The sequence below is a fragment of the Chelonoidis abingdonii genome, chromosome 7 (genome assembly GCF_003597395.2).
Source record: "Chelonoidis abingdonii isolate Lonesome George chromosome 7, CheloAbing_2.0, whole genome shotgun sequence".
NCBI classification, from domain to species: Eukaryota; Metazoa; Chordata; order Testudines; family Testudinidae; genus Chelonoidis; species Chelonoidis abingdonii.
Window position 1 is genome coordinate 93,274,245 of NC_133775.1, and position 72,089 is coordinate 93,346,333.

General features: G+C 42.3%; 1 protein-coding gene and 1 long non-coding RNA gene across 2 annotated transcripts; both read right to left on the reverse strand.

Moving 5' to 3' along the window:
* Positions 1-27,105: 27,105 nt before the first annotated feature.
* On the reverse strand, positions 27,106-38,612 carry LOC116837233 (uncharacterized). The gene is made up of 3 exons (XR_004376649.2): positions 38,556-38,612; positions 32,162-32,273; positions 27,106-27,180 (listed from the first exon to the last, which is right to left on the reverse strand). It is a non-coding gene; the product is annotated as an uncharacterized LOC116837233 (long non-coding RNA).
* Positions 38,613-41,010: 2,398 nt separating this feature from the next.
* On the reverse strand, positions 41,011-42,333 carry POU4F3 (POU class 4 homeobox 3). Its single transcript, XM_032801475.1, has 2 exons — positions 42,214-42,333; positions 41,011-41,904 (listed from the first exon to the last, which is right to left on the reverse strand). Exons 1-2 carry the CDS (start codon positions 42,331-42,333, stop codon positions 41,011-41,013), a joined length of 1,014 nt encoding a protein of 337 aa, XP_032657366.1.
* Between the last annotated feature and the right edge of the window lie 29,756 nt (positions 42,334-72,089).

Here is a 72,089-nt window from a genome sequence, read left to right on the forward strand (position 1 = left end):
AGATATGCTAACATACTTAGAAAAAAAACTGTTATCACAGAGCCTGATTTTCATTGCCCTGCAACCTTTTCTATCATTTTACATCCATTTTGCATTCATGTCAATTACTACACAAGAGTGCAGGCAATGCAGAATCAGGCCGGTGATGTTTCTTGAACCTAAAGAAACAGGAAGTCTTGGTCATGAGAGAAAGGAAGAAAGAATATGAATATGACATTTTAAGACCCAGTCTGGCAGACTCCAGAGAGTAAGATTATTTAAATAAAGCTTTAGAATGTATATTCCAGTTTTTGGGTGCTTATCTCAATAAAATATGTACCCCCAATATTGTGAAGTTCTCCCACCACTAAATTAAGACAGAGAAAAAATAATGTAGCTACATCCTTAGGAATTAGTGGAATTTAGGACTGGCCAAGATCAAGTGTAGAATCAGTTAAAGTTTTCCTGCAAAGATTAAAAAAACAAGTATGTTTTGTGCCCCCTTTTTGCTTCTCTATGGAAGCTTTTTTTCCTTCAAGATCAAAACAGCTGTTTTCTACTTTTTTTTAAAAAATTAGAAATTCAAGCCTTCAGCACCCTGGTTTCCTTAGAAAACTCTATAGATGGCTGGGGAACTGGTCGGATTATTATATCAGAGATACCATGCAAGTGAAATGTGATTATCTGTTGAAGTAAGCAATTTTTTCAGACTGTTTAAAACTATGTTTCATTTGTTTATATTAACACACATACAGTTAAAATACCCGAGAAGCAGTGGGGAGAAAAGCTGTCTTTGTTAAATATTCAACACTCTCACCTCTTCAGTTAAAAACTCAGAAAACTCTGACTCTATATCTGAGGCCTCAGATGATCTCTCCTTGCAGCAGGTGGAGTTGCTGATCTAATAACCTTTCCATCTCTAACTGCTTTGATCCTATGATCTTATTTTTACCAGGCTCTCTCTTCTCCTGGAAAACCCCCCCCAGCATTTCTTAAATAATAAAAATAATCAGAATTACTGAGGGATTTTGATGGAACTCTGATAAAAAGACTCTTAGATACTTTAACTTTGATTTTCCTGTTCAGTTTACTGAATTTTTATTAATGATTTTTCTGAAAACCGCTGGTGCTACAAGAGTTTTGACAGTTCAGAGCGTGCCTGCTGGTCTTCTGAGCTGAGTGAGTGATCCACTCTGTCCCCCATGGGTCTCTCCCATTCAAAGGCAGTCCCCAGATCCCAGGCACTGTCCTTTCAAGACAGCCCATGTTTACAAAGGGTGACGGGTGGGTGGTGGTAGGTCTGCAGAGAGGACTGGATTCAGAAGTGTCTCCTTTGTTCCTCCAAGGAGCAGCAGGAAGGAGTTCAAACTACTCCTTTCTGACTGTGCCCTAGCAGCAAGATGAAATGTATCTGTCTCCTGAACTGCAAAGGAAAAGGAGATGAAAAAGGACACAATGAGTCCCGGCCCCTAATTGTCTTCAATCACAACTGCCTTTTCCACCTCTGAAGTGCTCAGCACTATCTGATGGCGGAGATTAAAACAATTTTTGGACACAATAGTTTAGATCCTCCCCAAACAGTGGGAATGTCTGTCTTCCTATAGGATCTTTCATCCCCTTATTCATCTAATTGTTTCAGGATTGTCTCAATAATTTATTAATTACAGGCTGGCAGATAGTGGCATCTGCAAGGCCTGGTTTCTTTTATATTTTATGTTCAGGGAAGAACTGGCCCTTTTCCAGGAGGAGGCCCTTCCACCATTTCCAAACAACTCTTTCACATGGCTTATTTCCCTGCAGGGACTGCTTGCTTAGGGACTTCCCCTTTTTGATACAGGATTAAAGTCTTGCAGCGTAAAACAGCCAAACACACATAATTCATAGTGAATAATTTCTCTGTCAAATTTTGCCTTTTTTCCCCATGTATTTGTCCATGTGCAGTTTACAATTTTCTGCAATATATTTGCTGTGCAATTTTATTTGCTGAGTAATACCAGCCAATAATTCTTGGTCTGTCTATTTGTAATCTTGTAGCATTAGTTATTTGCCACACTGGTTTATTTCCTGCTTAAAGAAGAAAGCCTCTTTAGGTTCCTTTGCCATTGATTGTCTAGCACTGAAGTCCATACATGACCCTAGAGGGGCAAAGGCCTTCTGTGTAGTTGCTAATCACAAACCTTTCCCCAGTACTGCGTGGTTCACATTAGCTGCAGTTAGAAGTTCATTTAAAGAGGTTCGGAGACATTAACATCTTGTCTTTTGGTTGTTTTTTTAATTTTTTCAGATTTAAAGTTGAAGTTTGATGTTTAATTAAAAATTTTGCCCTGGGCTGGCTGCAGGGCCTTTAGGCTATAGCAATGGCAGCATCTGCCATGGGAGACCCACAGGTCTTATTTCGGACTGTGGCAATGTTCAGCTGGCATCTGAACACAAGGGCTGAGGGAGGGAGCTTCTGGCTTAAGAAGGGTAACTGAAGTATTTACTTTTCTAACTCTGCACTCTGGCATTTTGTTGACTTCTGTGTAAATGAGTACCTTCATTTCGGGGGGCGGGGGGCGGGATTTGGAAGGAGGAGGGGGATAAAAGACCACTCCGAGGTATTGTGGTCTGCAGATGAGAGTGGGTTAAGTTAAACCAAATCTTAATGTTAACACTAAATTAACACAAGTTTGTTCACAAATCTGGGGGTGCCAAATCCTGGCTGCTGTGTGCAAATGTAGGTGCTTACATATGCAAACAGCTGCACCTGCAGATGGCTCTGGAGGAGAGGAAGAAATGCGCACATGCATACACACAAAATTTGACCGCAACAGTTTGCAACCAAGACTTTTTATTTACTCTAAACTTCATTAGTTGAAATTTGGGGAAGGCACAAGGAGGGGAATTTGGGCCATTTGGGCACCACGTTCAGTTTTTGTCTTGGATTTACCTCCTAATAAAATGTGTCTTTCCTTTTTGTGCATCAGACTGCATTACCTGCCAATCTTTGCCAGGCTAAGGTGATTAGTGGGTGTTCTCGGATACATTCCCAGGTGGAACATTCACTACACACTTGCTGTAAATGGTAAGACAAGCAGAGAGGGGCCTTGGACTGTAGTTCTGAACTGGATCCATTCTTAAGTGTTTGGGGAATATCTTTTTTTGTATTTTATTTACATAGGACAATGATTAGTTTAATGCTGAACAGTTTGACTCTAGCTAATTGCATTTTATGATGATAGTTATAGTATCAAAATGGAGGAAAAACTCTATGGTGACTGAACAAATCCCTAAGCAATCCTGTACAGGGATTAGTCAGGAGAGAGCAATTGGGGCCAGGAATCACTGAGTAATAATTGTCTCTCTAACACTGTATGATCTTGGGCAACTCACTTAACCATCCTTACCTCCTATTCCCCCATCTATAAAATGGAATAACCACACTTGTCTGCCTCAGAGGCTTGTGAGGACTGATACTAAATAGCCTTTGAAAATAAAGCATCCTACATCTTTTTCTCCTCTACTGCCCCAAGAACCAGCTATATGGGCTCAAGTGCAATAATTGCAAGAAAGTCGTTTGGGGATCATCATATTTTTGACATTTCATTCCCACCAGATTGACATGTTTTTAAACATCTTTAATAAAAGAGTCAAGATTTGCATTTTGTATTTGAAAACTGTTAGTGTAGTATAGAAATTATAAGTGAGTCCCTGTCCTCATTTCCTGATTGGGAGTAGGTCATGGGAGCGGCTTAGTCATGACAGGTGAGGCAGCTGCTGCTGCTGCCAGGTAGGTTGCAGGGAGACAGCCTAATACAGGACAAGGTGAAATTCCCCTCGTGTATTAGCATCTTTAATCTGCTGGGGTTGGTGCTAGGTTGGAGTGTGCTCTCCCCTTAACCTGCTGTTTCCCCACATGTGAGATTCTGAGCCCAGTGGTTTAGTTTGACCCATTATAGAGTGAGGGGCCAGTCACAGAATCTGATCTGGGTTCCAGGTACTGCCCCTATCAAAATTTGAGGGTACTTGCGTCAGGCTCTTACATCGTTTGGTGATCAGCATGAGCGTGAGCGGCATTTTGATGCAGGCCCATCTCGTTCTGATGTGGCATGCACCCTAATGGATATTGAGATGACATTATGGGGAAATCCTTCTGTTAAATCATCATAATAATGGTTAGCAGGGCTATAGTGAGGGTTAATGAATTAGTATTTGTAAAGTACTACACTATTAGACATATCTGAAGAAAATACCATCTGCACACTACTTAGAAGAACCTTTTCATAATTCATTTTTCTGTCTCAAAGACACCTCATCCCATTGAAGAGGTTTCCTGACATTGCAATCACCACATGAAGAGCCTGAGCCATTCTGTTTCAACTCTGGTTGTGAACTCCCCCACAAATTTATGATAGGGTCCTGTGACTGGGCGTGCATACCGTGCACTAGGCAGGAAAGGGTTAACCCCAAGCTATGGGTGGTGAAAGTTCTGCCCCATAGACCAGACGGGGCATGCTCCAAATGCTGCAGTAGTATAAAGGAGAGAAGCTCAGCTCATTTTGGGCTAACCGCTGGAGACGAAGGATGCTTGGTGGAGGCTCCAGCCTGGGAGTCACTTCAGCTCTCGATTGCAGGAACCAGAGAGCCTGAGGCCCAGACTGGAGACTGGTTGCCTAGAGCCAGTTGGCGGGAGTCGGAGTCCCAGCCAGCTACCCATACAAAGGAGCTCGGAAATCCTGACGACAAATGGACCCCGGCTTCAGGACTCACAGTAGGAAATGGCCCGGGAGGGGTGTAGTGAGTGGTATCATGCACCCGAAGGCAGTCAGCATGTTGTGATGGGATCCCCTCTGACAGGGTAGTGACCACACTCACCAATGACAGGACCCTGGGCCGGGATGTGGTGGAGAGAGAGGGGCCAGGTCCCCGTACAAGCCCTGCTGCCACTCACCCCTTGGTGGCAGCCCACTTCTTCATCTCTGGCCATTGGGCCACACAGCCCTGACCCCAAGGGTAGCTGTGTTGAATCTAACCACTGTGCCTTATCGTGGTGAGGTCTGAAACAGTTGGGTAGATGGTGACTGTGGGTGTCAGCACCCCCATTACCTGCTGCAACAGGGGACGGGACGTGCATACACCGCTACAGGTCCATTTCTCTGGTTCTCTGAAAGGAATTCCATTATTTCTGAATGCACTATATGCCACTTCCACTGCACATAGAGATTGTTTGCTCTGCTCACAAATATATACTTTGTATTTCTATACACTGGGGTCCATAATTCTCTCTGTGAATGCACCTAACACCCCTGAATGCTGTCAGGAGATATGCGCACACATCAAGCTGAGACTCTGCCCCAGTATGTGGAATACACGTTGGCTGAGCTCTGGTCTGAAAGACATCTTCACGCCATCCCTCCTCACCAGTGGATATAAATGTCATAACAGAGATCAGCCGTCATGTAGTATATGTACTTTTCTTTTGTCCTTCTATTGTTCTGCAGGACTGAGACCGCTTTAAATGACAGTTGTGGCAAATTGCAAGTGCTGTGAATGTATGTGGGGAACAGATGGTTCTGAATATTGTTAAACTTTTAATAACATGAGTCCTCATGCTATCAACTCAGTTGTCACACAGGAGGGTGTATTGAAGGGCTGGAAGCTCGAAGGTCTCGTCTACCTTATTTTCCTATAATTATATGAAAAAAAATCCAGGCTGTTCCTTGTATGTGTGGATTTTAGATGCCTTGATGCTCTTTTATAAAATCCCAGCAATCCAGCCATATAAATTTCCCTGCAATAACAAAACAGTTTGTTCTTAGTCTATAATCTGAGCTGTCTCCTGTAAGGCCCCCTCTCTCAGGGTTGGCAAGGTCCTATCTAACTGGGTCCTCTTTTTCCAGCATCTCTCTTCCTCTCTGCATCCAGGATACACTTGTTCTCTCTCTCTCTCTCTCACCTTCTCTTCCACTGAGAGCTACTTGTTTCTCCTTTCCCTCAGAGGAGCATATTCCTTTATGTATCTCTTTTTCTCTCTGCTTTTTAGGTCTCAAGCTCCTGCCAGCTCTCTCCCATTTCTCATTCTGTCCTGCTTTTCCTCTTTACGCAGGGCCTTTTCTCTGACTGAAATAAAAGAGGGAGCTCTCCTCACCACACTGACCAAGGATGAGGGGGCACTCTCCCTCTCTGTTAAGCTGAGGAGAAGGCGGTGTGCCCTTTACCTTTGGATATGGATCACTCCCACTGAAATCAATGGGCTTTACTCCTAGCCTGCAGAAGCATAGAATCAGGACACCCTTTTCTTCTTTCCTGTCTCCTCTTTGGCTCCACCTCAGAACTGGACCACAAACCACCTAATGTGCCCTTAAAAATTTCATAGATCATTTATACAAAAAAAAGTACCGGCCTGCTTTTAGAACTTTTCAGTTCCTTGTACAATGCCAGCATGGACCACCTGGTGGGATAGCATTTTCTTGGATCGCCATGCTGCAGTAATGAAACAGTCCCTTGTTTTGAAAGGGATGCCTGCTGAATGAAATCCATAGCTAAATACCTACAAACACTGAAGCCAGAACCTGTACCATAGTGGGCTATTAAATATCTAGCCCTCTTATTTTATTCATCTGAGTGCAAAAAGGCCAATATGGTCATCCAAGGAGCCACTTACTGATTAACTTGGTTGAGATGTTGAGAGAAGAGCAGAGACACCCAGATAAGTGCACAAGTTCCCCTATACATTTCTATGTGACTTGGCAGACATGTGGGCATTGAGCTTTCATGGGGCAGTTCCCCAGGAAAGGAGACGGTGTATCATATGGTGTTGGTGTCCTTTCCATTGGCTCCCATATACTATACCTCCCCACTCAACACTCAAAGCCAAACCCTGCTTGCTTTATGTACATAACTGGTCCCACTCAAGTCAATGGGAATTGCACACACGAATAAGGCAAACAGGATTTGTCCCCAAGTCATGTTTTGCAGGGTCAATCCAAAAATATGAAGGGTGTAAATACCGAAGAGGGCAAGCAAAAAGAGGAGGTATAAGCCAACTATTAGCTACAATTATGAGGTATGAAGGTGTCAACTATGAGTTGGAGATGAAATTAAGCAAAAGAAACTTTAGGTTGAGTATCAGGAAAAGCTTCCTAACAGCATGGTCTATGAGAGTCTCGAATCATCTCCCAGAGGAAGTGGTGGAAGCTCCAGCACTTAAGTCATTAGTGGACAAATAAATGGGTGTGGGATGATCCTGCAATGGCAGAGGGACAGGGCAGATGATCTAATATGCTCTGTAAATACTGTGGGTCAGATTTAGCCCCAGTCCAACTCCAAAGAAGTGGAGTTCTGTCCATGAATATCATGATCTTCTAACTAGGAGAAGAAGCAGCATTAGGGATTTGATCCTGCAGAGAGCAGGTGTGGAGTGTTCATGAGTTAACATAAAAAGTGGTAAGCAAGGACAGGGCAAGCAGGGGACCTGATCCTGTCCCACTGTGAGTGGAGCTGTAAGGCCATTCAGCTTCTTCTTTAGTCTGATAGCAGGACTAAAGCCAAAGAAGTGAGCGTGCAGCTAAGAACCTCATTAAATGCTGGGATCTCACTTGAACACATATCTGCTGAAACTCACCTACCCCTTATCCTGAAACTGTTGGAAGGAAAGGAGCACATGTACAAGGAGCTTGACACTCCTCTTCAGTGTAGAGGACTATGCCTAGGGTTGACCTTACTTGTGGCTGTATGATGCCTCCACTCAACCTTGCAAACCCTGTTGTGCACTGCTCCAGGACTAGCAATTGGATCAAAGCCCTGGTGGGAGCAGGATGCTCACAGATGACAGATATGTGATAGCTGGCTAATCCTTAATAGAGACGGATGGAGTGTGGATTGGATATAGGCAAAGGAAACGTGTGGACAATCAATAAACTAATAATACATTAACATAAGATACCAGAAGCCTTTTCAGTATGATTCTACAATATTATTATTATACAGCAATTCCTTTACAAGAGTTATGGTATGGAGACCATTCCAGGCCTTCCTTTAAAACCTCCTGAAAAATTACAAGCACCTTTAAATAGCATCAAACACCCGGTAACACTGATAATACTCTGGCTTCTGAGACCAAATGCCTTAGCTAAATCGAGCATTATTTAGCTATTGTTGCTGAATTCTGTAGGAGTTTTGGAAAACTTCCACCTACTTGAAAAACGGTCACAATCTGACATTAATAGAACAAGACTATTAAAAAGCTTTATGGCATTCTGTTCTCCTAGTTCTGGTCCCTCTTTCCCTTTGTTGCTGCTGGCATTTTATGAATTATTGATGTGTCTAGGTGCTTCTGTTCTCCCATTTCCTCTGTAGTGCCGTTCCTTATGCCTGCATCACATCCTTCCTCTGAGCAAAGGACCGCACAACATAGTACCCAGATCAGTATAATTAGCACCTTTCACAGAGCTGCCATGTCAGGATTGCTTCCATTCACTGACACAGCTCCTGCAGCCTGCATCACTTTGTTACAAAGTTAGTTTTGTGTGTGTGCATGTCTGTACATATTGCTGCAAAGCCAGCACAACTTACTTCCCCAAGACAGGATTTCAGACTTCTGCAAAATTCAGTTTAATCTTCCCCCTGATGCCTACCTTAGGGATGGGTGAACCTAGTGAGATTTGTGGCTTTGTTTTCCTAGCAAATTTGGAGATGTGCAAAACTGAGTCTGTGAACCTTTCATTGCCATGATCATTTAAAGCCACACTTGTTTTTCATGGATGAATATTTCTTTCCCTACATTTCTCTAGTTAGAGGGAGGCTTCTGCCATGTGTTAGAAGTATAATCAGCCCCCAAAACCTGGGTTGGCACAAGTGGTTACCAAGTATATCTAGTACAGAGGGCTATATTTATTCTTTCATTAGTATGTCTCAGCTCCTGTTTCACACTGTGTGTATTTGATCTTCATTCCCTCATCCGGTTTTAATCCTCAATTGTCACAAGATTATTTCTTTCCCTTTCCCTCTCTGCTGCATTTCTTACAGTTCCTCCTAAGTACAATGCAAAACCCAAGGATGTTTGAATTCAGGTTGAACTTTTGAACCCACCGTGTTTGAGTGGGTTTGAAATTTGGTAAAATAAGATTGTAAATCACTAATTTAAATTATTCTGAGTTAATATTCACATTACATTGGCATCCAGAGGCCCCAGTCAAGACCAGTCCCAGTTGTGCTAGATGCTGTACAAATACAGAAGTCAACATGACTCCTGCCCCCAAAGAACTTACCATCCAAAGCCACAATATTTCCATGAGCACTGGTGGGCAGAACCCTACACCCTTGGAGATTCCCATTGAAGTCAGTGGGGCCATGCAGGATTCCACCTCCATGGATCTCATTGCAAGACTGTGGGATGATATCACTCACTAATATGATGACTGACAAAGGGCGGGGAAGAGGGCAATATCAAAATATGGACACTTGTAGCAGACACAGATTCATTCCATTTACTTTTGTATTGACATAAATAAATAAGTTGATTCAGTGATCAGGACACTTGGATTCTTTCCCCCGTTCTGCCACAGACTTGCTGTGTGACACTGGGCAAATCATTGCACCTCTGGGTGTTTCTGTTTTACACTCCTACCCTTTATCTGTTTAGATTGCAAGCTCTTCAAGGCAGGGACTGCCTCTTACTGTGCATTTGCACAGAGTGTAGTCCAGTGGGGCCCTGCTCTCAGTTGGCGCTGTAGTACTGGGAACTGTGCCTTTAAGGGCTAAGCCTCCCAGACAGAGAGTAAGGGCAGGGCACTGTGAAGCTCTTGTTATGCACAGCAATTGGAATTGGACGCCGAATAAAGCAGATCTCTGACAAGCCCTGTAAGCACTGAGTCATCCCTGAATACCACAGCAACCACAATAAAACTAATAATAACCTTTCCCCAACTATTGGAGGGTTAAGTTGGCTGGCCATAAAGCTCTGCCTGATTTCTTGTAGCCATCCCAGCCATCCCAACAAGGTGATCTTGAGTTAGGTTTAGGGATGTGAAGGAAGAGAGGATGGTAGCCTTAGACATCACTTTAGGGAGGGTGACCAAGGCATCAGAGGGAGGCGCGATGATGTCACAGTTCAGAGCAACTGCACCTGTATCTCCCCTCCGTGGCCCAGCAAGGGCGCCCACTCTCAGGTTTCCAGCTCCCTAGCCTTTGCCTCTCTTGGGTGGAGACTCACGTCTCTCTCTATTCTGATGGGGTGTTTTCAGGCTGAATGGTTCCCTGCCATCACTGTGTTATTTCCCAGCAAAAGATAGGCTGCCTAAGCAGGTCTGCTTTGCCTCTCTCCTTAGTAATTGTGCCAGTTAAAAGGAACATCACAGCTCTTTCTAAGCAAGCACATTTTATACTTAAGGCAAAAGCACTACAGAGAAGCATATTAAAAACAATAAAAAGAACCTGCATGCAGGGTAATAAGCTTCCCAGAGATCACGCCAACTCTGCTATGGGCTCTGGCAGGAACAGACCTTCAAAACCCAACATGGGGTTGCCATGTAGTTTCAAGATCACCACACTCTTTGCTCAGACTAAGAACCACTCATGACTCTGTGAATCACTCATTTATCCAGTCTGGTTCTTTGAAGAGACTGTGTATAAGGAATCAGCCAACACAGTGGGTCTCTTGCTCAAAGTGCAGCTTCAAATGCATGGATTCAAGGTGGACATTTACATTTCTCTCTCTCTCTAAATATTGGCTAGGAAATCCACTTCACACGTATGTGTCCCCAATAGTCCTTTGAAGTCCCTAAAATTGTCTAGAGATTGCATTCATTGTGTCCTTCCTCCAAAAGAAATTCCATACAATCCCACAATAGTAAATAAACATTTGCATTTTCAGTACAATGGACTCACAAAATATGTAAAATTAGTTGAATAAGGTTTAACTTCATCCCACAGGGTTTGTCCAGGACATTGCAGGATTGTCACAGATAGTCCAGTGTAAGGGCACTAGCTTTCTTTACCAGAGAGATCTGCGTTCAGTTCCCCACTTGCTTAGAAAAGGCAGAGAATGAAAGTGCTGGACTTGGTTCTGGTCCAATAATGCTTTTATGTAAACTTGGAAGGATTCGATTTTTAAATCAGTAAATGTTGGTAAATGTCGAATTCACTGTACATGCACAAACTGACGAAAAAATATTTCCATCGATAGCAACTGAAATTTACAGATAGACACAGTATGTAAAATGCTGCTTGAGAATGTATTAGTTTCATTTAAGGATATATATTTCATATGTTTTGACATGTGATGCTGACAATTTGTGTTTATAACCGTTATAAAGCTTTAACTGTTTGGATCTCACCATCTACCGTTGTTAAATAATTATTGTCTGAGTCCCACATACCATAATCTCTGACAACTGTGAACATTTAAATAGACAAAAAGAACAGGAGACAAATATCTAGACAAATATCGAAAACAAATGCTTAAAAATAAACACTGATATTATCCATTTAAATTATAAAAAATAAATAATGAATTCTGCCAAGCCTGCTTTTGTGCCAGTGCAGCTCCACTGACTCCAGTGGTGCCACTCAGGATTTACATCAGTATAGAATCAGCCTGCTGCCCAAAGGGAAAATGCCCCAGCACTAGAATGGTGACTTAAGGACAGAGTCTCAGCACTGGCTTTGAATTCCCCTTCTGATATCAGTGTACGTTGGGACCATATGGGCTTGGGGGTATTTTTATTGTTAATATTTAATTCAGTTTTTTTGTTTTATAAACTAATATTCCATGGAGTCGTTGAAGGGGGAGAATCTTCCATGGAATGTTATAAAACATATATTTGTCGGAGGACTAAAACAGCTGCATGAAGCCTGAGCTCTGAGATGATGGCAGAGTTATTTGCCTCCATTGACCCCCAAAACGTACTAAACTCCCTCCTCAACAAACAAGCAAACAGGTTGCAGAAGATGGATTATCCAAAAAGAGCTGGACATTTAAAAGAATAGCTCTCACAGAGAAGTGTTTCCAGCTCTTAACATGGAGAGATCTCTCAGACTCATAATGGACACGTGGCAGTCAAATCAGGTAGAAATGTCAGGACTGAAGGAAATCAAATGGCTACCAAAGTGGACGTCTGGGAGTTGATCTCTGAGTTTAAGGCCCTGAAAGCTGATCTAAAGACCAAGTTTCTGGCAGTAAAGAAGGAAGTTACTGACTTGGAAGAGCGAGTCTGTGTTAGGGGTAGGGTTAGACTAAGGAGAGAGATGGAGATAAACCTGCAGAGCTCCATGGCACAGAAAGAGGGAAAGACAGAGATGCAACCTAAATTGGATGATACGGGGGGGGGGGGGGGGGGGGGGGGGGGGGGGGGGGGGGGGGAAGCAAGAAGGAACAACATCAGAATTAAGGGACTGCCTGAAAACACTGAAGAAGAAAAAACAATCTGGTATGTAAAAATTTTAATTGCAGAGCTGTTAAATCTGCGCTGTCTGGGAGAGGTGAAAGTAGAGAGAGCACATTTGATGGAGCTCCCCCATCTGTCCCTAATAATAGTAGACCCAGAGATCTAATTGTGAAATTTCATCATTATCAGCAGAATGGTTTAATTATGAAAAAAGCCAGAGAGCATTCAGAGCTCACATCAAAGGCAACAGGCTACAATTTTTCCATGACCTCACTGACCTAGCCTTAAAAAAAGAAAATATATGAGAGAAATTACAGCAGCACTCAGGAGGGGAGATATCCTTTACAGATGGAGATTCCTATTTACACTCTCAGTTCCAAAATAAGTATTATGCATTAAGAGATTTTAAACAAGACAAAATATATACTCCAGTTGCTTGGGACAGAAATCCCAACCTCAGCCATACAGGAGGATATTCCAGAGGTAAAAACCAAGGATAAAATGCTGGAAAAATCCTGGCAAATGGTGGTTTCCAAGAAAAGGAGGATAGGAAAAGACAAAAGACTCTTGAGACCATACTGACAATAGCAGAAGTGAAGCTGAACCAAAGGACTCAGACCCCTGAGAAGTAATATAAAGATCACTCAGAAGGGACTTCTTAGGAGTCATCAAGAATAAAAAGTTGTGCCGTAACTACCTTCATGTTAGAAAAAGAAAGAAAACAGTGCGGTTTGTTTTAATTGGGATTATTATAACTTTGTGATAGCTGTGTTCTATATTTCCAAAATTAGGGACTGTGGTAGGGCAGCAGGGGGTAATGCTAAACCCTGCATTTTGGTAAGGAGACCCACAGCAATGATTTGAGTTAAATGCCAGCAGCTGGGCTGAGTAAAAGAGGGCTATAAAAGCCATGAGGAAAGCTCAGTCAGGAGGCCAGCCTGGGAAGAGACAGGTGGGCTATATCTCTGTCTCCCCACCTACAGAAGGGAGCCTCATGGGCCAGCACACCCTGGGGATGGTCTAAATGTGGATAACTGTTGGGGGGAACTAAGTGGGGTTGCACTGTAAATAAAGACATGAGGGTGAAGCACTGAAGAAGGTGTGAAGACTATTTATTTAACCAGCCGGCACAGGCACAAGAGGGTGGACCCTGTGACAGGGACAATAAAGGACAATAAGGGGGGGAGTGGGTGGGAGTGGTCCCAGAGATGGAGGAGATTGGAGAAAACAGAGAGGGGATGGGGAGGAGCCTTTATGGGGTCAGTGTAAATTCCCTTCATGTAACTCAAAGGATCAGGTGGTAATCTATCCCCAAGGATGAGGATTAAGCTCCCATTGGTGGAAAATGTCTCTCCTTTGGACTGAAAGAGAAGCAGTCCAAGTGATCATGAGGCACGTGGGGGGTTTAGATTTCAGCAAAGCACAATCATCTGGGGACTGATTTATGTTATTTTGGTATTTTATTTTTGGATTCAAACTAAGGGGAAGGCAGGAGAGGGGAGGAAACTGGGAAGAACTGTGGAAATTATTACAAGAAATAGAAACCAAACCATATTCAGGCACACAGCTGTAATTAGAAACAAGCTGTAATTAGAAACAAGAGGGACATTGGCCACACAAGCGCTCATGCAATCACACAGCTAAAGAATCACAATAATTTCAAGTTTTTCAATAAACTAAGTAATTATTCTCAATGGCTCTTCCTCTTAAAGTAACATCTTTAAAGTTCAAGCTCTCGGACTGTTGAAGAGAATTGTACCCATGGGGAAAGAGATTACATGTTTTATTCACATCCTCATCAGTTATATACTCAGAAAGATTTAATGTTAATCTTTAAATCCCATGCCTAGATTAACCAATGTGCACACTGTGAATTTGCATAGGGCCCCCATCTGAGGGAGGCCTCTGACCATCAAAATTGAGATGTGTGGCATTATGACAGAGGTTCAGTGTCCCTCAGTTTTGGCCCAATCACCCCTCTGTCATGACTGAGGACAGCCAAATCTGAGTGAGTGGCACTGTGACCTGGTGCACAGGGGTCACAGCACCATTCAGGCTTGGCCTGACCACCTCTTTGTCATGACAGGGGAAAGGTGGAGAAGACAACTGGGTCAAATTTGAATGAAGCTTTGCCCCCCTGATTTCCCTAGTGCACAGGGCCACCAAATTCTTTATTCCAGCACGGCTAAATTCTTAATGAAACAGACAAAGTCTGCAGAAATTGGCACCATTACATGGTCAGATCATGTACCACTGGAATTAGGGGCGGCTTTAGGCCTATTCCACCAATTCCCCCAAATCGGGCCCCGCGCCTAAGAGGGCCCTGCACCCAGTGAGAATCCCTTCCCTGGCTAGAGGCACCTTTTTAATTTTTATTCACCTGGCTGCACTCCGGGTCTTCAGCAGCACTTCGGCGGCTGGTCCTTCGCTCGCTTTGGGTCTTTGGCGGCGGGTCCTTCAGTGCCGTCGAAGACCTGGAGCGAGTGAAGGATCAGCCGCCGAAGTGCCACTGAAGACTCAGAGCACTGCCCGGTGAGTATAAGCCCCATGTGTTTTTTTGCATGTGTGTGTTTTTTTGGTTTTTTTTAGTCATCCCTGCTGGGGCCCTGTCGAAACTGTTTGAATTGGGCCCCACACTTCCTAAAGCTGGCCCTGATTGGAAGTAATATTTGTTAGCCTGGATGGGTCCCTAAGACCACTTTTTTTGGAAAATGACCTGCTTGCTTCTGTAAGACAGCGATTGGGTTGCAGCAATTAAAGAGGACATTGTTCAATATTTTCAAATAAATTATGAAGATTAAAAAGTCATCTTCTCTGGGAGGCAGGTAAAGTAATTTTTAGGGGGCAGTTGAAAATCAGAGCTTCTCAACTGAAGAAAGAGAGCTCAAGAAAAAATATAACTAGAACAAGAGATAAAAAGGTTATAAGACATTCATAAAAACACAAGTTAAAAAAAAGTATATCAACCATTAACTAATATAAGGGGAAATTTTAATATGTTGATAACAGATGCCACTGAAAAAGACCTTTGGTATACAGGGCAGATGTTTTATCAAAAAGGAAATAGAAGTGATAAGCTATTAGCTTGAAAGCTTAAAAGGATTCAAAAGCAACATATTATTCCAACAATTAAAACAATCAACTACTTATTGTAAAAATCTCTATACCTCAGATACTCCAAGTTCTGAAATTATTCACAAATATCTGAAAGTAGCAGGCTTGTCAGAAATAAACAAAATTGAAAAAGATACTTTAGGTAAAATAACAGAAAAAGAAAATCTTAGAGGCAATAGCAAGTATGAAAAGTGGTAAAACTCCAGGACCTGATGGCTTTCCAACTGCATTTTACAAGGTATTTAAGGAAGCATTAGTGAGTCCCTTGAGAACTACTTTCAGTGCTATTCTGTTAGGGGAAGAACTTCCACAACCTATAAACAAAGTTGGAAAAGACCTTGCTTGTGCAGTTCTTATAGGCCCATATCACTGCTGGATCATGACAAAGATTTAGCAAAAATACTAGCTAGCTGATTGCAGTCTGTGCTCTGAGTGTATATAAATCCAGATCAAAATAGATTCATTAAGGAGAGAAAAGTGTCAGATAATATTCAGAGTACCTGGAATCATCCACAATGCCAGATTAGAAAAAGGATCCATTTATTTTACCATCATTTGATGCAAAGAAAGCTTCTGATGAAACAGAAAGTTCCACTCAATTCTAAGTCCTATCCCACATGCACACTGGGCCCCAGGTCCTTAAATAGATAAGTGTTTTCTATACTAGCCCAAAAGTAGCTGTGCAAGTTAATGGAGTTAAATCTCCCCTACTGGAATTATGCAGAAAGACTAGGTATTATAGACTGTCCATTATTGCCTTTACTTTTTGCATTGGCCATGGAGCCTTTTGTACACAGGATACAGAACAATGACTATCACGGGAATGAAACTTGCAGGAACACAGTAGAAAATAGCTATATATGTGAATGATGATGTGATATTATTTTTATCTAAACCAAATATTTCCCTAAAATTAATATCTAAAGAAATCTGTGTCTTTGGGAAAGCCTCTGGATTTAAAGTCAGTAATACCAAATCTGAAATGCTAGCTATAAATTTGCCAGACTCATAGAAGTCATTCCTCCAGAAAACATTTGAGTACAAATAGGCAACAAATCACGTAAGGTATGTGGAAATTCAAATCTCAAACCTAGGAGAGCTCTGTGATTTAAATATCAAACCACTGCTTCTGCAAATGAAAAAAGATCTAGAGTAGTGGGGGAAGTGTACAATAGTTTGGCTGGGAAGAACAGTCAAAATGAAAATTTTGCCAATGATATCTTTCTAGTTTCAAAATCTTTCTGTAATCACCCCAGATAAAACCATGGCAGGAATACAGAGGATGTTAGAATTTACATGGAATAAAAAAAGACCAAGAGTGAATGCACATGCTTTGTACAGACCCATTAAACAGGGTGTATTAGCTGTTCCAAATATTCTATGGTATTATCAAGTCAGCTAGCTCAAAAGACCAGTGAACTGGGGTGCTCTAACCCAGCCAAACACTGGGTCTTTAAATCAACAAGAAAATTTTGGCAGTGTAAAGATTGCTAAGCTACCATCCATTCATAAAAACATCATGCCCTCCAGAAATGTATACACATCCTTTAGCATGGGCTACTCTCTGGGTTTAGGATAGAACTAGAGATATGTTCTTTCTCCTTCCCAATCACACCCATAGCAAATAATCCATATCTTAACCCAAATCACAAACCAGAGAGCTTCTGAAGATTGGGAAAGCCATGGAATACAAGTGGTTGCCCAGCTATTCAATAAAGAAACTTTTTAAACATATTTAGAGATCAAAACTAACTTCAGCTGGCCCACTCTCCCATGATATCAATTCTTTTAAGTTATGGAATTACATTTTTTAACTTTCTAGAAAAGTTTATTTTTATACAGGAAGCTAACTTTAATAGAAGTGATGGCGTTCGGTCAACTAGGAAACAAAAAAATGATAACTAAGTTGTAGCAATCTTTGCAGACAACTTTCTAACCATAAAAGAAGTCCATATGTGATATGCTGGGAAAAGGACCTGGATAGACAAGTTACCCCCAGAGGAATGGATCTGATCTGCAAAAGAAGACCAGCAATCTCAGTTGTAGCACAATAAGAGAAAAACCCTCCTACGGCTTCCTAGCAAAAATGGTCACACAAGAAGAAATGAAGAATGAATCTTTCATCTGCTAATAGCTGCTAAAGGCTATTGATAGCATCTCACTGGAAAAATAAAAATAATCCAACTCTAAAGGAATGGTTCAAAAAATACAGGAGGTTGTTGTTATGGAAAATGTAAAGCACCAATTACGAACCCAGCAAAATAGACTGAGGACAAATAGTTACTTAGATATTTGGTTACCATTTATTCTATATTCAGACAAAGTACATCTGCCTGCAAAAATACTTACCATATCTGTCCAATTTGAGGGGAATATTAACATCTGATAGATGTGTCTGGTCTGTTAAATATGTGTAATCAGAGATTTCACTCAATTAAATAAAATCACTACAGACAATGTCATGAGTGTTGTAATAATACTCATTCTGCAGTACAGTTAAATCCTGTTAATAGAGAGAGCTGGTGACTGTATTACTGCATAATGTCTCTTTAAACAAAAGCTTACTGTTACAGTGACTGTTTTGTTTCTGATATTGACATGGCAAGGATTTTTAAACCTGTTAAAATGTCCTAAATAAATAGTAAAAGAAAAAAGTGCACTTATTTTCTTAAGAGATCAGAAATGCTCTGTCTCTAAAATTTAATTGGGTTTTAAAAGGCATATCATTTACCCAAGAGTACGGCAGCTCCTGCTTACTTTTCTCCGATACAGGTGCATAACAAGCAGTTTGGGCGATTATTTTTAGTGGGTTTAGTGCTGGTGAGAGGTATCAGACTGGTGGCTCTGGAGACCAAAGACATCTACTTGCCTACAGAATAGTTAAGGGAGAAACAGCAGCAGTGCCAGTTTCCTCCACACCCCACACTGCCCTACTGACACTGTACATCAGAGGTGAACAATTACAATTGCCTAATAACACAGGGTGGGAGTGGCTGTCCAACACCACCATAACCCACATGCCTGAAGTAAGGGTAAACAATCATACAGGTCAGGAGTTAAAGGTAATAGGAGAATGTAGGCACAATCAGAAAGGATAAATTGCAAGGGTAAGGCCTCTGATGCCAAGAATCAAGAAGCAATGAGCTTGAATCCAAATCTTAGCTCTCAACACCCCTGTACTGATGAGAAGTTCATGGGCAGATCTGAATTTTGCAGGATGGGGATTGTTATTTAGACTCTGACTATATATTAAAGTTTTATGTTGCTGCCTATCCCTGTAGTATCTGAAATGCCGGCCCAGTAAAAGCAATAGCAATAGTGTAATCCCAAGTGGCCTTCGTGGCGTATGCTGGTGCCTTCTTTTACGTCTTTCACAGAACTGAGTGCACTGTGGGCACCGAACAAAGATAATTAATCATCATCTCTAGTTTTAAGAGACAGAAAGAGAAGTCAGATGGAGACAGGGAGGGGGTTAAAGACAGTTATGTGATAAAGCAATGAGTGGAGATGGGCTTTTTTTTCTTTTTTTTAGATCAGTGACCTTGATCTGTCTAACATTTGTTTGTATCCTCCAGACTTTGCAGTGAAACTGGAATAAACTCACCTTTCTGGCTCAGTTTCAGGTCTGCCTTTGAGAGACAGGGAATGGCACCGACATGCAATGTCAGTGATCCAGGTCCTCCATTAATTCCTGCGGCAATGATGCTCATGGCCCATTTCATCAGGAACCAAAGTGGGTAGTAATGTGTTTTCCATGTTAATGCATGTGCACGTGGCATCAAACCATCTGCCACGTGATCCAGCTGGCAGTGTGGGACTCACATGCCCAATTTGCATAGGGAAGCAGGGAATAAATGCACATTCTCTCTGCCATAAAGAGCTACCGCACCTTATTCCGTGTACCAGATGGCTGTTTAATGCAGGGCCCCCTCAAGACTGATTTGCCATTGTCTCGAACCATCTACTCTTGTTCACACCTGTGCAAAGTGGATTTCAAATGTTACCAAATCAGTATTCCCCGCCACACCTGTAATACGGCCCCTTTGCGCAGGTGTGAATGACCATGGATGGTGAAAGGCTGTGGTCAAACAGTGCCCCAGGTAAGACTGAATCTGGGACTCTTCCCACCAAAGCAGTAAAGATATGGGGATATTCATGTACAGCTCTCTAAAAGTGCCCCCTGTTTTACTTTCACAGCTCATATCCCCTTATGCTGGCCCTGGGTTAGAGCAGTTCTTTAAATCTTTAGGAGCTTAGATGCTCAAAGGTGAACTTTTGGGGGGAAACTTTTCCTTTTGTGTTGTCTGCAAAAGGGAAGAATCTTTCCTCTAAATCATCACCTTCCTTGAAATGAACAGAGATTCCAACCCTCCCCTGCGGCCAATACAGATAGACCTCATCTCCTTCCTGTGTATCCCGTAAACACGTCTTCCTGGTGCTTAATGTAGAAAATGCCTCTGACAAAGATGCCACCTCCCATATGTCCAGCAGAGACTCCAGACGTCACCTCCCTTGTACCCCATATAGTATCAGCCTCCCTTTGTACTAGGGGAAGGAGAGGCTTAACTGTTTATCTGTCTATACTTTTCTAATGGCTCCATCACCCTAGTCTCTAAGCAGCAGATAAAACTAGGAAAGAAAACTCAACCAGAGAAGAACAGCAAATAAAATGAAATAAGACAGTCCCCCCGGGCACCCATTAGGCATGTGTGTAGGAGGAGGGGGGGACACAATCATGATACATGGAAGCAGAGCTGTTTCTCACTCTGCCCCTTTGCCTGGCTGCAATGGCCTAACAGCTTACAGCGCTGATCCTGATATATTTTCATCCTTTGCCTGTGATATTTCAGTATGTATCCAAGTAAGCAAGCACACACAAGAGCAGAAGAAAGCTCCTAGCACGGCTCTTACATTTGGGCTGATCTCTGGATGCTGACTGCCAGCCCCTCTCAGTGTGACAGAGGAGAAACGAGTCATCCAGACCACCAGGGACTACATTTGCTGTTGCCTCGTCATTAGCCATCACTCTCACTTTTGAAGCTTGCCAAACAATGACAAATGCCTGACATTGGGGGAATTTAAGTGAGGACATCTCTCGTGTTTGTGTTAACGTTGTTCCCCCCCCCCTCATGAAGGAGAGGCGGGGGAAGGAGTAAGAAGGAGGGCTGGGCCATGGTAATAAATAGGAAAGGGGAAAAAACAGGGGTGGGGGGAGATCAAACAGGAAGAGACAGGTTAGTGAGAAGAAAAGAGTCCTGATGAACAGCCACCCATTCCAGTGCCTGCCTGGACTCCCAGCACCCACCAGTCCTTTGCAAAAGGGACTGTGCTGACATCCCAGATAGACTCTTCTATTTTCAGGGCTGTAGGACTCAGGTGTAAAAATTCAGTCTAGGATGTTTCCTGCTAAATCTGGCCTCAAGCATGTGTGCAGCTTGTTTGCATTTTGTATGGTTCACCAATCTATTGCTCATGAAAGCTTGTGAGCCCTGGTGATAGAGATACTATAATTTAACCATAGACCAGGTACAAAACAGGAAAAAAAACAGTACAAACTTCTCCCATCAACAGCCCTCAGTCCTAACCAGAAACAGAAAAAGAACAGTTTCCACAGCCCATTTGGTCCTTGACTTCTCTGCCCCTCCACTGTGCCCCATATACCCTTCCTTTGCTTTAGGGGAAGGACAGACTAGAAACTGGACTGAGACACCTCCAGTGATCTGAAGCTAAGCTTGTGGGCACTATAGAAATGCTTGAGACAGACAGACTGCAGATTCCTGTCATGCTGGCTGCTGCACAGCCTTCACATCATAACAGCTTTCAGCCCCAACTGAACTAAACTGGACCTGAACTCCTGCCCCAGTGCTATATAACTCCATACCCCAACACCAGTTCCCTATGCTAAGCCATAACCATCTAGCTGGCTAGATAATGTAAAGGATAAAAACCAACCAAGCAACAGAAGTTATGTTTTTTTTCAGTTGCTTTTATATGTTCCTACTGTATTACTTAAAAAGAGCGTTGTTGGATTTCTACTTTAATTTTGGAGGGGGGAAAAATTGCAGGCACTTATTCCATGATGCGGTAATGTTTATGGACTAATCTTTTTGGCGTTTGGGAAAAAACAAACCTATTTTGAAACAGCTGAGATATCAAACTTTAAATATCATCTTCTGCTTCAGACCTTGTACATTTTTTTGTCCTTGTTTCAGAGCTACTGAAGGAATATTTAACATGGCAGTCTTCAACAAAAGAACACAGCAATTACATCTGGAGAAGACCTGGTAGGCTGAAATCCTGGCCCCTTTGAAGTCAATGGCAAAACTCCACTGAATCCAGTATACCCAGGATTTTACCCATAGTCTGTTCCCCCAATCCTTCAGCCAATGCAGGACAATTCTTGACAGTGTATTTAAATTATTATACTGTGACGTTATACATGGCAACTGGAGATGAGACACAGTCTTTCATCCAGATTGTCAGGTCAAATTCAGCCAAGTTTATACGAAATGAGTTTAGTTATCCTTATGCAGTTCCCTTAGGATGGGCATCGATCTCACAAAAATCCATCACCATAAAATGGTAGTTATAACGATGCCTTGGTCGTCTCAGCAAAGAAGCCAAATACTGAATATGGCACAGACACTGAACTATTCTCTTGTCCCTAGGATTAGTACCTGTAATTCAAGGTTAAGGCACATGGGGTAGAGTGCAGGGGAAACCAACACTGCTACTGCTGAGGCTGCACCTCTTCTGTGGGTAGACAATATCAGTCTCCTGGTCCATCAATCTGATACCTTTCCTGGGCACAGCAAACATTTCTGAAAAAATATATTATGAAATAGGAAATGCAAGATGCTTCACAGAATAAGAGAATCTTAAGAGCCAATTCTTGACCTTGGGTGGAAAATGAGCATCTGCAAAAATTCACATGCATCTATTCCAGCAACAATGTACATATGCAAAGAGTTGTGCAAATCCTCAGCTTGGACCTGCAGAATTCAGTTTGCACAACCATGCGAGTGAAGTTTTTTGCAGTGTAGAGGGTGCAATGCACATTTTTCCAGTGTACTCATTACATTGAAGGGCAGTGGATGCATGTGCATTTTTGTGGGTGTGCCAGGTTTGAAATTTTGTCCCTAGCAGAAAAAACATTGAGTGTCAAATTTAGACTTACTGTAAATGGGTGCAATTCTGTTGATTTCAGTGGGGGTCTAACTCCCTCACACCACATATGAATATCAGGTTCCTGCGTATATACAATTGTGTGCCTAATTTTCACACACATTTATTTAGATTATACATGCGAACTGGATATTTATGAATGCAAATGGCCAGTGTGACAAGTAAATGAGCATTTATGTTTACAAATACCCAATTGTGTGTGCAATCACAGTAACTGTACAAGTATATTTGAAAATCAAGCCCTGAGCCTATATCACATGCAAAGGAGGATGCTGTTTACGTGGAGCAAAGAGGATAGGGTATCTATACTGGGTTCAAGGGAGATATAAGCCAGGTGACATCCCAAAAGTATGTCAGGAATTTGTCATTCTGAATCCCATCATGAGTGCCTAGGCACAATGGGATTTTCACTTGGAGGTTCCTTTGCTGTGCATCCAGTAGTTGCTTAAGTCTTTCACTCTAAAGCATTTCTTGGCTTGTTCTAGTGGGTTTGATTTCTAAGCACAACGTTCTTTTAATGTACTTTCTGTTGTGTGAATTGTACAGTGTATGCGGGCGAGCTCTGTGTACCATTGTCCCACAGGTAACTCTGAAAGAAAATTTCAAATGCCAGAGATGAAAGGGATGTTCTTCTGTCTCCCATAAATACTGCAGCTTCTACTTGTGGCTCTGCTCTCTGTGCATTTGAAAGGCAGGAACATCTACAATCCGCTTTCTTATCTTTTCTTTTCAGAACATGTAATGCAGGGAAGCCCAAATATATTAATGTCTTATCAGTTTTCACTTGCCTTTTGTGTTTTCATGTGGATCATAGCTTCAGGTGACTCCCAGGGAACAGATGTTTTATTGAAAGCCTGACCCTGAGCATGTGCTGCTGGTACTAGCTTTTTTCTCCCATCTTCCCTCAGCCCCATGATTCACTCCCGCTGCTCTTCAGAAGTGACATCAAGAAGCAATGGTGAGGGCGGCTAAAACTAACTGCAGTAAAATGATGGGAAGCTGTAAGGAAGTGGTTTTATGTGAGGGACTCAAAAGATAATTTCAAGCTGGGCCATTCTCAGCTTCTAGCACCGCACCAAGAGACAGGATTGTCCTGCTTCCTGTCAATCCAGAGTCCTGCAGTACACATCTTGGCAGTGGGGCTAGTGTACAGGAGGCATGTATGGACTTTCAAATCAAGACCAACAGGTGCAGTTATAACATGTGTATGCTCTTGCTGTGCTGCAAAGCACCACTTTTGTGCATGCAAAATGGGCAATTAGGCATGCAAACAAGCACTTCGGCAAAGATCCATTGCGTATGTGCAAATGCTCATTTGCATAGACAAAGGCAGAATTTTACCAGCACCACAGATATGAGGGCATTTTTACAGATGCTCCTACTGTGACCTACTCTGCAGATTTGACCCAGAGACTATGTCTACACTGCAATTAGACACCCATGGCTGAACCATGCCAGTTGACTTCGTCCCCCAGGGCCACACGGTCAAATTAATACAAGATAGTTGTATTAACAAGACAGTTATACTAGAGATTGATATGCCCTGAGATGTTCAGAATAGGACAGTTATTCTTCATGTATGAATCAGACTTTTCAGCACCTATCTGAACAGAACTTCTTAACCTGCTGAGCTCTGTACTCTTCAATACTCAATCTACATCTTTACTAAGCCCAGGTTCTTCCAAAGAGTAAGTCAGTCTTTTCCCCCTCCTCCAGAAAAACTGCCACTGCTTTACTGTTATTTCTCAGACATCTCTCATATCACAGCTGGACAGCATCTGACTCCAGTATGACCAGTGAAATCAAATGGATACATATCTTGAGCAGTGTAATATCATATACAATATCAATTTAAACCTCACACTAAAATGGCTCTAAATCCTTTATTTTTCCCTCTTGTCTAAGCATACAGGGCCCAATTCTTAAATCTGGCACACCACGCTTGGGAAAGGATTCAATGTGGCTGCATAACACCTTTTCTGTTCCCAGAACTTAAGGGCTACCAGAGCATTTGAACTCCTCTAACTTAAGCCAGCTAATAACAGCCTCTGTGGGTGCACCCATAACACACACAGTACACTGATGAGCTGTTTCTATGCTCTCCCCACCCACAACCTGAGATTCTCAGATCCCTGCCAGAATGACACAAAAAGGCTGAGGATCTGGCCCCCAAATCTTGTTGCCCAGTATGGTATCCCTTACTCAGGCAACGGTTTCATTATCTTTAGTGCCCAAAGGCATGTTATACACATATGTAAATGGAGACACATGTAAACTTACAAAACTCTCATGCTGTAGACATGAAGAAGAAAAATCAAAGGGCTTCCTGGAAACCCACCATTCTTACTGCTCCTTGTATATTTGGTTCACCGAACTCGTGCAAGTTTAAAATCCTAGTAAATGCTGACAGTGTGATTGGCCTTCCCACTCACTTCCTGTTCTTTTCTCTCCAGAACAGAGGGGTTCACCTGCAAGAAAGCCCCATCTGAGTTATGTGAAGCCAGACCAAGGTGGTTCTGTTGAAATTATAAAACATTATACTTTTAAATAGATGCTGAATTATTTAGTGCCTTTGCACTGTCCAAATGCTGTGTTCTTCTGGTAGATGATGACTTGGTTTATCTCCCAGCTCTTTTGTTATAACAGTCAGTAAATGGAGAGATATTGCACTCCTCAATAATTTATAAATAATAACCTGCATTAAGGATCATGCTCAACCACTGAGTTTGGGTTACAAATCAGGCAGTGAGAGAGATGAAGATCTTTAGCTTACTTCCTGGAGGAAATGCTTGGCTCTGGATTTCTCTCGGGTGCTTAGACTGGAAGGCTTCATGGCCATTTGCTTCTTTATCACCTGTAACACAACAACCGTTTCCGAACTTGGATCCATGAGCTATTGGATCAGCTCTCAGTTTTCCAATGGGCACCTCAAGATAATAAAATAATAGTAATATTTATCATTTAGAGGGTGTCTACATAGAGAAGCTATTGTGAAATAAGCCAGGCTGTGAAAGAGTGCAATAGCTATTTCACAATAACTCTCCATGTGGACACTTTTAATCCACACTTTATATGGCTTGGGTTAGCCCACTCTTAGTGCAGAATAAGAGTATCCACAAGGGGTGCTAGTGTGAAATAGCTATTCCAGGCTATCTTCCTGCATAGACAAGCCCTTAGAAGGCACATATTTAAGGCAGCATGGATGGTCTAAAGAAGGGGTCCCAGAGCTGGAGTTCAAGCCCTTAGAAGTCTGGTGTTCTAATCCTGATTCTATCACTGTGCAGCCTTAGACCAGTCACATCAACCCTGTGTGTCAGTTTCCCCATCTGTGTGAAGGGGCCTTAGCATTTTCCTACTTCCCAGTGGTGTTGTAGGGACACATTCATTAATGCTGGTCCAATATTTTGAATCTGCAAAGAACTCTATAAGCGCTATGGTTTGTTAATTATTGGCATCATTGTTAGTCTTACTTTTGCCTCCTGGAAACACTCTACAAACTTTAATGAATTAACCCTCACAACACGTGGCAGGGAAAGGAGGTAAATACTGTATTTAGATGAGAGAGAATTCAAAGTATTTGTTTGTTGTAAACTTTGACAATGCACCGAAGCTAACATTTTCCAGCCTGGGCCTTAAAGCTGGCCTCCTAAATCCATATGCACTAAATATAAGTGGTCTGATTATGAGTACTGCTGAGCACCTGCACATCCAGTTCAAATCAATAGGGATCGACTGGTACTCAGAACCTTTGAAAATCAGGCCACTTCTATTTTAAAGTGTAACTATAGACTTGGTAGGATTCACTTTAGTCACCCAGGTTGGACTATTTTAGCCTATGTCAATAACATTTTTTAATGGTCACTCTAGATTATGTAGCATTATTGCTGCTTTAAAATGCTCCATTCGTTTAAAAATTAGCCAAATCTTTTCATTTCCTTTGGCATATTGCTTTTTCCCCCCTATAAAATAGATTATAATTTTGTAAGTGCTCTCACACAATATATAGTTCTAAATTTGCTTTTCAGAACAAACCCCAAATCTTTGCTTTGCTGAAGGAACAAATTTGTATGTAACACTGTCCAGGTGAAGTAACCCATAAGCCCCAGCTATTGCCGTGAAAGGAGAAATCCACTTCCTTGCTTTCCAATGTAGTTAGCTGGAAATGGCTAGTGAAAGTGCGTGACTGAAATAAATTCCTTTCACTTTATACCAGTGTGGTAAAATATTTCCTTTTTGACTCAGTGCATGTCTGTATGGCTCTCATTGTATCTCTGTGCTGTTTGCTCTGAATGCCCAAATGAAGCCTATGGCAAAATGTACTCAGTATCCCCAGACTGATTAAGCTGAAACAACAAATGGCATGAAAAGAAAGTCCCATTTTCCCTTGTGTAGCTAACTGTTAAGTTGGTTTTATTAGGAATGAGCTTACATTATTACATTCCCACAACTTGCATTGCTGCATTTTAGGGTCTGCCAGGCTTTCCAGCATAAATCTTCATTTTCAGGCTTAGCAGATCATCGCACTATGGTGGTTGCCCTAGAAAAGAGGGATAATAGTTGTTATTGTTTGAGAGATGTCCATTGAGGGGTAAATTCTCTACCCAAGTCCTGCCTGAGTAGCTGTCCTGGGCACTGGTGACTTCCTTCGGCACAGGGAGGCAGAAATCCTCTTCTGAGAGCTGTGGAGCAGCAATGGATCCAGTCTATGCTGCTAATCTCACCCCAGGCTGGAGTAGCCTCCAGTCTTTGTGCTCCTGCTCCATGGGAAAAGTATCTGACTGCATACTTGTATGGCCCTCATCACTGTAGCAGCCAAGGAAGTAGCTGCAGGATTCACAGGCTCTGCCCCTCCCCTGCCCTTTGCATACTCTCATGTTGCACAGTCATGTGCAGGAGTGCGTGCTAATCTAAGCTCTGGTCCCTTGTGTAGGCTCCCAAAATCTTGCCTCCTCCTGCTGTGCACTTGAACTTCACTGGATCTGGACTTTCTACACCTGTACCTCCAGTGCACTCACAAAATGCTGACCTGTAATTCAGGCTGAGTAAGGCCAAGTTACATCCCCCATCTGTATGAATATGTGGTGGTTTACTGCATTACATGCAGGATTTGCAAGGACAATGGATGTGCTTTGCCTGGTATTTTGGGACCCCAGTTTGAAAATTTGGCCCATCAAGTTTTTCAGTTACACTAGTTTGAAATGTACATTTTTGCAGGTGAGAGCAAAGGCTGGAGAAAAGGGAAAAGAGAATATTTTCAAAACAAGATGAAACAATGGATCTATGCAGTATGCAAAAAAGAATGGAGATGAGTGGTGCTATGGGACTATCCTAAATATCAGGTGATGCCATACCCCTCATTCTACATTCAGGTCACCACAGCACCATACTGCCAGAGTCAGATCCCCTTATTCAGCCAGACCAGTCCAATGAAAACCATTTCAGTATGAAGGGGTTGGGATGGGAGTTTTATTACTTTACCCCAGAAAAGTCAGCTCAGATTCATCATCTAATTTTCAAGTATGTAATTTATACCCAGCGATTCCTCTAAGGATACACATTGAGTAAACATCACAGCCCTGATTAGAACTAGGACCATTAATGGTCCCAAACCTTTGCTATATGCATAATTTACTACTCCTAACCCATACTCAGATTGGCATAAGGCTAAGGAAAAGACTGGTAATTTTCTGTTAACCCTAGGAACTTAGTGCCTTTGTATTTTAAGCCCAATAGCAGAACGGTTTTATTTCTATGCTTGGTCTTAAAACCATTATTTTAATCTGAAGCTGAGCGGTTTGGGCCAACTGCTGTGTATATTATGATCCCATTCACTGAGACCAATGGTAAGTCTAGTTGATTGAATATTGGATTAGTAGTTTGGCACCACTAAATTGGTACCTGTGATCTACTAATCCCAGCTCTGTCATTAACTGGCTGTGTGACGTTGGGAAACCATTTACCTATTTGCACCTCAGTTTCTCTGTCCTTTACATGGGGATAATGATTCTTGCTTTCACATTTACAGGTCAAAAATAATGTATTCTAGGGCTGACACAAAAGTTTCAACAGAAAATTTTCATTGACAGAAAATTAGATTTTCAACTATACAAAAATTTTCAAGGAAAATATCTAATTTCCTACAAATGGAAACAAAATATTTTTCATCAGAAAACTGAACATTTTTTTTCATCAAAATCTACTGAAAACTGAAGATTTTGGGGCAAAACCCATTTAAAGTTTCCAGATTTTTTTTTAATTAAAAATAGAAATTTTCCATGGCAAAAGAAACTTGAATCAGCTTTAATATATGCATTCATTTATTAACTGAAACCTTTCATTAATTAGAGTTTAGTTTTGTCCGATGGGTTTTGCCAAGCCTGACAACATATATAGTCACCACCACATCCCAGCGCTGGTCAGGTCCCTCAGACAGTTGCTGAATCTACAGATTCCAAAACTTCCTCCCTGACAGTGTCAAATGAGCTGTAGGTGGAGTAGCTCAGCTAAGCCTGGTAACACTCTAGAGCTTCTCCTGGGCCATATCCTGGCCTCACTAATGTCACTGTTCATCCAAACCTGGAATTAGGCTAGAAACTTCAAAAAATATGCCCTGTCATGATATTTTCAGCTGGGCCAGAAATAGAATATGCACTGGCCTAAAGACAGTTTTTATACCAATGTAACTATTATGGTTAGAGGTGTGATTTTTTTAACTGAAATACACAACCTCTATTGAGGATGCAGTTATACCAATACAGAGGTGCCTTATTCCAGTATAGGTGCCTTATTCCTCTTCCTATACAGGAATAAGTTATATCAGCATAAGTATATTTATACTGGTTTAACTGCATCCATCCTAAGGGGGTTGTACCCCTTTAACTGTACTGGTATGGTTAAAGGGTTATGCCTTGTGCGTGGATACAAGGCTTATCCTTTCTTGTATGTGTTCACTTTCAGTCAGGGATGAAACCAGGAAGCACAAAGGCACCCAGGGAAAATGAAAACAAAAGAAAGTTAACTGGATGTTTTCAACCATCAGAAGAGTTCAGTTAGTGTTTCAAAGGCAGATTCAGGCTATTTTTGCTTTTCAAACCATTACTCCATCTCTCATTGCATCTGCAGAACTGCCTGGCATAAAGTATAAATGTCACGCAGGCTGGGGAGGTGTTCAGCACTTTCCGCTGTACACCAGCTTCCCTCGGGTATATCCCTGACAGGTGTAACACAGAGAGGCAGCCATCCTCCCAAGCGCACAGCCCCTGCATTATGCATCTCTGTGTTGCTAGGTTTGGTCTTGTAGGGTTTTTTTTCACCCCCTTCTCATCTCCCTATGATATCAAATGTACTTCTATTGATTTCCTCCCTGCATTTGTTTTTGTTATTCATTATTAATGAGATCATTTTTCCATCCTCTGTGCATGAAGGCAAATTTTGTGTAAAAATCAATTGAGTGAGCGCTGCCGATGGCTTGTTTGGTTTTCTTTGCTTTCATCTCCTGTGTGCAGTCCCTGGGAGACAGAGAGCAAGATATTAGGGAACAAGCACAGAATGGAAAAAAAAAATTGTTAGTGGTTCAGAAACCATGTAAAGGGACCTGTCTTGCCGAATCTCTTTCAGTGCCTCATATGTATGCACTTTATTGAGCTTTCCCCCTCCCAGCCCAGGTTGGACTGCTCCTTCCCCACTCCCTCGCCCACCGCAATCATTAAATGGGAACTCCTTTTCCCATAATGATCACAGCCAGAAATGAGGGTAGGGTTTTCTTTTAAAGGAATTGATTATTGCAGGATGATTCCACAGAACCACTGAATATGGGTAATACTTGACCCAGCCCAACCCCTTCAGGGTATGAAAGACCAAACGTATTGGAGCCTAATATTACAAAGTACTGAGCGTCTCAGGATTCATTGAGACTGATGGGAGTTAAGGGCACATTACATCTCATCTGAGCTATTCATAACCTTAAAGGATCTATCCCTTAAGGAGCAGCTTGTACCTTATGGGAAACTTTCCCAAAATATTGTATTTTTGTGTGTTTTTGGAAGACTTTGATGAATACACTATTGATGATGATGATTATTATTATTATTATTGGCAATTTCATTTCAGAAAATTTTGCTCTCACTGAATTTTACTTCCTTTAGAAAAGTCACTTGTTAGTTACTCTCACCTTGTTGTCTTGTCTCATAATAATAATTCGTGCTTCTAGAGCATTTTTAACCACTAGGTATCAGTACCCTAAGTACTAAGCTGGGTAAGGTCCCTCAGGATATTTTATTTGCTTCATAAAAAGCCCAATACACTTCTGGGTGGTGTAAAACTATACTGCCTTACAAGGAACTAGAGGGTCACTTCCTCATTCCTTATAAATGCCTAGCTCCAAGTGATGTTAAAGTGGGTTTCCTCAGCATAGGCAAAGAATATCAGACCTCTCCATTTGCTGCCACAGCTTGAACTCAGATCACATCTGAGACAGTGTCCTGGAAGACATCACCAACCACAGACTCTCTTCCTGCCATAAAAATTCACCCAGCTACTGTTGAGAGCAAGAGAAACCCTATATGCTAGTCACAATGTAGATCTCATACAACATGGTACCCTGTTTAAAACACTGGGTGAAATTCCTGGCTCCACTGAAGTCAATGGAAGCTTTGCCATGGACTCTCCCCCCTGGAATGTCAGTGGAATTACACCAGAGGTGAATTTGGCCCAGAGAGCCATAGTGGGGACAGGGGAAAGGAGGAGGGTGCTAGAAGCCCAGTATAGACTAGATTTAAATTAAAAATCCCAGTGTGGACTAGATTTAAATTAAAAAGATCAGGCTCTAGGAAGGTGTGAATGCCTTTTTGCTATATTGCTGTAGTAACTCGTGGTGGAGTACATTGTCATACAAGCATTATCTCCTCATGATGCAGAAGATAATATAATTTCACTGCCATGGTGTAACAACATCACATTACCAATACTAACGTGTAGCAGATCTGACTTGTTGCAGAGGTTCTCAAGTCTGAAAGTTGCCCTTGGCTCCTCTTCATAAGGGACTTTTGACAGTTGCATCATGGAGTCCCAGTGTGGTCTTGGCTTTCATTACATGGCTACCGGGTGTGAAAAATTCAGTGTCACATAATCTCTACCTAATTCTCATTTGGTCCCCAAGGTTTAAAGAAATATAATCATCTCCTACTGCAAGTCCAAGTCTATTTAATGTAATACTTGATCTTAAAGCAGGACTATAGGAGGTTACATTTATTTTTTAAAAAAACCACCTAGGAACAACAACCTCTTAACCCCAGAAATATGGAAGCCACAAGGGATAAGAGTAGTTTGACTCACAGGCTCAGTTCAGCCCTGTGAAACATTAATGAACAAACCTAAGGCCCTGATACTGCAAGGACTTCTGCACATGAATAACTTTTTGCACTGCAACCCATGGAACTATTCACTTGCTCTGTGTGCCTAAGACTCTGCAGCATCAGAGGGTAACATTTTATTCACTTTAGTTGTAGTTTCCCAATTACCTTCTCTGCATCATTCTTGATTGTAATCTTGTTGCTCTGCTCAGATGGGCTAGCCCTTTAGAATTTGGAGTTTTGACATATATTTCTTTGCTGGTTCTTGAAAGTTCTTTCTCTGTAGGAAAACACAAATTTAAATAGGAAAAAATATATGAAATAGCACAGATAATGACAGCGCATTGATAGTTCGAACTACTGAGAACACATCTGGGTCTGGTCTTTTGGCTCTAGAGACCTGGGGTGAAATCTTGGCCCCATTGAAATTATTGGGAGTTTTGCCATTGACTTCAGTGGGAACATTTCACCTCTGGATTCAATCCTGATTCAGTCACAGATGAAAAGAAATTAGGTTGGTCTCATGCCAAACTTCCCTTAAACACATTGCAGGTTACAAAGATGCAGTATTATACACAATTCACAGGAAGCTCAGAACTGAACTAGCTTGTGTTGATGGAGAGAAAGACTGCAGTTAATTGCCACAGGTGTACCTGGAATATTAGGAGAGTGACAGTTCAGGATTGAGGCGGACAACAAAAATATGTTTCCCATTCCAGAAGTGGAATAATGGAATGGGGTGTTGTAGGACAGAACTGCAACATATTAGTCAGAGCACTGAAGGAAATATTCCCATGACACCTGCCAGCATTGTGCCTGCACTAGCAAATGCTATTGGTCCCTCCTTTTAAATATGCCCTAAATCAATTCACAATGATATCAAATAATCAGCACCAACAGCTAGAAGAGCAGTTCAGTATAAAAGTTACTTCTCCTCTGGATTTAATGAAGGAATTTGGAGCTTTGCAATGTCTCAAACAGATGTGTCTTGTATATTTCACATCTTTGGTGCAGAGAACAAACAGCAACCCAGCTGCTCATTCATTCAACCATGTTTAAAGAACAATTAAAGTGAATATTGTAAGGTTCTGAGACAGACCATCATCTCACCATCTGGAGAAGTGATTGTCCACCACTGAGACTTTTATCTCACAAGTAAGCCTGTTCATGGAGAATGTTAAGCAAGTTCACAGACAGAGTAAAACTGAAGTTTTAGCTAGATTCCCTTTTTAATATCTTGTGCTGACATGTCTGGGACTGGAGTGGGTGCATAGGGAGGGCACAACATAGCAGGTATGAAATAAAAAAAAGTAGTCAACTCTCTGCATTTGGTGTACCAAGCTGTGTTCCAAGTAATCCTGCTCTCCACACTCCCATAGACAGATTTGATGATAAAAAAGCAAAGGGTTTCTAATGTGCCTCATTTTTAAGAAAAACATAAAATGAAAAATGGGCACAAGTCCTAAATCCTACATAAATCCTGTTTAGATTACACAACTAGGCCTGATCCTGCCATTATACTTCAATGAAAGTAGGACCACACCTTTATAACTAATGATTTATTAGGGAATAAGATAGTTTATAGGCTTGGTAGTAATTTTAATTTACTAGTTTGAATCCAACCTAAATCAGTAGCGGCTGACAGGAATAATCATCAGATAATTGTTCGGCGTTCTATGTGAAATAAATTTGAGGGCTCAGTCTAGTTCCTAGCATTAGTGTTCATATCACACACATGCACCACAGACACAACTGACACTCCTTCAAAAAGAGGCACTGAACTGCCTTCACCCTTAGAGGTAGCCCATCAAGGTTCAGATTGAGGGAGACAATGATGGGGAAGTTTCTACCAGTCATACATTTGTTCTGCAAAAACAGGACTGTAGTTCCCAGGACTATCAGCCTAGATCCCTTCTCCAGTACTAGAGAGTCCAAAAAATAAAAGAATCCCATGAAATGATATATTAATCCCTGTCGTGCCATTTGAATTATATTCCCAATATCATAAAAACAGATCTTTAAATCCAACACCTGTAATCTACAGGGTCATGTAAGCAATTTCTCACTACAGGTGGGAAAAAAAAATCACATTGCTCCACTGATTTGACTCCAATTTTGTTGGAGTGCCAAGCCTGGATCATTATTATCATATAGTTAAGTTAAGTTTTTGAACAAACAGGATCTTAAATAATTTGCAATCGGACATAATGGATACCATGATTCACATGTGATGCATTGCAATGAAAGCAGCGGAGTTATACCAGGGAGGAATTTGGCTCAATACGTCCACATCACAAAACCATCATATGACCTGGCACAATTCAACACAATTAATAATAAAATAATGATGACTAACTGTCTATTCTCAGAAGCCCATGGGCCAAATTTAGACCTGGCATAAGCAGATACAGATTTAACTTTAAAAGAGCTGTATTTGCTTATACTATGTCTGAAAATGACCCCAATAGAGCAATAGAAAAAGTGCTGTGGGTCACATTCAAAGTGCATTAACAGAGCAATGTGGAAGAACTATACAAAGAACCTTTGTACATTGGCCTGAGTTTCCTTTCAGCTACAGCTGGTTTACACATCTATAACGCTACTGGCTTCAGTGGAGTTACTTGACGGTGTGTATGTGTGTGTGTGTGGGGAGAATGAGAATCAAGCCCAGTACACCTCACTCTAACTAGTGTTATTAGTGTCTTGCATCCATCAATGCAAAAGCCACCCTACGATATTGTTTTGTGGCAGTGTTATATTCTTGTGGTGCTACATTTTGTTTACATCAAGAGAAAAGTATTCACATTTTCTCCCTCTTTCCTAAGCAACAAACACAGGCCCTGATCCTATTCCCACTGACATCAAAGGGCATTTTGCCACTAGATTCAGTGAGATTACCATAAGGCACATATATTGTACTCTATTTGTAATCAGAGCTCTAAGGGACTAATACAAAATTGCAACAAAAACGCACGTTCCAGGAGAAAAACCAAGTATGCAAACCCAGACTATTTTCCCACCCTTTACCATAATGAGGATGAAAATAAAAATATTTTACTCTCTCATGTAAAAAATTCCTTTTCTTAGGTGAATGGGCTCATTAATCACAAAATATTCTTCATCTGGTAACTGGGCTTTTTAGCAAGGCTCACCCTAGAACAAGAACTGCCTGAGAAAATTTCCATTTTCAGACAACTTTTGATATTTCAGAATTTGTCTTTGTCCCTCACTGGAATGAAGTCCAAACCTTTTGACCATTTTCATGAAATGGAATTGTGGCAGAAACATCGATTTTTCTGATGGAAAATATCAGGTTTTTTATTTAAGTCTCTTTCTCTCTCTTTCCGTGAGTTCATCCTGGACTTCACAAACCTTCCCATCAAAAACTTTCAAGTGTTCCCACAGTGTTTCAACATCAATGAACAGGATATTTTGACAAAAAGCATTCTTGAAAATGTTCTGTGTCCAGTTTAGAACTAAAGGGGGATTTAGGATGGATTTCAAAAGGAACTTAAGAACCAGGGATGTCACAATTTAGCATCAGGGGAAAAATCCTGGACCTACTGAGTTTTGCCATTGACTTCAATGAGGCTAGGAAACCACACCTGCATTGGTAACTTTCAGATTTCTGTTGGGATCAAACTGACTAATCGGTAAGGTAGGTCTGACTAACCTAGCAGCTTCAGAGTCTGATGCTCACACATACAGCGATATTTTCTTTTGGATAAGAGAAAGCTACATGTGCTATCATCTTCTAAACCGATAACATGAACTTTTCCAAGTCTCTCAGCTCTAAGAGGACAGAATGTACCGCTTTCGTATTGCCTGTAACAACCCTGGCTTCACGTCATTTTCTGTCCTTCGTGCTAATAACTGTATTTTTTTTATTCATTCAATTACGAGGAAATCGGCACAAGACATTTATATTAGCGAGCTTAAAGCTCAGCTAATGGAGGAGCCTAATGACTAATTGATCAGCTCCCAAGCACCACTACAGCGCAGAATGGCCTAGAGGAATGTATGCAATTAGTTTGGGTTTGGTAGCAACTGAGTGCATATACCTGTGAGCTAAGCTGTGATTTATGAGGGGTGGACACCGAGTAGCTCTGCCAAGGAGGTGACACTCAAGCACCACCGGGCTACACGGAGCAGCCCTTTTGTTTTAGGGCGAGGGTGAGATGCACACTGGGGATGTGGGGGCTAGCCGCTCAGGCCTGTAACCAGACCCCTTCCCAAGGCCAGTTCGCCACGAATCGTATCCAGGGGGGTTAATCACAGGGGGCAGGTCTCCCCCAGGCCGCGGGAAATGAACGAGGAATGTGCGCGGGTGTGAAAGCGGAGCCGACCGTGGCCTGCTCCACGCCCCTTTTATGAACAGCTCCGGAGCCTGGGAACCCAGCTCAGCTGCTTCCTCTTCTTCCCCCGAGAACACAAGGCGCTTTACTCAGCTCCCACCGAAGTCCACGTCCACGCGAGTTTCGTGTCGATTCCAGGGGGAGCAGGAGCGGCCGGAACTGCTCCCCTGTCTATTGTTCGCACGGACCCGCTTCTTCCCAGCCTGGCTTAAAACCCTACGCAGACGTTTTCTATTCGCCTCAGGCCTGTTCCCGCTCTCCAGTCTGCGCGGCGCGCGGGGGCAGCGCGAGCGCCCCGCAGGCGATGGCCCAGGCTCGGGCGTTGGGCGCACACTGTTATAAGCAAACATCAGGGTATTTGCAAACACACCCCCACTCCAGCCAGGCCCCAAAACATCGGCGCTCGTTCCTTTGGCGGTGGGGGTGAAAGATCCCTGCCCCGGCCCCCCAGCGCTGCAAACCTCCCGCGCAGCCCCCCGGGCGCCTTTTCAGCGGCGGGTTACGCATCAAACGGAAATATTTGCGAAGCAGCTAAAAACGCGGCGGTTGCCTCTAACTCCAGCCCGGGCCAGTGGGAGGCTGCCGGCCTCTCCCCCGTTTGTCTCAGCGGAGGGGGCAGCCCCCTTCTGGGCTTTCTGCGCCGTTAAGCGGGGAGGAGAAGCTGAAGCGCCAGCACCTTCGCCTGGCTGCGGCTCCCGCCCGACTAGAGCATTTTCTCGCCTTCCTTTGCAGCTAGGCCGTTGGGCCGCAGCAGCGCGGGCTCCAGGGCCCAGCTCCGGGGAAAGAAAGTTTAACCGAATTCCGAGTTGTTAATGAGCAAGGGGGGGTCTGGTTGGGGAGCGCGGGCGACGTGGGCTGAGAATGGGACAAAGGCCCTGCCCCTGGCAGTACCCAGCGCTGGGCTCTCCCTAAAGCTCGCTAACGTCCAGCTGTCCCCGGCCAAGCCTGGCGCTCTGAATTTCGCTCCAAAGGGAGAGCGACACATTTACCAGGTCTGAGAACCAACCAAATCTAGACACTCAAACTTCAGCTGTGTGTCAATAAACCACCGTAGACACACACGCACAGAGATCACACCCATGTATCCTACCCAAAGAGGTTAGACTCCCCCTCAGATTACACACCTCTTTCCTTTGGCCACTGCTGACAAACAAAAGGGGTCTGGGCTCTTCAAAGCGCTATATTTTAACTTATAACCAGCAGCCTCTCCTCTCCTCCTGCAAAACAGAGCAAAGTGACTTTCTTGCCCAAATATGCTAGCCCGAGATGAGAGAGATTGCAACCAAAAGCAAGCTCCCTGCAAATCTACACTCTGCTCGTTCTGCTGTTAGAGACAAGCTACCATTGCTCTGCTGAGAGACCTCCGAAGATGCAGCCTTCTCTGACCCCAAGTCCTTAAGGGCAACCTTAGTACGTTTGCTCCGAAAGGATGAAATCTTGCCTCAGACAGTTTATGACTAAGAGCAGGGGGCCACTGGCAGCACTTTCCAAACCAGGCAGCTGATAAAATAATAAAACCCAACAGACATTTTTATAAATAAAAGATGCAGTGCTAAAAGAGGAGTTTGGTTTTGTTTTTAAGAAGGCATCTCTTCTGCAAGTGGGATCCGGGGAAAAACTTGGAGAAAGTTCCCTACATCAAACAAAAGCATTTAGCAGCCGCAATGACCTGTCCAGTTCTGAAATCCAGAACGCCTTGCTGCTAAAGCCAGAAGGAAAGAAACAGCTTTTAAACTTAATTTCTCCAATGAGGGTTTAGGAAATGTTCTTAGTTCAGAGTTGTATCGGGAGGAGTAAAAATCATACAAGCTGGGAAAAGAGGAAAACAAGAAACTGGTGCATTCCACAATCACCTTTTAAATTGAATTGGTGTTTTCGTTTTTTAACATCTGGTTGGCTATTTGTCAGATATTTATTGGACCAAAAATATTTGATCTGGCATAGAAATAGCGTCTAAATTGGTTCCAAGACAACTCTTTTGGCTAATTTATTACAGCGCATATTTTAACCCCACAGTTCGAAAATAAGTTCTCTATCTGAAACTCCAAAAATAACTTTTAAAAAAACCAACCACCACCAACTACATCTTTTTGTTTTTTGTTGATCTTGATATCTTGGCTGTAAAACAAACCAACCCACAAATAAATGTAATGGGTGACGTTAATAAGATTTTAAGGCTTGAGAAAAATATTAAAAATATATCTTACCTGGACTTTAACAAACCCAGCCATGCCCTTAGAGTATCTGCTGAAATCCTAGCGGACAGTAGTGAAAGGAGGCAGCCTGAATTGCTTTCTGCCCTTTTTATACTACGATAGCCAATTAATATTGCATCACCCTTATTTTAAATTTTCAAAACCCACAATATAGTGTAATGGCATAAGGACATTTATTATTAAAGGACATTTGATTGGGAAAAAAATCATTGGGGCTGATTAGGAAGAGAGAGAACTAGGAAACTCTGGGAGGCTTAGCTTAGTTTCTTAAGAGCCCTAAAATTAAAAGGATGGATTTGTAAGGTGCTTTCCCAAAGGCAAGGTGGGGTGGGGTGAGGTGAGCTGGGGGAGGGGGGGTTGAAAGAGAGAGATTCCCTGATCTAAGGTTTGATGTTTGACACTCATTGAAATGCTACCGTGAAATATTCAGAAGATACTTGGGCTTCGATCATTAATTTTTAATCGTTAAGGTGCTTCTGGGATTCATAAATAAAAAGCCCTCTTTTTCTCTTTTAAACAGCATTAGAAATGAACCTTTCAGGAAGCTGGGTGGGAGATTTTTTAAAATTATATTTTAGAGAATGAAATTCTTTCCGTAACTCTGTCCAGGTGAGAAGAATGAACCCCACCCCCCGTCCCTTCCAAAACTTAACTAAACTTTGGGGCATTTATTTTGCAAAGGGCAATTGGTTTTATTCCCAATTTGAATTACACACAGCCTAGAAACGAGCGAATAAATATAGCGAGATCCACGCATAGTAGGAATCTATGGGAATCTGGTAATTTACATTTTATAGATGGAAACAATACATTTTCTGGCACAAAGAAATTATGACCGCCTTGAAAAAAAAATGCGGAGGTAAACCAATATATGGAAAAGTCAACAAACAACGCGGTGAAACTTCACAGCTTGTAGAAACAGTCATAATAATACAAGATAAAGATAACAGGTTAACTGGGAAGGACGACTCGTAAAGCTTATTCATTACGATTTGAAAATCCCTTTCCATTCTCTAGGTGAAAAACACTGGCTAAAGTTTATTATTATTACCGCACATTTTATAATATTCTGTTCTGCTTCTTCCCACCTGCTTTCTATCTCTGAAAAGAAAATTCTCCATTCGGGTTGAAAAATAAAGCCTTTATTTCAGAAGTTAATCCAAGGGAAAACAACGTTTCAGAATTTGTCCTGAGGAATGAATGAATGAATGAATAAATAAATAAATGACCACACACAAGCACACAAACTATGAGATAACTAAAATACGAAACATATGAGGGTGGGAGGGAGAAAGCTCATTGCAAGTATTGAACCAAGAATGTTACAAGAACCCTTACCAACTTGGTGTATTACAAAACTCAGATACAGTCTTTAATCAAAACGGAAAAAATTCCTTGGATTAAAAAAAAAAGAATTAAAAGAAAAAAGAACAAACACCGAGTGGAGACACTGTTGAAGCGATTGCAGACAAGTCCATGTTAATTCCGCCAAGTCTCTGCATCGATAGAGTCCCGGTGCTGTGGCTGCAAACCCAAGAGAGTGCACTGTACAAGTGTGTGGTGGGAATCTATGGATCTGAGAGACGTAAAACTGTGTTCAGACCAGTGCCAGAATACTACTTCTTTCCACAATTTAATCTCTTGTCAAAAAAGGTCAACTAAATGAGAGAACTTTATTTAAAGGTGAATTAAAAATTCTAGGCAATACACCTGGAATCGAGCTGGAGATAGTTTTGTGCGCGAGTTCGGGGGAAAGAAAAATTCACATGAAGAGCAGCCAAAGTATTTCGCTGAGTAAAAATAGGTTGCTTTGCTTTTCTTTACCAAAGTTTTGGAGTATAAAACAATTGTTCAGGTATCTCACGTTAAGATTGGTCCCTCTACCAGACGTTCCGGTCCTAGAAGGCGATGAGCTTGACCCCCACAAAAAGCTAAGTAAAATTTGACTTCCGGGTATAATCATGACATTCTGAAAATAGCCTTTTTATTTTTAAATATAATTCACAAATCTTAATAAATATTTATCCTCTGGTTTCACCTCAGGGCCATTTCCCCTCTCCATCCCCTTCCCCTTAAACTATCCTTTTATTATTTTTTATTGCAATTGTGTTAGAAACAAGATCATTCTCCCACCTCCCCAGTACCTCTCAGCTTCCAACTCTTCCAAAAGTGACAAGCGGCTTATGCTCTAGTGCACAACAGATACAACAGAAGTGAATCTCAGCCGAGGAGCAACCGGGAGAAACTTGTTTTGTTTTGTTTTCAAGAAGACGGGACAAGAAAAGGGGGAGGAGGGAAATAATCAGCGTGATGGGGAAGTTAATGGCTTTGTTGGTCGGTCGGTTTGAGTGCGAGTCCTCACGGAGATCCCTGCTCTTTATTTGAATAAAATATATAAAAGTCCAGGCGTAGAAGAGCCAGCTGCCCACCCCAGCCCCTGGCCGAGTCAATGCACGGCGGAGTACTTCATGCGTTTCTGTTTCTGTCTCTGGTTGCAGAACCAAACCCGCACCACGTTCTTTTTCAGGTCCAGTTTTTCCGCTATAGCTGCGATCTTCTCCGAGGAGGGTCTGGGCTGGATGGCAAAATAGGCTTCCAAGGAGCGCTTCTCCGGCGCGGCAATGGAGGTCCGCTTGCGCTTCCTCTCGCTGCCACTGAACAGGTCCGGCTTCGTGTTCTTCTCCCTGTAGGCAGCTTCAGCCTCCTCTAGCCAGGCTTGGAGCACGGGTTTCAGGGCGATCATGTTGTTGTGGGACAGGGTGAGAGACTCGAACCGGCAGATGGTGCTTTGGCTGAGCGAGCCCACGCCAGGGATCTTGAGGTTGGCCAGAGCTGCCCCTACATCCGCCTGGGTCACCCCCAGCTTGATCCGCCTCTGCTTGAACCGCTCGGCGAAAGCCTCCAGCTCCCTGGGATCCGACTCCACGTCGCTGATGCAGGACATGCCGTTGTGAGCTGAGACCGGGTGCGGGTGGCCCATACCCATGGCTTGGTGCAGGTGCCCCATGGCGTCCAGGTGATGCGGGTGAATCTGAGCCGACATCACCGTGTGGTCGGGCGCCCCCATGCCGCTCACGGTCAGCGTTGGGGAGATGTGGTCCAAGAGGTGTCCATCTAAGCCCGGGTGCACCGAGTGGTGGGGATGCGAGGTCAGGGCCGAAGGATGCGAGATGGGCGCGGTGGAGGAGGTAGACGTGCATGGGACACTGCTCATGGTATGGTAGGTCGCGTCTGGCTTGAACGGATGGCTCTTGCCGTGGGAGACAATATCAACAGCCGCCAGAGCTTCAGCGCGGGCCAGCAGATTCTCATCAAAGCTTCCAAATATATTGCCCTGGAGCTGCAAGCAAGAATGCGCATATTGGAGTCAGTGGGGAATACTGTCAACTCAGGATTAAAAAACATTTCCAAGCACAGAGATTCCTCCTCAAAGCTCAGGTCATAAAAATTAATATGAAGGCAGCAGCTTTGCTTGAATAGACATGTGGATCAGAGACAAGAGTGTGTGTGAGAGAGAGGGAGAGAAGGGGGGAGAGGGAGAGAGAGAGGTTCAGAGATATGCGATTGTTCTGGCGACATGAAAAAAACATTAAGCAAGTGCCTGTCAAAAAATATGCCTTAAAGCAGTAATTATGCTTTATCTACATACCTGCGGGGCTGGAAGGCAAACTCTGCGCATCGCCTCTGAACTGGAATGCAAGCTCGAGTACTTGGGTTCCTGCAGGGCAGGGTGCATAGTGAAAGGCTGCTTGGTGTTCATGGCCATCATCTTTGCACACCTTGCAGGTAGGCAGCCCCTGACATAGATTCAGGGTTGTCTCTGTGGCTTGCTTCTGTCAAAGTGAGCTATTTTCAATGACAGAGCTTCCCTCCCTCCCCCCACCTGCTTCTTCACTCATCTTACAAGCCGCCTGCCAGGAATGGGACCAGCACACTGTGCGCAGGCGTGCTGCACTGGAAGAATAAAGGGAAAGTAGCCCTAGGAGGCAAAGGCAGTTAGGAGCAAAGATGCCTCTGCCCTGACCCGGAGCAGCAGGGTTCTTCGGAGCGCTGGGGCTGGTTTTAAAGGCAGGTCGCCTGATCTTCAGAGACAATGTTTGTTCATATTTTAAAATCAAAGTACAATTAAGTTTAAGGAATAATGCAAAATCCCAGGGCAAGCCCTCGCCCCCTTTCTCAGTTTCCCTGGACGTACTCTCTGGGATTCGGGGTCCCAGGCAGGGCTGTAGCAGAGTGGTCAGTACACGTAACCACAGGGAGAAACACGTTTGTCATACACAGAGCGCCGCTTTACCATCTAGGGTTCTGCTGCGGAAGCCCACGATATAGAAGTGAGCTCAGTCGGCCTGTTGGAGGAATGTCACTGCTTCAGCCAGGCGCCAGCCGATGGGTTTATATAGGAACCCTGCAAAAATGCACAATCCCCCGGTTCGATCTGTTCAAGTCTATGTGCAAACGGAGCAGAAAAGCCTCAATACATAGCGGGGAAGGAACAGGTGCTGATCCTATTGACATCAATAGCAAAACTCTCATTGAGTTCAACCAGAGGGAGCAGGCCCTTGCACATGGGATAGTGAACTTTCCCTGGACACACTCTGGGAAGTCTGGTCGGTTAGTCTGGGATTGTGTTCTAGGTTCTATCCGACCCAGTTTTTATTCTGAGAAGAGAAAACCTCGTACCTCTTCCAGCACATTCACTGGACTAAGGGCTCTCTGTTAAATGGAACGAGCAGAAGCGTCCTGCAAAGTAAAGTCAGCGGTTTCCAAACTTACTTGCAACACAAGACGAATACATAATGCATGTGACATCCAGGTATAGCAGCGGGCTAAAAGCTAAGGCCAGGGCCAGCGTGTGTATAACAGTCCAGCCAGCCAGCCAAACCAAACCACAGTTGGGGAGGGCGGACTCTCTCATTTGGGATTGCAGTTATCCAGTTTGCTGTAAACGATCGCACTGTGTGTACAGACGCAATAGACTTAAACGGAGACGGAGTTATGAAGCCAGCAGCAGATGATGAATGAAATATCACCGACTCCAGCATTAGGTTTCTGTGTAATGCACTGTAGTGTGACCAGCTATATTTCATAAAAGTGCGCGGGCCTGTTTGTAAGTTAAATTATTTCTTGCCCTTCCAGGACTAGCTTTGCTACTGGAGAAGATCGGAGTTTTTGAAGAAGGGCAAAGCAGACGCTTGTGAGCTTAGGGCTCTGGCTGTGTGTAACCATGCAGATGAAGGAACAAGTTCCTTCAACCCCTGTGGATGATTTGTGGTGTCAAAGGTTTCAGGGATTTCTGAAAATCCAGATGAAAAGGATGAGGGGAGAGAGAGACTCTCTAATTTAAAGACCTGTTTAAGCGATATATTTTCCCTAACCTAGAGCGATTGTTTCTCTTGCTAGGCCTTGCCTTGAAATTTACTCAAATCCCTATGGGAAATTTTAAGCGTTCTTTAAACTTTCTGATGCGGTATGGGGCCCGATCCTACTCCCACTGATTTCAGCGAGAGCAGAATCGGACCCGATATCGATAAAACGGACCAACGGTATGGAAGAAAGTTGGCTTTGCGCAAATCCCTGGGCACAGCAAAAGTAGAGAGACATATCCCCTTTGTAATTCTGATCTGCAGGTGCCCAGCTTGGGGAAAGCGGAGAGGGAGAGGCTGTCTGACCGATTCCTTACAGCCTGCACTCTGCAGCTAAACAATCAGAATAAAACATTTGCAGAATGTATTTCAAGCCAGGTGCTCGGAGACAACATATTCAAACTCCAGTGTTCCAGAATGCTGCCGACTGCTCTGTATCTAATTAAGGGTCTTGCTGTGCCTCCCTACCCAGAGAAGGCAGCGTAAGCATTATTCTAATTCCCTTCCCTTGGAATCCAGACACAGCTGAAAAACTCACTGTACAGGACTTTTAATGCCAAACGTATTTGTATGCCTTGCTCCTTCCTTTAACGAGATGTCACTGATGCTGCAGGGAGAACAGCGTTTTATGGCATGAAACACAGCTTTGCTATTTATCCTATTTTGATCACGCCAAATCTTTCTTCCATTTCCAGTGCCTTAGGGAGGAGGAGGACAGGAGGAGGTGAACAACCCCAACGTCACCTGTAATAGATTTGTCTAGAGGGCAATTCAGCACCAACAGGGCGAGTAGAAGATTTCACGGTGAACTGTTGCTAACCTCATCCAAAAAGTTATGATGAGCAGCTTGCCAGTGGCGTGAAAAGATGGGGTTTCTTTACAAATTTAGGACCTGCTCCTTCTCCTTCTCCAGTGGCAGAACTCCAACTGACTTCAGGGGAGCAAGATTAGGCCCCTTAATTTGGACCGGTCTGAGCATTTGTATATTATATTGACCAGGACAGGGGCCTTCCTTAAAGATCCACTTCAAGTTTGCCTTGGTCCAGTGCAATGGTGACTATTCTTAAAAAAAGTAAATGGGTAACAGATACTTGCTAGCCTTGTAACATATCTTTCTCAAGGCCACCCTGCCCCTTTTGTACATTCATCCAGGCAAGAAGAATCAGATTTTTAAATCTTAATTTAAACTTCGGAGGGTGGTTGTGTTCAGGTTAACATTGGTTAGCTAACTGGGGAACCCACCCTGCAGTTCTTACTCTGGCAAAACTACCAATAAAACCAGAGCTGCGGGTCAGGCCCCTGGTTTGTAATTCCAAACACAGCTCTATATTACACAAGGATGAAGCGAGTGACAGTTCAGGTGCACTCTGCATTTATCAGTACCATAGTAGCTAAGGGTAATCTTTACAACAAGAAATTGTTTCCACTGAGGAACTGATTTTAACAGGGAATAAGAACCCACCCCGGGAAATTGTAAACTATAGAACGACTTCTTCAATGTCTTACAGCCAGTGGCTCACTGTACCCCCAAGTTCTTAGGACATGGACATGATCAGTCTATGTCCTAAGTTCAGTCCATGTCCCAAGTTCTCCTGGTGCTGAATCTAAGTCCCACAGGAACTTAGATTCAGCACCAGACCTGAACTAAGTTTATTAGAATAATACTTGTACTTTTTCCTGAGTAGCTGGAAGTACTTTGCAAACATGCATTCACAAAGCTTCACCGTACCACGGTAACATACCTGTTAAAAATTGCACAATATATTGTACAGTACAGTAGGATGAACTGAAGCTCAGAACCGTTAAATTAGTTCCCTGCTGATTTAAGCTCCTATAAGCTTAGACACTGAATAATAATTATGATAGGGCCATATATATTTCATAGGTTGGAAGTAACTTTTCCTTGAATCATTTTTTTAAAGAGCAGAAAAAAGGAGATTATTGAAAGAAACATACTTGTACTATTTACTAGTTATAATTTGGGATCCTCAAAATCTACACATTTCTTCAAATGTTTGACTCTGGCCAAGTTTTACTTTTTGATGGTCTGGAGATTTAAATATACTGACAGTTGTGAAATCTCTGGTTCCTCAGAAGAATGAAACCTAGTCAAAGTTTAAAAAGGTTTGATGATTCCGAGGCCCTCAGCTCATAACAGGGATTTGCTGTAACACATATCAAAAAGGAACACCATCCTAACCAGAAGCATTAAGCCTAATGTGTTGTTCACAGAAAGCTGGAGGCCCAGTTTTGTCCTCAAGCTTCCCTCTTTCTCCTCTGTAACCAGAAGCTAATGTGCCAGAGGTACCATGATTATGGCTCTTGAAGTGTGTGAATCCAATCAAACTAATAACTAGCAATATATATTGCATCCTCCTCCAAGAAAAAAAGCAAAGACTGGAAGCACACAATCCAGTTTTATACATGTCCAGCTGCTAGAGGCACCAACAAGGAGCCCAATGAAGGCTCAAGAAGCTAAAATGAGACAGATTATAGAAAAACTACTGCAAGCTCTGCATGTTATGGGATGTGTCTTCAGCATACATGACAACCGTTGTTTCCCAAGTCTGCTGTCAGTAATAAGAGGATGAGGGAAATGTTTGGGTCTAAACTTAACTAACCTAATACATTATATAGGACTTTTCACCTGTACATCTCGAAGCACTTTAAAAGGGGAAAAGGAAACCCCTTTTCTCTCTGTACTTTGAATCAGGGCCACAAGAAAGGGCAAATGAGAGATGTGTGTCCCCTCCAAAACCCAGGAGAGATTAAGTAACGCCAGAGCAGTGTGGGAATGAGGGGAGGGATAAATCTGCGGGTAGCTCACCACAGACTTAACCCACGAAGAACATTGAACAGGTGGGAACATTACAGCATGGAACAGGAGAATGTCAGACCCTGGAAGAGCATGCAGGGGTGTAATCAAGAAGACCAAAACACAACTGGAGTTGTAGCTAGCAAAGGATGTGAAGGGTAACAGAAGGGTTTCTACATGTATGTTAGCAACAAGAAAAAGGTCAGGGAAAGTGTGGGACCATTAATGAATGGGGGAGACAACCTAGTGACATATGATGTGGAAAAAGCCGAAGCACTCAATGCTTTCTTTGCCTCCACCTTCACAGACAAGGTCATCTCCCACACTGCTGTCCTGGGCAACACAGTATTGGGAGGAGGTGAGCAGCCCTCAGTGGTGAAAGAACAGGTTAAGGACTATTTAGAAAAGCTGGACATGCACAAGTCCAGGGCAGTTTCTACCAATATGCAAAGTACGCAGCTGCATAGGGCAGCAAATTTCCTGGTGTCCTGCACAGCTGCGTGCTGCTACAGCCCTAGCCTTGCCTCTTCCCACCCCTGCTCTTCCCCTACTTTCCCAAAGCCCCTGTTCTGCCCCACCCCTGCCTCTTCCCACCCCTGTTCCACCTCAGCCCCACCCCCACAACCCCAAGGACTGCAGCAGGGCCAGACTCACACTCACCAGCGGCAGGAAGTACAGCAACCCGGCCCCAGCCATGCCACCTGTGAGTGCTGCGGGGTGGTTCCCCCTTGCCTCCCGGGGGGCTGTGTAGGGCCCCAGAATAGCTAGGGACAGCCCTGCACAAGTCCATGGGTCCAGATCTAATGCATCCGAAGGCACTGAGGGAATTGGCTGATGTGATTGCAGAGCCATTGGCTATTATCTTTGAAAACTCGTGGCAACTGAGGGAGGTCCTGGACGATTGGAAAAAGTCAAAGATAGGGCCCATCTTTAAAAAAAGGGAAGAAGGAGAACCCAGGGAACTACAAACCAGTCAGCCTCACCTCAGTCCCTGGAAAAATCATGGAGCAGGTCCTCAAGGAAACCATTTTGAATCACTTAGAGTGGCGGAAGGTGATCAGGAACAGTCAACATGGATTCACCAAGGGCAAGTCATACCTGACCAACCTGATTGCCTTTTATGATGAGATAACTGTCTCTGTGGATATGGGGATAGCAGTGAACATGATATATCTTGACTTTAGAAAAACTTTTGATATGATCTCCCACAGTATTCTTGCTAGGAAGTTAAAAAAGTATGGGTTGGATGAATGGACTATAAGGTGGATAGAAAGCTGGGTAGATTATTGGGCTCAGTGGGTAATGATCAACAGCTCGATGTCTAGTTGCAGCTGGTATCAAGCGGAGTACCCCAGGGGTTGGTCCTGGGGCTGGCTTTGTTCAACATCTTTATTAATAATCTGGATGATGGGATGGATTGCACAAATTTGCAGATCACACTATGCTGAGGGAAGAGGTAGATACACTGGAGGGTAGGGATAGGGTCCAGAGTGACCTAGACAAATTGGAGGATTAGGCCAAAAGAAATCTGATGAGATGCAACAAGGACAAGTGCAAAGTCCTGCATTTAGGATGGAAGAATCCCGTGCACTGCTAAAGTCTGGGGACTGACTGGCTAAACAGCAGTTCTGCAGAAAAGGACTTGGGGATTACAGTGGATGAGAAGCTGGATATGAGTCAGCAGTGTGCCCTAGTTGCCAAGAAGGCTAACGGCATATTGGGCTGCATTGCCAGCAGATCGAGTGAAGCGATTATTCCCCTCTATTCAGCACGAGTGAGCCATATCTGTAGTATTGTTTCCAGTTTTTGGGCACCTATTACGGAAAGCATATGCACAAATTGGAGAGAGTCCAGCGGAGGGCAGTGAAAATGATCAGGGGGCTGGGGCACATGACTTAGGAGGAGAGGCTGAGAGAACTGGGCTTGTTTAGTCTGCAGAAGCGGAGAGTGAGGGGGGATTTGATAGCAGCCTTCAACTACCCGAAGTGGGGTTTCCAAAAAGGTTGGAGTTTGGCTGTTCTTAGTGATGGCAGATGACAGAACAAGGAGCAATGGTCTCAAGTTGCAGTGGGGGGTGGGCAGTATAGGTTGGATATTAGGAAACACTATTTCACTAGGAGGGTGGTGAAGCACTGGAATGGGTTACCTAGGGAGCTGGTGGAATCTTCATTCTTAGAGGTTTTTAAGGTCAGGCTTGACAAAGCCCTGGCTAGGATGATTTAGTTGGGGATTGGTCCTGCTTTGAGCAGGGGGCTGGACTAGATGATCTTCTGAGGTCCCTTGCAACCCTGATATTCTATGATTTAAGAGCAGGCAGGTGTGGCCAAGAACAGGTTTTGACTTGGCCCCTCTGATCTTGATGCACTGAAATGCCCCCCTCCCCTCCCCTTTATTCCAGAGAGCTGGTGGCAAAAAACCAAGGCAGCGAAGAAAACTGAGGACAGATGAAAAGAGCCGGTGTGCCATCACTTCCCATCAAGCCCAAGCGCTGCACAAATGGAAGTGGAACATTAACCAGGCTTTGAAAGGCAAAGAGAGCGAGCAGCTTCCTCCCATCACGGGGGAAAGCGGCGCGTTGTCGCATAGCTCCATGCCCTGATTTATGATAAAAAATTAAAGGAAATCATTTATATTTCAAAGGGCCTAAATAGCGGCATGAAAGTTTTATCTGAAGTGGCGCTGTCTTTAGAGGCAGCCCCGCTATGCTGGAGGTAATTAATAGATGGATAAATTTCATGCCTTTGTTCCCCCCCACCACCCTTCCTTTCTCTGGCACGGTCTAGTTGAAGTAAATGCAGAAGTGTGCGCTGAGCTCTTGGCAATGCTTTCTATGCAGGCACATCCCCCCAGTGCTAAATGCTCGTGGACTGAGCGGATGCTTCATTGTCAGGGCTTTGCTGCTTGCCTTTCACCCCAGAAGGCCGGGGGAAGAGACAGGCGAGTCCCCCTTCCCAGCGCACGCTGCTCACACGTTGTGAAAATGAAAGCACTGGTTCTGGTTAGAGAACTCACTCCAGCTCAACGGGACAAGCTCATCGCAGGATTCAGGGCACAGCTCGAACCAATCCTCCTCTCCCCCCCGCCCCAGCCCCGGATCGCCAGACAATTGCAATCCTACCCCAACCCCGAATGTTTTGAAAGAAACCAGACTGGTTCGTCTAGCCGCTCAGCGCGCTTTAATTAAAGCTGTAAAATATTGATGGTTTTGGCCCTGTCTGTTGCTGTTACACCTTACAAATAGGAGAGAAGTCCAACGGATAAACAAGGACAAGCTAAAAGAGTCCAGATGGTTTGCCATCAGAAAGTAACTGCAGCCTAAAAGGTGTCACTTCAATAGATTTGAGAAATCATTCACCGCCTGCTAAATAATTAATAGTAGTTTTTCTGGAAAGAAAGAAAGAAAAAAAACCTGATGAAACATCACTAGTGCCTCATTCAAAATCTGAAGGTAAAAGTCGCATTTCAAGTGTGCTTTTTACCCACTCGCCTGTTGTATTCTCTGACCACAGTTCAGAGACTGGGGGGAAATGATGGAGGATTACATTCTCCCTTGGGGTCCGAGCCAAAGCCTCATGGAGTCAATGGGCTCTGACACCAGCCTGGAGTTTGACCATGATATTAATTTCGAACAAACTCCCACGAACTTTAGAGAGACAACCCAGCCCCCAGCATGGTACAGGCTGTACGCAAGATACCAGCGGCAGCTGTCCAGTGTAAAACCAGAACATTTACTAAACAAAACACTGCAGGATGTTTTATTTAAGTGTTAATTGCATCAAATTCTAGCGCATGACGACTTCCAGGTCTAGTCCTTCTGGGAAGAGGATATGATGCTTTACATTTCAAGATGTGTGTGTAAATTAAACCATGTGTAAGTTAAGCCAAAGATCTTCTATTCCTTTTCTTTTCCTAAGTGGGGTCTAGACACAATAGCATGTGCTTGCTTCCGACTCCAGAGAACTTGATCAGAGTAATCGCTCCATAGCCTGCAAGGGGAGGTGGGTTGGTTCTTATTTTACTCTCTTGCACTGTTCTCTGTTGTCGATCTGACAAACTTCTTAGCGTTTTCAGGCCCAGGTTAAGAACTAGAGCTGAAGTTAGTTTTATCTTACTGCTGGCATTGTCAGGTCCCAACGATTTACTGTAAGACACATACCTCGCTTTGAAGGAAGGATGAAGGGTGATCTTGACTTTTGAAGATACCCCTAGAGCTGGGGCTTAGAAAGCAGATTTCTGACATCACACAAGAACAAGAAACTTTGCCCATGGTATGACATAGCTGTTCTGCTGAACAATCTGATCGAGGAAATATCTAAGGTTACCCAGACAGTCAATTATTCATCAGCTAAACGGCAAAGCATCAATTACCTGGCTTGATTCTCTCATTCATTAAGGAGATTGAACAGCCCAACTTAACAAAACCAAAGGAAAGTTGCTAAGTTACAGCAGTAGCAGTGAATTGCCTGCACATTAGCAGACTCTCAGGCAAATAGGTGCCTTAGACGGGAAGTTTGTGGAATATAGAGAAACACCCAGGATTCAATTATATATCAGTCACTGTCTCTGCAAGGTTGAAGGTAACGAAATACAATGGGTTTACAGAGGTAAGGGTTTGGCTGACTTTTAACTCAATCTTTTTCGAACTTAGGGTGACCAGAGGGACAGTCCCATTTTTTGGGGCTTTGTCTTACTTTGTCTTATATAGGCGCCTATTACCCCCGCCCCCATCCCGATTTTTCACACTTGCTATCTGGTCGCCCTATATGAACTGAATTAGAGTTTAGCTAAGGAAGTAACCCTTAATAGAAGTCTTTGGTACAAGGCATTGGAAAATGCAAGGTGTTAATATAAGGCACATGAAATGAATGTTTAGAGTAAGAAACAAATAGTAAGGGAGGAAGATCTCCATTACAGGAAGTTATAATAAATACAAGGGTGGGATGGAAACCTCTTGTGTGATAGTGTATTAATGCAGCAGAGCCAGTCTTATGAGTCGGTTGCACAGATGACCTCTTGGGGCTCCTGACACTGACTTAGCAAATCCCAAGCCAATGGGATCAAGGCAGAGGATTCTCACCATTTAACCCTGACCTCCCCCTCATTCTCTTGCAGTGGGATTGGAGGTAAATCCAGCCCAGATCAATACGCGCCAGCAACTTTGGAGTTCTGGCTTAGAGCTTGTAAGAGGAAAGGTTTATTAAGCAGGCTTTTGGGTTCTTTCTATCCCAGGAAGCATGGTTTGGAAAAGGGGAATCAGATCTCCTGGCAGAGGAACTTCAGCATGTGTTGATAGCAATGGAGATGGTAGGAGGAAAAGCACAGCACTAAAGTGCAGTTGTACTCTGAAAAGAGGCTTTAATATTCACGTTGCCGGTGAGAAAGGAGGCAGAACAGAATACACTGTGTCTGCCGGTCCTTTGTTGGCTCCATAGGGCTAGGAGTGAAAGCTTGGTTATGTGAGTGAAACAAGCATCTTTAATTAACATGTTGCAGTTAAAGGACCTTGCAAACAGGAATTTATACTCTCGGATGCTGCTGCGAAGTGGGTATTGCCCCCATTTTACAGCTGGGGAATCCCAGGCACAGAAAGAGCATAGTTCTGATTTTCAAAAGTATTGGGCATCCACAGTCCCCATTGACTACAGCAGGTAGTGTGGGAGTTAAGTCCTTTTTGAAAGTCGGGCTCTAAGTGACTTGCCCATTGTCACATGGAAAGTCTATATCCTAGGTCTCCCAGTCTTGTGCCTTAAACCCTAAATTAATCCTTACTCCTCTTCCATTATAATCAATTGGAATTTTGCTATTAACTTCAGTGGGGCCAGGATTTCACTCAAAGAAGACATTTCTAGACAACAACTGTACTTTAAACTACCTTAAAGTACAAGAGCAATCTAATACATTCCCAAAATGGTGAAAGACTACGAAAATAGGTTTGTTCAAAAGATTTTTAGATGAAAGATCAGGTCCCTGAAAACTAGAAAATTACAAGATTAACAGCATCAAACAGAAAAGGTGCAAGAAATAACTGATTGCAAACTGGGATAACTTGATCAAAGTTAGAAGATGAATATTTAATTTTTTAGGTGGGATTTAAGGTATATGCCTTAAAAGTCAAATTTTCATTCATACTCCAACCGTGTACAAAAAGGTTGCAATAATTCTTCTGTTTGCAAGTGTAAAAAGCACTGATTACACATCTCTCTGGTTAGCAAAGCCAGAAACCTGCTTGCATATGCAGCCATAGGCTTAGCACCTGTAACCTGGCATAGGTGCAATTTTATGAACATAACTGAGTGCACACAGTTTTGTAAGCATAACATTTGGGGTACTATGAAAATTTTGCTTCAACCTGAGTAGAGATGACGAATGTGGATTTGTGAGGAGGAGGAGGTCTGTTTGAGTTAATTTGCTGTTTGTGGGGATCTTTAAGTTAATTACTACTAAGATGCTGTAGGCACGGGGAATGAAGTGAATGTCACTAGATTACAAAAATAAATTAATATTCAACAATAAGAATAATTGTGTAGTGTGTAGGTTGTGATATAAAATAAATTGAAGTCATACAATAATTAAAATTAAATAAAACACTTGTGCAAAGTATTGACTGTAAACAGTAACTCCATCATCTGTAAAATGAATTGCCAGTGAAGTATCTTAGGTCTTGTTCATAGAGTTAAGACTGTCAAGTGGAAGATTGTTTTCTGATGGCATCAACAATGGAGAATAAAACAAACAATAAGCAACAATTAAAGAGGTCCAGAGATAGTGGACTCAGACTCTGAGTGAAAAGGTACATTTGAGATAAAAAAGGTAGAGTAAAAGGACCAGAATTCAGAGGACTTATTCCATGCAGAAGTACCTCAAACAGCTTTAAAAAAAAAAAAAGGCGTCTACAATAGTGTACATTTCCTCTTTCCTGAGCCCCTCAAAAGCACTTTACAAACATTAGTTAGACCTCAAACCACTTGTAATGAAGGTAACCCCACTTTCCAAATGGGTAAAAATAGGTGTTGAGAGGCTAAGTGACTTGCCAAAAGTCACACAACTAGACAACGGCAGAGGCAGAGAGAACCCAGGAGTCCAAAACAGTTTCCTAGTTACAGATTACTACAGGAAAGTCCTTGAAGCCATTACTATCACAGTGGATATTTCATTAAATAATGTTAAAGGCTACAAAATTTAGAAACTGAACTGATACTGCAAAAATAACCTTCCTTATCTAGCCCATCAGCATGGTATAATCTCAGGTGACCTGTTCTGCTTAAGGGGCCTTCAAACAGAAAATAGATGTTTGCAACACTTAGTCAACATCTAGGCCTCCATGGGTCTCTCTTCCCCTTGATGAGTGCCTCTCACGGAAGCTAATACTTGTTACCTTGTGGTTCTTGTGTTCTCATCCAGCGTGTGTGTGTGTAAGTGTATAACACCAAGGCAGGTGTTTCAGCCTGAACTTTGATTGTCCCTCATCTGCTTTTGTCAGTTTCAGGCCAGCCTCTCTCATCCCTTTGATGAAGATGTAAGTGTGAATTTTGAAAAAAAGTTAAATGAAGGCCCTGAGTCCTGCTGAGCTGTGATTGACAATTGACATAAGACATGAAGAGGTGAGGGTGAGGGACAAAGCTGGCAGCACACTACCTCTGTGCTCTCTGACTCCTGCTAGGGGGCTGGGGCTATTCCAACTTGTACCAACGCTGACACCCATCTCAATGTCATTACACTGGCTAAGAATTGCTGGAGCATAGCAACTTGCATCCAACATTTTACATGGGAAAGGGGTAACAGAGCCTGTTATGCCAGTGTTACAGCACTTGGGGATCTCCAGCTTCCTAACTCGGGTGATTCTGTGCCAACAGAGCAATTCGAAGAGACCTTGTCAGGGCCCACATGTTCTACTTGCAGTACAATTAATCTGCTAATTTATCATCTGGGACAGCAGAATTAAAAATAAATTAGTAAATTAGAAAACGGCACAGCTGAATGTATCTTCTCCAAACCATTCTGGGGAAGTAGGGGACAACTAGATAATTCTGTTCAAAGAGATTTGGGCGGGGGGGTGGGGGGGAGCCAGAGCATGTAATTGAGAAAATAGTAAGACTCTTAAGCAGAAGTTTCCAGTAAGTACCCATCTCGTCAGCATTATCGATCTGTTCTGGCAACATATATTCATGTGCCATATAATTCAGCAGTCATTGTCTAAATGCATCGCGTGAGCAATAACAGGCTTCCACCAACAACTGAAAGCTACTCTATCCTCTGACACACACTGATGCAGTCTGGCCATAATTTACTTCCCTCTTGTGAATGGCAAATTGCCTTTCTGGTTTCGGTGATGTCTGTCTGAAATCCTTGCAGGTTCCTGCGGCTGATTGGCTAAGAACTGTGCACACAATTAGTCTGTTTGTTACTGTTCCAAAACCCGTATTTTTGTCTCTCGCAGCTGGTATGTCTCGTCTTTTAGACTGTAAACTCTTTGGGGAAGGATTTGTCCTTTACTTCATGTACAGTGCCATGCACTAGCAAAATACAAATGTTAAATAGGCCAAGAAACAGGGGAATCCGTGTGAGAATTCTGTGGTGGTGGGAGATGGATTGAGAGCTCTGAAGTGCTGTTTCTTCATAGCATAGGTAGGACACTGGTAACAGCGTTCAAGCTGTCCCACACCTCCAGGAGAGATTCCCTTTGCAGGTAAGAGATGGGTTCAATCTGCACATCCCTTTAGTCCTTGGGCTCTCTGTTGAAACTGCCAACAAAATGTCCAACTATAGTGGTATCAGGGAAAGGTGAAATGAGAACACTTGGTCCACTAGGATTGGGGCTGAGAGCACCAGTATACTTTATCCTATGATGCTGCTGGTTAGAGGTAACTTTGCCTCTAACAGGCTGGGCTGGATTCAAACTGGTGGTCATTCGGTGAAAGGATCCAGAGTCCATTTTAATCCACTGAGCTAACTAGTCCCCCAAATCAGGGAAAGCCAGAAATATTTTGTTTTATGTGAATGACTGTTCTTAATCTTTTCATAATACATCAGCACTCCTGGGAACTGCAAGGAACAGAAAAAGCCACTAATGAGATATGAGATACATATTTTTATGCCACCTTGCAGAGAGATTGAAAAGAATGATGCTTGTAACTTATGCGGCTCAGCCTATCGGAAATGAGCACTCATTGTAATCCACTTGCTGAATGGTGGTAGCCTGTTAATGATAACAGAAGAGAATTGTACTGTATGTGTTTGGGAGATAACTCTGGAGTTATTTCACAGCAGAAATCTATCTAATAAGGGTGGGTCACTTGGACAGATTGCTCTGCACAAAGAGGAATGTTTAAGTGAAGGGTTCTATCAGTGCAAAGCAAAATTAAAATTTGATGAGCAATTAGATATTAATTAGTGCTCAGTTATTATTTCACTCTGATGTCCAGCATAAACAGAGTACTGCTAATAATAAACACACACATCAGTACTAGTTTATGGCCATTGATGATGAAGTTTGGAGCACCGAGTTGAGAATTTTTCAGATGCAGTCAGGCAGTGGAGATTGTCAAAGGCACAAATTGGAGCAAGGGACCCAACTCCCACCGAGTGTCACTGGAAATTGGATGCCTAAAGACCCTTTGTGTCTGTGAAAATTTCCCCCATAGCTCATGTATAAAACATGCCATTGAAACATGTCTTGTGGGAAGACTTTAACAATTTGACTTTTATCCAGAAAAGAGAACAGACTCAGCTTTGCTAGTTACAGGACACATTTCTCTAGTAAAATAGGAGCTGTTGCTGAAAGTACCGTGGAGACAAGGATCTAGATGAAGCTGAAGCAGAACAGGCAGGCAGATATGCACCTTTGTATGTAAATGCCCAGACTATTTCAATTCTTATAGCAATGTTAGCGTCTGAGCTCTAGGAACAAGCCAAAATTTTAGGTAGGTTTGTGGATACAGTGAACGTGTTGCAAAATTCTACATGTAAGCATTATGTAAAGTTTCTCTCTTTACTCTTAGTTCTTACCAGTTTTGGAATTTGGAAAAATAGAAGAAAAACAGCACACAATGTACACTACTTTATGGAGATGGTGAGAACTATTTACAGTAGCAGGGTGGTGAATGAATTAATTAGTAGTGAGACTGAACTCGCATTGCTTCATATTAATCCTAAATTAAAAATGCCAAATTAAAATATTTTGCATTAGCAAACATTCCGGCTAAACCAGAAAGTACAAAATGCCAGACTACACTAATATTAAAACACTTGGTTAATGAAAAGTAACCAAAACAAACATTGTTTTCTAAGAGGAGCTTTTGAATGACTGATGCAGTCTCTCTTTGAATTTTGCAGTAAAAAAGATTTTGATTTAAAGTAGCAGGAATGGAAGATACCAGACAGTTCATTCTAACTGGGAGGTCTTCCTTGTACACATTTGTAATGTGCATGAATAATGGAACTTGTTTCTTGTATCTTTCCCTGAAATTAAAATTGTAACAAATCACACACTGGTGTTTGTTAAGAATAAAAACTATTTCTGACATTTAAGATACAAGATGACAATGTTTTCCAGGAATAAAAAAGGCAGCATTCTTAAGAATAGTCAGACAGATCTTTCTTGTTATATTTGCTCTGAATTCTAGAAATACATCTAAATGTAGTCTAACAAGACTGTTTCACAAGAAATTAATGAGGAACAAACATAAATTATTCATGTCCTGAAACCGTAGGTCTGCTAATGTTTCTGCTAATCACCAAAGCCAGACAGATGTATCTCACTGTAAAGGCAATCTTGGTGAAAAGGTGAAAGAACAACTTTGAAAAGTCTACTTCATTACAATTAGGTGAAATGCATCAGTGCCCCAAAAGTCCTCTATTTACCTGCAATTACAGTTTTCAAATGCTGCGATACAAAGGTAAGATCCCAGTCTGTTTCAAACCATGTTCTATTTGAAAAAGTTTAATCTATGTATTGTACTGAAACACTATAAAGCAGTAACATACCATAGATTCATAAATTATAATGCCAGAAGGGACCACTGAGATCATCTAGTCTGATCTCCTGTATAACATAGGCCATAAGACTTCCGTGAACCAATCCTTGTTTCAATTAAAGCATATCTTTTAGAAAAACATGCACTCTTGATTTAAAAGTTTCCAGTGACGGAGAATTTGCCATAATCCTTGGTTAGCTGGTCCAATCGTTCATTACCCTTGTTGTTACTGATTTATCTAGCTTCAACTTCCAGCCATTGATCTTGTTATACTTGCATCTGCTAGATAGAAGAGCACTATTATCAAATTTCTGTTCCTCAGATAGATGCTTATAAACTGACCAAATCAACCTTAACTTTCTCTTTGTTAAACTAAGCAGATCATTAAAAAGCATGTTTTCCAATCCTTTGATCATTCACATGGCTCTTCTCTGAAAGATGTCAAAAAATTGGAAAGCATTTTTGACTTGTAGATACAATATTCTAGCACCAATATCAAATACAGAGGTAATATGATCTCCCCTCTACTCAAATTTCCATTTATGCATCTAAGGATCACATTAGTCCTTTTGGCCACAGCATTTCACTGGGAGCTCATGTTCAGCTGATGATTCTGGTGGATAGTCTTTTTCAGAGTTATTGCTTGCCAGGATAGAGTCCCTTATCCTGTAAGCATGGCCTAGGTTCTCTGCTGTAAGATACATTAACTTTGTACTTGACTGTGTTAAACCACATTATTTGCTTGTGCTCAGTTTACCAAGCAATCCAGATCACTATCACTGACCCATCCTCTTCATTAATTTACTGACTTCCCCAATCTGTGTGTCATTTGCAAACTATCAGTATGTTCTAATTTCTTAGTCAATATGTTGATACCAACCCAAATACCTTATGGATGTCTATACATATTATATCAACACTATCAACCAAACTTGTACTCTCAAACAAATAGCTTAAGTGTGACAAGATCTATTTTCCATAAACCTATGTTGATTGTCATTAGTCCAGTATCAGCCATTCCATTATTTCAGGCTGACAGGCCTATAACTATCCAAGATATCCCATTTACCCTTTTTAAATATTAGTTTTCTCCATCCTCTGGAACAGACAATGTTCTAAATACTTAAACTCCAACCCCCCCCCCAAAAAACCTAAAAAACCAAACGCAACATTAACACTCAAAAGAGTTCCTCAGCCAGCTCTTTTAAAGTTCTTGGATGCAAGTTATCCAGACCTGATGATTTTAAAATGTCTGACTTCAGTAGATGCTGTTCAATATCCTCCTGAGTTACTGCTGACATGAAAAGCATTTCATCATTAGATATGACTACGTGATCCAACTTTTTCCCAAATTCAAAACACAAATATTTACTGAACTCTTCTGCCTTTTCCGAAAAATTATTGACTATTCTACCATTTCCATCTAGTAATGGACCAATACCACTGTCAGGATTCTTTTTGTTCCTAATATTCTTAAACTCCTCTTTATTGTTCTCAACTCTGCTGGCCATAAATTCATTCATGCCTCCTTTTGCTTTCCTTATTTTTATTTTATGATACCTACCTTTTGATTTATATTTACCATGAACTTCTCCTTTCTTCCATTTGTAATATACGTGGGGGTTTTATAGCTGCTTTCACTTTCCCACTAAGCTAGGTTGGTTTTTTAACCTGTGTAGCCTTCTTGGCATTTAGTAATATGTTCCAGAACAATTCCTAAACATTCATATTTTTCTGTTTTAGTTCTTTCTCCCAACTAATTTGAACATTGTGAAATTGGTCCTTTTAAAGCACCAAATATGTGTCACTGATCTGGACTATATTCTATTTGCACTTAACAAATGTGATCAAGTTGTGGTCATTTGTACCTAAGTTATTATTTTTAGTTTGTGATAAATTTCTCTTTATCTTCCAAGATGAGGTTTAATACAGAATTCTCCTGTGCTGGATGCAACATGTTTTGAGCTAGGAAATCATCCACAATATTTAGAAATTCCAAGGATGTTTTAGTACTGGCAGGCTGGGACCTCTAGTACATATTACCATGATCACAAAAGTATTTTCCTACACATTATAGATAAGTGCTTAAGTAGTCAATAAGCCTATTTACTAATGTGATTTGGTGGTGTGTAGTTGACACCAGCTAATGCCCCCATCTTGTGCTTTACCTGTTAGGACACCGGTCCATGAGCATTCAAGATCATTTTCTTCAAGAGTTCAGTGACTCAGAAAGAGCCAATGTCATTTTTGACAGAGTGCTACTCCCCCTCTCCTTTTCTCCACTCAGTTTTTCCCTGACAATTATGATCACTGTTTGTAACATTCCAATCATGCAAATAATACCACCAGGTGTCAGTTATACCATATATGTCAAATATGTGCTCAGAAATCCAATTTTTCTTGTTTATTACCCAGGCTCTGAGAATTGCTGCATCAGCAATTAAACAACATCCTATGGTGCCTTGATTAATTTTGTTCTTCACATTTTTGTGCTAAGTAAGTATTTATTTGTTCATGCTTTTCATCCTCTCCTTTTGTTATTGGTCAAATGCCCTTCTGACTCGTCTAGCCCAGTGGGTTTCAATCTGTGGTCCACGGACCCTTGGGGGTCCGCAGACTATGTGTAAGATTTCCAAAAGGGTCTGCACCTCCATTCAAAGTTTTAGAGGTCCGCAAATGAAAAAAGGTTGAAAACCACTGGTCTAGGCCAGTGGTCCCCAACCTTTTTTGTCAGGTGAGCACTGGACGATGAGCCACCGAGGACCATGGCCAGTGGACAAGCATTTGCCGAAATGCTGCTGAGAAGAAGCAATGTCAAGAGGTGTTGCCACCGAAATGCTGCCGAAAATCAGTGGCATTTCGGTGGCAACGACTCTTGATGATGCTGCTTTTCGGCAGCAACGCCTCTTGACGTTGCCGCTTTTCGGCGGCATTTTGGTGGATGTTTGTCCGCCAGCCAGTAAGCAGGCGCAGACAGATGTCAAGGCTAAAGTTTAGAGCACTACAAAAAAAAATTAAATACACATGATCTTGTCTTTTACTTCAAAAGGCTGAAATATTGCCAGACTTCAGAGCTGGGCAATTTATCCAGGCGTTCTGCAATCATTTATTTTATGAAAAAAGAGTCAATCATAATGAAGACTGCATCATGAGTGAAGATTTTCCCTTGAGTACGCATACGCACACTGTGCCTCTTCAAAACCCTCTCTCTAGCTCCTTGTGGAGCTAGACAATACTATTCCAGCTATTAGCCGAAGGGGGTCACTACAAAAAGTATGTAATAGGAGAACATGCTTCCATTCACACCCTCCAAGGATTAAATGCTTTTCCAGGCTAGGAATGAAATTCATTCTAACAATATTGCAGAAAGCAAGTTCAGATTGTCACATATTTATGCCAAAGTGTTGCAGTCACACATTTATTTCATAATTCTCAATCAGACCAGCAAGAGGTGATCATGTTTTTTCACTTCATTAAAATGCTATCCTTGGTGATTTAAGTAGAGATTTCAAACCTTCCTCACCAAGGAACTGATAGCTTGGCACTCTGGGCTTCTATATTCAGACAGCTTAAAAGAACTTTACAAACATTTATTCAATCCTGGTGCACTAGAATTCCACCTGTGCTGCAGGGTTAATTCCACCAAGTTCCTGCAGAACAGGAGGAATTTTAGAGTTTGTCTAGACTGGGAAATTTTTCTAACTAGTCTGTCTGTCTAACCTGATTTTAAACCTGGTTAGAGTCATAGTGGTCTCAAAACTAGTTAATTAAGATTAGGTCAGGCTGCCTAAAACCAGACCTACATTATAGCTGCATCTGCAAAACACTGAGAGACCTGCTCAAGGTCCCAAAATAGGTCTCTTATGCTCCAACCATCAGACCATGGTCCCGCCTATGTACCCTGTGGATCCCTTTGAACTAGTTCCCATGGCAGTGCATATGAGGTGCTCTGGAAGTCGGCATAAAGGTTAATGATTTGCTTCTAGAAAGTAAGATTTGTAACATCTGCTCCCAGTTTCCACCCAAAAATTAGCAATGCCCCTCTGGCTGAGAGCCGCTGGGGACAAGGATGTTTTAAAGCCGTTGGGTGCATGCCTGCCCTGTAGCTCTATAAAATTATTCATCTTTGCTATTTCTTCACATCCCTTTTACATTAATGCTCGCTGAAATCTTCATTAAAATTTGAAATTAAAATGTAACAATCAAAGAAGGAAGGAGAGAAATCCTGTCACCCGACATTAAACTCACCGCTTCCATATTTACATTCAGAGGGTTTTTAGTTACCCCAAAATAAATGAATAAATAAATCACACCGGCTGCTGTGTCAGAGTTCGGGGAACATAAGTAGTTGCTGGCCAAAGCGTGTGTATTGTTAGTTGCATTGCCACAGCAAATCCCATGTATGATATTAGTGCTGACAAGCCAAAGCTTCCTGCACCACTCACTATGTTTTATTAAGGAACAGAATCTGTTGGGCCGTGTAGCTGGCAGTGGCAGCTGAACACACACCAACTGAACTCCCTTTGCCGCTGCAGACACTCCCAAGTCACAGGCATCACACAGTATTTTTAGAAGCTCTGTGTATCTTCTTCTGTTAAACATCTCTGATTCTTACCACTGTTTTTCACCCAAACACACCTATCCTTTCCTTTCCTGAGCACAACAATCTTCCTGAAAGCCTAAAGGTCTTAAACGACCTTACATTGGTTACAGAGCTGCATTAATGCAATGGAATCTTTCCATGGTAGCTAAATGAATAGCAGATAGGTGCTTTGGAAAAACTAAGGGATTTAGGAGCATAGGCCCAATTGACATTCACATCCAATGATTTTCAGTGGGTCATATGCTCCCAAATCTCTTATCACTTTAGAAAAATCCCACCTCACACCCCTCAATTATTTGGTCTCTCCCTCCTTGTTCCTTCTAACATTTTCCCCAGTCAGTGTCAGGCCAGGTCTACACTACGCGCGAAAATCGATTTTAGATACGCAATTTCAGCTACGAGAATAGCGTAGCTGAAATTGAATATCTAAAATCGATTTACTCACCCGTCTTCACCGCATGGGATCGATGTCCGCGGCTTGCCATGTCGATTCCGGAACTCTGTTGGTTTTGGTGGAGTTCCGGAATCGATATAAGCGTGCTCAGGGATCGATATATCACGTCTAGATCAGACGCTATATATCGATCCCCAAGCAATCGATTTTAACGCGCTGATACGGCTCGTAGTCTAGACGTGGCCTCAGGCAACAGGGCTTCTGGCACTTCCCATGAGATTATTTTAGCCAGACATCACTGTCATCCACTCTTTCCATCTCCTTTATTTTCCTTTGATTATTTTCACCTCATTAGTTTACCTGCTCTCCACCCCCACCTCCTACCACACCTATTCTTTCCCCACCTTGATCAAGCCGAAACTCAAATTTTGGCTTTAGGTTCACAAATGAGTTTCAAGCCGGCCTTGTCAATACACCAGTATACTTATATATAGCCTTTTAGTGCTGGCTTTCCTTGACATCCTTTAGCCCAGCTGCCTTTCAGTACAAGTCTGCCCTCACAGACCAGTCCCTCCAGAACCTTCCACATGGTTGTAGCAATCCTTCCATTTGTCAACCTGTGTTGGGGAGGTGCCCGTGATTAGCCAGGAGTGGTTGTACCAGTGCTGTATGCAGGGAGATGAGCACTTCTTCAGTCTATGTGCTGTCATTTGTGCAGCCCACAAAGTAAGTGCATGGCTTCCCCCCACTCCCATTTCAGCCTTCCAAGCTTCTCCCTCTTGTTGAATGCTGTACCAGGATGACAGTACTTCTCCCCTCGCCCCCACCTTCACACACACTTTCACTTGCATTCCTCTAGTGTGACACTTTTGCTGCCAATATATATTGCCGCTTTTTGTCCCTTGGCATTATTCCCTGGGCCTCAGTAGTGATGTTGCACAGGGAAAAGGTCTGTGCAGATGTGCAAGGTGAAAAAATGATGTTCAAGGTAGGGAAGCACAGAGGACGCTAATCCTGCATTGCTTTATGTCTGGCTTACTGCTGCCTAGTAGCAGAGCAAGGCCTAAGGCAGCAACATATGGGTAAGTCCATCAACAACCTGATGAACGTGGGGTATAAGTGTTTATAATAGATGCAGCCATTTTTCTGTAAGGGAAGAGGAATTCAGACTCTGCACCATTCAGTGCAGAGAACTTGTGCTTACCTTCGAATGTCCTCACCTGTAGCCCCTGTTCACACTTGCTTCCCTGTTGTTCTGGTTTACATGTCTTAAAGATAGCAGTCACCTAAGTGAAACAGTTCTCTGGCTTGCTGGAGACCAGGCATGGGAGTGAATAGGCCAGTGAGCATGTCTTTAGAAAGAGCTCTTGAGGTATGTGTCAAAATGTCACACCCTCAAGGCAGGCTGAGAAGAGAGGCTGTCCTCCAGTGGCTTCTCTAAGAGATGCTAGCACATTTACCTTGTTCTACAGGTGGTCACAAGTGAACCTGTCTTGCCAACCTTCCTCACACAAAACAGAACTCTAACCTTAAACATTAAAAAATGCAGAAACCTCAAACTGTGTAAACTAAAGCAGTGATATGATCTTATTACTATTGTCTGTGTCTCATTTCCCCCACCTTGCTGCTATCACTGGAGTTCTAACTAAAGGCAGAGGTCTTGATTTTGACCGCAATACTCACATTGAGTAGTACTTTATTCAAAGTAGTCACGCTGAAATCAAATTGCAGAGTGAAGGCGACAGTTAATCTGTGATACTGTAAGATGCAAGGAATTGTGTACAAGAAGTCATGCATACTTATGGCTGTTTATAAATAATTACATTAAAATACTATGTTAAAAGAATTTTACTGTTGCAAAAGTGTAAAAAATGAGTTATCATAACTGATCATAATGCATGGCAAATTACAGTTGCACAAGAATTAATTCCGACACTTCCTAATTTTTGCTGGACTTGGCAACCATATTAACCTTTAAAAAAAAAAAGCAAACAAAACAAATTCTATTAAGTGAAACCATACTGACCCCCTCTCCAACATGGATCATCACCAGGACTGAAACCTCTATATCCATAGCACAGAATTCTACCATTTGAGCTGATACGAGTAACTGGCAGCAGTAGTAGGCAATTATCCTCTGTTTCATCCCCCTCTAAGGGGTTAGTCCAAACACTTTGCTAGTGGACTTCCATCCTTTGCTGAAAACACAGAAATGCTGAGACTTGAGTGTCCTGAGTTGAATTTTGAGTTCTAGAGGGGAGTGCCCTCTAGTGGTACTAAACACTTCTCATCCTGTCCCTTTCAGTTCCCTTATGTCCTGTGGCTCCCTGCTCCCATTATTCCCCTCCTTACCTCTGGCTCCTGCCTGGCCCTCTCTCTCAAATGCAGAGGGATGATAGGAAGGGAGGTGTCAGGTCGATTGCTACCTAGTCACCAGCAAGGGGAGCACAGCAACAGTCTCCCTGTTCCAGGAGTGAAAGTAACTTACAGGACTTAGCAGTACTGCTGGAGTCCTCGGGGAGGCGTGGCCTCTCCTGGAAGAGGCATGGCCTATCAAGATTTAAAGCCTCTGGGAGACCCAGGGCCTTTAAATTAACCAGGGGCTCCCAGCTGAAGAGGTGGGATTCAAAGGGCTATGGGCTGCCTGCAGACCTGGGGAACTCTGAGCCCTTTAAATCCCGGCCCCAGACCAGCCGCCGGAGCCCTTTCAATCCTCGTCATGGAAGCCAGTGCGGTCCAGCACAGCGTATTGGTTCTTGCCGGTACGCCGTTCTGGACTGGACTGGCTTATTTTCACCTCTGCCCTGTTCTCAGTTCCACTACCTGGCACCACAGCAGCCCCAGTGGACAGCAAGAGCAATTAGAGGGGAAAGTCCGGCTCAGCCCTTGCAGTAGCCTTGGGATGGAGCATGCTCAGTCATTCTGAGAGGATGGTGCACGCTCAATGCAGTTAGTATGTTTGGGGATGGGGAACGTGCCCAGTTATTCAATCTGTTGGGAGAATTTAGTTGCCAGCTTCTAACCAACTTGAGCATGTATGAACTGAAACTTTCAGAGGCTTATAAAAATTGGCCAACCTTGGTTGGATTTTTACATGAATGGCAGAGAGCACATCCCTAACATGGGGTTGACCTTCCTGCCAAATTTCAAGTCCCTGCTCCAAAGCATGGAGGTGCTAGAGCTTTTCAATGAAACTGTGCTAAGGATTTCTCATGTGCAAAACAGTATTTTTCCTTTAACTTTTCCCAGAACATGCAGACATCCACCATGGACAATTTCTGCCTGAATAACTTACGTTTGGAAAAGTTGTAAGCAACTGAAACTGGGGACTTACAATGGAAAGTGTGTGTTAACTACAGATAGCACAACCAGATGAGCCTACAGAGTCCCATTAGGTTTCATTTACACTTTTTCCAGTGAGGAGATACAAATACTGCCTAGGTAGGAGGGCTCACTTCCATTCAATTCTTACTTCATACATGTCCAGTTGGAAAGGGAATCTTTATGAGAACTGAACTGGCAATCACATTGCCCTGGGTAAAGATCAGAGCAGGTGCTGTTCTGATTTTGTACTGAACATCATAAGCAAGTAGAGCTTGAAAATTAGTAACCTTTCAATCCCACCTTCCCTTCCAATCCCAACGTGAAAAGTTGACTGGATCTACTGGCAAGCCATTTTCTTTTTATCCAACTAAGAATAGTTCCGTCCATTAATTGAACTAGAATGCGTGGACAAGGGAACGTGCTAAAGCCAGGATCAGCAAGTACAAGCCAGAGACAAAAAAACCAAAACAAAAAACCCCAAACCCAAAAACCTAAAAAGACACACAGGATGAAATCATACTCCATTTCTACCCTATAAAATCCCAGTGAAGTTAGAGCAGAATTTAGCCAGGTATATTTACAGCTACTGACCTTGACTCCATGAATTACCCTTTTGTCTTAAAGTAGTGTACTCTGAATCCAGTGATCAAAGATTTGGGAGTAAAGTCACATTCCTGATATATCATGCAACAGGCTGATAGTGTCCCTTTAACAATATTTAAATAAGATTCCTGCTGTGAAGATAGACATGATTAAAAACAGAAGAGGTTTTCATATTTATCAAGTCAATGGCTTTCAGACAGAATATCCTGCTTACAAGAAGATTGCATTTGCAGACCTGACAGTAAAAACTATCTGGAATCTAGAGCTGGCTGGAACATTTTTTACCAAATGTCTTTTTGATGGACTGTGGTCTTGTGGAGACAGATCCACCTCAATGGAGTTTTCGTCCAGGGGAGAATAAAAAACCTGACCATTTTGATAATTCAGTTTTTGCAAAAACATTTGAAAGATTCTGGTTTTGTTCCAATGAGGAATGAAAAACATCAAAGCCTCGACAGTCGTTGAGAGATGGAATTGCCATCCTCCGATCAGCTCTCCTGGACTCTAGATAAAAGCTGTCTGTGATGATGTCTGAACCACCATGAAGTACTAGATTTTGAAGTGGGAACATGCTAATAATTTGTTTGGGGATGCATGAGTTAGAATAGACTCCTGTTTGCTCATGTAGTTATTTGGGCTCAGTGGGCATAGTGGCAATAAAACACAGGACCTGAACACATGCAAGGAGCAGGCCTCCTGAACTAAGTGGCGCAATTTTTGCAATGCCACTTTAAAAAAATATACAACCCCTCTAAAAAAATAAAATACCTCAGTGTGCAGTGCTATCATACTTCCAGGTAATCAGGCTATACGCAGAAGTATAAAGGACTGTTTTATACTTTGAAACAGACAGACTCCTGGTTGACTGGAGCTACCATGTCATCAGATAGGAAAATTGTTAAGCTTCATGCACTCATTTTAGGTCCTTTGTATTTGCGTCCTGGCAGATGCACGCTAGTTATGGAACTCCCAGAAAATATCAGCCCTTCTCCAACCTACTACACACACAGGCAACTAAGTGAACCATTAACAGCATGTCAGCTCACTGAACCACAGCAGAGTAAGAGCACACCTGGGGCAGTGTGCAGCATTCTATTTTAAAACAAAATTATTTGTAAAACACTGGGGGAGGGGGGGCAGAGGACCCCATTTGACTGCAGATTAAATACAAGCAATTAAGTAGCAGCACTGACATTTGTCTTCACCAAGCAGCACTATCCCTACTCGTGCAATTTACCCCTCTTCTGGCTCAAAGGGGGGACTAAAAGGAACTGAGGTGAGGGGCTCTTTTCCCTGGCTAGCTATGAGTTGAATACATGTAGGAAGGTGTCCCAGTAGCCATAGAGCACATACCACTGAAACTGGACTTCCTTAAGAAGCCTGTTTAACTTAAATGCTGCTCCCTGGGACACATTCATCTCCAGCGATACATGGCGTCCATTGATACCACTGAATAGTGATGTGTTTAGATGATTTAGTAAGGTTAGAGGTGCCACTTCTGCTGGAACTGGGCAGGAAGCAGCAACAGTTCTTTATTCAGGGAAAAGAAAGTTCCACCCCAATTCTGTGGCCACTATTGACAGGATTAGGTCTTCTGCTTGCAGGAAACGAGCATTGCTATTGAAATGATCCTCCATTTACCAGGAATTTCTCTTGATAGAGAAGAATGGTAGGATCCTAATTATCTGCTAGCACCTTTTGCTCTTTTAGTGTCACAAAGAAGAAATTCTGTACTAAGCCTTGGTGACTACAACACAAATTGAAGAACTGAAGCTCATTATTGCAAGTCAGTTTGGACTTAAGTTAGACACTATCCGAGATGCATAAAGCTCTGTGTCACTAAGAGTGAAATCAGCACAGTTGCGCCTGGGGTAAAGCAATTTGTACTCATCAGTCTGGGACAGAGGGTAGAATCTAGAATTCACTGCATCACTGCATTCACTGCCACCAATGAGTGCTTGTCTGTCTGTAACTTGCAGCAATGAAATGAACCATCAGTTCCAAATTAGTGTTGCATGCCTTTTCAAGAATCTGTACCTTGTACCAAGAGGTAAATACTGTATATTCATAAACATACTTAAGAGAACACCGTTATTCGCCAAAATTGCATTAAGATTTGGTACAGAGAAGTTTCTCTCTGTTAGGTCAATCCTCCTGCACTTCTGTTAAAACTTCCATTATACAATACACAAATAAAGACAAAAAAAGCCTTCAAGATGTATAATATTAAAGCTTAGTATAGAAATACCATCTATGTAATAATATGAAAACAAGTTCTATCCCCCTTTAATAAAATGGATTTGAGACATTCAGTTAAAAAGTGTTCCTCAATTGTTTGACTCACAGATAACCCAGTCACTTTAAAATGTGAAACTGAAGAGCGGATGAAATTGTTGTTTGACATATTTTTGGCCACAAGAGACCACACAGAAGTACATTATATTGAGCTGACTCCAAATAATTTTCACATGAATTACTAAAGTGCCAGAAATGTATAATTTATTAACATTTAAATAAATCACATGGAGTAGCAGCGCTTTAAGGTTATCAATGTGAGATGCACAGATTATAATTACCAAAAAAGGTTATCAAGTACAATAGACCCAATTGTGTTAGTTTTACCTGAAGAGGGTAAGACCAAGATTGAAGAGAAAAAAAGAGGGGATCTGTCTTTTAAATACACTGAATGATCATAAATACAGTACCTGGTTTTAAAAAAAATGCACTCGTTAAAAAACGAATGCCAGAACTGGTCCAGTTCTTGTGGCTCCATTGCTGTTCCTGACACTTTCATTGGCAGTAATTCTCCCTAGGGTATACAACACATTTTTCCTCTCATGCACGTACATATGTGCAGCTTCCAGAGCATGTTTTCTATCAATTAGCAACCAACCAGTTTACAGTACACAGCTAAAATAACCTACTTATGGGGAAATTCTAACAGACCATGACTATTCAACGTACTGCTTCAACTGTGGCATTTCAATCTTGTATACAATAAATAAAGCTTGCAATGAATGGGGCCACCACAAATTGTGTTAGGGTCATTCCATTTTGACAGTGTTCCTATTACTCACTTTCAATACAGCCAGATACCTAGAATGAAGACACATCTGCAATTATTTCCATCATCAACTACTGGTTAGGCATATGTACAATGTAAATAAAGTGTGAACTTTTATTTAAAAAAAAAAAAAAGTTACAAAATCTAAAAGCTACCTTAAAAAAAACCCCAACAAAAACAAACCACATACACCTTTCTCCAGAAGCCACAAAAACTGAGAAATGGTAAAGAAAAGGGGTATCTGAAAGGCAGGAGTATAGGATGAAGGATACTGTTGAGAAAACTTAAAGGACTTTAGATAAATCTTGATGGAATGTTTGACTCCATGGTGGTAAAACAGGCCTAAGAAAATAATGTCAATCATTAAAGTCCAGTTTTCAAATGTTCTTTAACATTTAAAAAAGTTTTAGCTATGTAAAGTTGTTACAGAGGAAACATTAACAATCTCCTCCTGGAAGACGATGTCCCAAAAGCAAGCAGGACTTAATTCAAATATCTAATAAAAATCAAATGTTTTCATTTTCTCTCTTTAAAAATGTAAAAATTTCAGCCCTTTACGGTAATAGAGTTCATATAGTACAAATCCTATTACAGATTATTGGAAGACAATGTTCTGCAAAATACATTCCCCCATGTATAATATGTATTTCATATATTTTGCACACAAACACACGCCCTAGATATGGTCACAACCACCATGGAATAAGCAATGTTCATTTTTTGCCATTTTTACCTTCTCACTTGTTGTATACCCTATGAATCTAACTTCAATAGGATGGTTTAAAACACTCTAATCCTGTCACTTCTTTCTCCAATCATCTCTTAAAACAAAATCACAAAACCACGTTTTTCCTTCATAGCTACCTAACTTATACATTTAATACAGGCAACCCCATGGTTTTAATCACCATACACACAATTTAAACAATCTGAAAAGATCCTACTCCCATTCCACCACTGATTTAACTGTTTCTGCAAGGTTGCTACCCAGTGGGAAGAGTTCATTTGGTGGTGGTTGGGGGAATATTTGTGAAAACACCTGTCTTGCAAGTCTGGCTCATCCTGATGTCCTGAGGAAGAAAGCGCAATGGATATGGCCTTTGGCAATAGAGGTGTGCCTCCAAAAAGTTGTATGCCAGCTGTTAGCTTGAGCATTGCTACTGACTGAAGCTGGTGAGGCAAGTCTCTGGAAGAGAGGCAGACCAACAGTGATGCCTGCAGTCCAAGGTCTAGATGAAATGTCATAAGGTTGAAGTGGATCCAGTATGGCAGGGAAACAGCGTAGAACAGGAATAATTAGTCTGATGTGCTCATCTGTTTTGCTTTAGACTACAGGCTGCCACGACACTGAAGCAAAGATTCCGTGAACCTCACCTCTCTTTCTAGAAAGTGTGCATGACAAGCCTGAAGTTGACTGAAGAAAGCATAGATCATCCTGGCGGGATCCACATCTAGCAAAGGGTGCTGCCTCACAACCTGGATCAGGTAAGAGCAGGGATTGAAAGTTACAATGAGACTGGTCTGTTACAGTCAGTCCTAAACAGATGCTGGAAAAACAACCACCACCACCACCACCACAAAAAAACCCAAACCCAACCACTGCTACTTTTCAATAGCACTGCAAGCTTTACACAGTTCAGTATCTCTTGAGGTGTCAGTGCTAAACAAAAAATGTTTCATGTTACAGGTGTTCTAGGAATCCTGGCTGTTCAAAACTATAAGAGAAAATCCTGTTTTGCCTTGAACTAATCGGTTTGTTTCAATTCTAGACTTGATAGGAACTAATCAGTACTAATTGTTTCTATCCTGTAGTGAGTGTAACACTTTAGTTACTGTATTATACAGAAGAGAACAATCACAGTTTACAGGGGAGCAATAGAACAACAAAACAAAATTAAAACAGCTACTCCATAATGTCTATATCACACCATATTTTATGTATTGCATTTTTATAGGCATTTTGAGATGATCTGCAGAACATACAAATGGCAAAGCAATGAGTAACTGTTATCTCAAACTCTTTCCAGTTAGCTGCATATCACACATCCATCCATCCATCTGGTATGTAATGCCAAAGCCTTTTATGGTCAGTACAATACTGAATTAAAGTGAAAAATCCAAAGGTTTAACATAGGATCAAAAGTATAATAAAAATGAATGTACCATTGCTGGAAGAATGAAGGTCATAATTTCTTGTACATTGACAAGATGATCCTACTTTATGCATGCAATCGCAAACTAAAAAATACTACATCAGCTCTTTCTATCAATACAATTTTACAAGACACATGAAAACTGCAAGAACACAGCTAAATAAGTTTATAAACTTTCATTTTAAGCTAAGGTTAAAAGAAAAGGGATCAAACTCACAAAAATATTGAAAAAA

Coding starts and splice junctions, on each gene's coding strand:
- POU4F3 (XM_032801475.1), bottom strand. CDS start 42,333: ATGATGGCCATGAACACCAAGCAGCCTTTCACTATGCACCCTGCCCTG. Junction 41,905..42,213: donor TTTGCCTTCCAGCCCCGCAG/GTATGTAGATAA, acceptor TCTTGCTTGCAG/CTCCAGGGCAATATATTTGG.